The following is a 72,089-nucleotide window of genomic DNA, read 5'->3' on the forward strand; positions in this document are numbered from 1 at the left end:
TATGAAATGATTGAATGTTTATTACTTGTTGCAGCAGAGACATGATTTAACTTAAAATGGCGTTTACATGCATAAAGGGAACTGTCTGAAAAAACAAGGGCAGTATGGAACATTCACTCTGAAACAGAAATATATGACTGTTTCAATCATCAGATTCCGATCACTAGTTTAATATCTTGGTTGATCTGTCCTCAGTTGCTGGTGTTTGTGGGTACCTGGCTGGAAAGATGTCCTACATGAAGACATGCCAGGAGAAGTTTAAAAAACTGGAGAATTCCCCACTGGGAGAGGCTCTGCGCCAGGGACATCGGACATTTCCACCTCAGTTAGGGCTATGTTTTATTTATTTATTTATTTATTTGTTTATTTACATTTCACTTTTTTGTTCAATATGATGTATGTGGAGCTGGGGTAGAACACTTGCCTTTTGTACAGGTTGCAACATCTATAGCCCTTTTCACACTGGCTCTCCTACCCGGGTCCAGACCCGGGTTCTAGCTACCTACGTCACAATCCCAGTTAGTGTGGAACCACATACCTAGGTCATACCCTTAGGATGTGGGTTGACATGCTTTGACCCGGGTTGAGGGAAACAAAAAACATGACATCCATTCTTAAGCCAACAGAACAACTAACAGCCATGTCTGCGTGAAGGTTTCACTTCCGCAAGGAACATTTTTTTAATTCTGTTTAGCCATATTTTTGATGCTTGAGACACACCCTGTCAGATTGCAGCAGGGATGAAGAAACATTTACTCTAATCTGCATCTTGGCTGACGGTTCAATCCAGAGAAGCTTGGATGGAAGCGTCCGTAATAAGCTGCTTCTGGGTCATTGATATCGCGTAGCTGACCCGCATGACACCTGATCCTGACCCGGGTAGAGCATGCCAGTGTGAAAGGGGCTTGTGTAAGTGATTTCTGGTTGCAGCACTTGTATGCGTAGGGCAAATTTTGATTTGAGATCTGATAAGATGGCTAGAAAACGTGCACATGTGTTTGATTTGGAGGTCTCTGCTACAGTGGCAGTGTCTATGGGGGGGTGAAATCTATTTAAGTGTACCATGCTAGATTACAGCAACTAGTTTTTATTGTGGAAAACGATAACATGACGCATAACATAGGTTACCTAATTCCAGCAAGGCATGTACACTGTGTTAGCTAATCCAATTTTCCCACTAGTTAAAGTGGTCCAAACTGGAAGTCTGTTTGCCTAACATGGCCGATCATGTCAGTATGCGCTCGGACATGATTAGGCTTCTGGGTTATGGCAGGAAATGGCCTGCGGTGACGTCGAACCAGAATGAAGCACACACAGGTCAGGTAACTGCAGTTTACCAAAAATACTTGGCGTGTGCCGTTTTATTAAATACACAAAAATAAATAAAATATTTAAACAAAAATAAAACACTGGTCACAGAGCAAAAATAAGAGATAAATAAAAACAAATCTTGAACACAATAATAACTGTTAAGGTCCGCCTGGACAGTATCCTTCCCGGATCCTTTAAGCGTTTTTAGTTTTGTTTTCTTTTCTCTCTCTTCTAACATTCTGCCTCTCGAACACCCTACCCCGGAGTGCAGAGAGCTGCAGGTATTTATACAGGTGACCATCTCCTGATTAACAACAAATGAATCAATTAATTCGGGAGACGGCCACCTTGTGCACAGGTTTTTAATGTGGATGGGGCTTCCCATGCACGCTCCAAAACAATAACAAAACTAAAACACAGCTATGCCGTCATACCATAAATAATAAATAAATAAACAAAACACACTGCGGTTTGCCGTCATCTGTATATAAAGAAGTAAATAAATCATAATACGTAAATAACACGGGCGGAGGGGGAGATCCCGTTCTAAAAATAAACAATACGATCAAACAACAGGGCTTTCCTATCACCCTGCTACATATCCCCCTCCATGTGCAAAGCACACATGGCCCCAACGGCCACCTCCCCCTTTAGTCTCAATGTCCCGGAAAAGGGGGAGCAAGGTGTCGATGGGGGCGGCCATGGTGGGAGGTCCTTCTCCCCCCACTCCTTCGTGGCTGGCAGCTCCCTCTTCTGGGGCTTCAGCCACTGTTCCTCCTGCCCCCCTCCACTTTTTTGTAGCCAGCCCCGGCGCTTCCTGCTGTCCTGTAGGAGTAGTAGCGGCCCCAGGCGGCACAGAGCCCTCAGCGACTGTAAGAGAAACGGAGGAGAGACAGGCAACCCTAGGGGATAAAAGAGACACACAAGCAGCCCCAGGTGTAACATCCTTGGACGGTGCGAGGCAGGGCAGCAGCAGACCCTCGGGAGGTGATGGCGGGAGGAAAGACCGGCCTAGCTGTGGTGTGGGTGTTGGCCCTCTTCGCCGCCACTACGACCGGGCGTTTCTCCCCCATGCTCCCCTCAGCAACCTATGCAGGGTCTGCTGAGGTCTGGCAGCATCATGCCCTGGTCCCTCCAATGCTGAAGGGAGATCCTCCTGCAGCTCCTGCTTTTCTCCCTCTAGCGAGGTTGGAGACAGAGGCAGCTCCTGCTGCTCTGCTCCTGGTGGTGGTGGACACAGAGGCAGCTCCTGCTGCTCTGCTCCTGGCGAAGGCAGCACAGGCTCCCCCCCCCTTCTGGCGGCGAAGGCGGCAGGTGCTCCTCCCCGTCTGGCTGCAGTGGGGAAACCAGCAGGTATGCTCCCTTTTAGTTTTGTTTTCTTTTCTCTCTCTGCTCACATTCCGCCTCTCGAACACGCTACCCCGGAGTGCAGAGAGCTGCAGTTATTTATACAGGTGACCATCTCCTGATTAGCAACAAATTAATCACTTAATTTGGGAGACAGCCACCTTGTGCACTGGGTTTTTAATGTGGATGGGGCTTCCTATCCATGCTACAAAACAATAAGAAAACTAAAACACAGCTACACCATCATACAGTAAATAATAAATAAATAAACAAAACAGACGGCGGTTCGCTGTCATCTATATATACATAAATCATAAATAAATAAATCATAATACATAAATAACACGGCCTGTTCTAAAAATAAACAAACAATACGATCAAACAACAGGGCTTTCCTACATACACCCCTGCTAAATGGGTCTATAATAATGCGTGAAATTATGTTTTGTATTTTATTTTTTGGCTTTAGAGTTGTGAAAGTTATACAAAGATAATTTATATAAAATATGTAATTCCCAGAATTTGCATTTATAAGATGTGCTTTAATTGCTAATTTTGTTTTAATGTATTAAGCTATTCTGTTAAACAAAAAAGTGCAATGGTGAGGGTGGGGCTTCATCTTCAATCACTGGCCAAAACTCAAATCTGTATAAGTAACTGAGCTGCTCAAATAACCCATTTAACAGTGTTATCAGTTCTGTTCTTCCTGATTTCCATTACATGAGAGTAGATGTTAAAACGTCATGCTGATTTGAACTCTGCTCTCGCCAAGATAAAGGGCAACTAAGACGTAGCTTTGCAGTAAACTAATGTGATCCATCTCCATCCATTTGCGTTTCTTTCCATCTGATGATGTAGATATCCTTCTGCGTGGTGTTGATGGCTGAAGTGAAATGCTGGCTCCAGGGATCAGCTTATTTTGCCTCCCCAGCACATCGGCACACACAACGGCCGCGATGCTGGCTAAGCAGCTCAGAGCACTACCAAGCAGTTTTTGTCCCTGATCTGGGTGAAGAAACAGAAATATGTGTTGTTGCTGAGAATCGCAATGCACCCAGTGACATTCCTGTCCTTTATTAAAGAATTCATTCTTCACTGGTACAGAGAGATTGGCTTTACTTGTATATTTTGTATACTTTCTGTACAAATACCAGTATAGATATGCATGCAAATGTCTGTTAAAAAAAACATCCACAAAGCATCTCAGGGAGCGCCAGGGACTTCCTGCCAAATTAATACTCTTGAGACATGCGTTTGGAATCTAGAGATTTTATTTTTCATGCTGCAATTTAAAGTACTTTTAAAGATATCACCAGAAAGCTAACCTTCAAGGGTCTGTGAAAAAAGATTCTGTTTAATTGGTTTTATTACCAAGGCACTTTCTAATAGTGCTATTTTTACACTTTTTGTTGAAATATATGTACGTTTGTTCAAAGGTTGTTTCGGTGCTTTAATTTTGGATACAATATTTCATCTGCTTGCTTTATTTTATGCTAAAAGCTTTTGTGAGAAAGTGTTGACATGTTTTTCTCTGCTTTAGCTTAAGATGCTTTGCTGAATATTGCTAATTAGTTGACAATGTAGGAAGGGAGGAAAGCTTCAGCATTATATACACACATTTTTACTCCTTGTATATTTGAAGCTCATTATTTATAAGCTCGTGTGTGCATTACAGATCAACATTTTCCTACTATTCATAACTGTTTCCTTCATTTTCAAATGTTTTGTGCACTTTGATGCAATTCAAAACAATTCTACATACAGTACTTGTTTCAAGAAGGTACATGCTTGTCCACGAGTGCCTCACTTGCTAGAAGTGCAGCTGCGTGGTGCGCAGGGTGAGTCATACAGCGCAGGTTCGTGTCCTCACTGTGCGAAGTAGGCTAGTCTTCACTGGGGACTTTGAAGGAAGTGTCGCTTTGGCTCTGGCACTCCTGTGGTTTAGGTAGGCAAAAACGGCAGGGACTGTTTCTCCTAATCGTGCTACAGTGAACCCCGCTGGGCAGTGAGCTCAAAGGTGGACACCTGCAGGTCTGGCCTTTATCCTCCAGAGGTCAGTAGCTCACTGACATCCGCTCAAGTGCCTTGGTAAAAAAGGAAGTTGACTTGGTTGTGGGATCGGAGAATGCCCACTGAATCTTCTGGGTCCCTGAGCCATGTGGGGAACTGTTGCGGTGAAAAGCGATTGGGCATTCCATATTGGGGAAAATAACAGACACACTAAAAATAAATGTATTGTGTGCTGATGAAAACTGGATTAATATTTTTTTTGTTTTCCAGATTTGCCCCTCAGTCTGAGCTTTCAGATGCGGAAAAACCAGACTATCAATCTTCATTTCAGTCTGTGCTTCAACCCCCTCAAACTTCCTCAAGCTATTCCGAGGACTTCAGCTACACTGATCGCTCCCTGTCCACTTACGAGCCAGCCCAATTCAGCTCTTCTCCTTCTGGAGCCGAGGACTTCAGCCCTCAAGGTACACAAAAAACTATTATTGCTTTCCATTTGCACTTGGGTGCCTCATTAAAAAGTTAACTTTAATGAATGTTTTTTTTTTGTTTTTTTTCCTTTTTCACAATACAGCCACATTGGCAAGGGTTCAATTAAAATGATTGGGTAGATCTTATAAGATTTGTTTAGGTCTACAGATAAGTGTGTAAGATAATAATAATAATAATAATGTTACAATAACTGTAAACAAACACATTAAAAAAGTGTACAATAACATAAAGGGTGGTTAAACAGTTGAATTCCACAAGGGATGTGATAAGAGTAAGCAAATATTGACTTTGGCAATGAATGAAAACAGAAGTTGTTTTTTTCCTTATTGTCTTGTCAACATGGAAAAGGTTAAGTGACTTGCTTGCTGAGTTAGTGGCTGAGCTGGGATTGAACCTGGAACTTCCTGGTAACAAGCCCCTTTCTTTAACCACTGGACCACCAAGGCTTCTATGTTCTATTATTGTGCTTTGAGGATTTTACCTGACGAGTGGACAACTTGTTCGAATTCTTGCAAAAAAAATTATGTAAGACCTTTTTTATGAAGCAAACTACATAAAGACAGAGGGTGTGTTAAGTAACCGAGCCGTTGAGTGAAAGAACCCTCTGAATGTCCTGCTTAGCTCTGCTTCTGAGCTGCTCACAGTGCTACAGAGCAGATTTCATTCTTGATGACAATAAATTCTCGCTCAGAGCTGCTCACTTACTTAACGCACTCAACAGCTAGCTTTCTGATAGGAATAAAACTATTGTAATATTATACAGTTGAAGGAAGGAATGGTTTAATTATTCTTTTAGTTTACTGCTAGTTTATACCTATGATTTATTGCCAAAACACTTGCTTTAAATATATAAATGTCCTATGTTCCTTTTTTGTGTGTGGTGTTTTTCTTTTGGTTGTTTTTTTTTAAGTCTGCATTTAACAGACTCCTTTCACCTAAGGAGTCCACTTGTCCAGCTTGTGTGGACACTATCTTTTTTCTGCTTTAAGTCATATGTTTATATTTTATATGTGGTTTTCATCCAGAGTGCCTTACAGGCCCGTCATTCATTCCAGCTCAGTGCAACATAAACTTGAAATATACCATTGTCTAGCCTGGTGTGTAACATATTGTAGCGATCTTGGTTAACGCAAGCAGGCGCGTCACACAGGGCAAGACAATCCACACACAGGCGGAGGCGGGTGGGTGAGAATCCAGGACCTCTTGATTAAAGCATAGCTCCAATACTGCTGTGCAAAGGAGCAGGAACGTATTTTGGGCTTATGTCTCCATGTTCGATTACTTCACCTACCAGCCCTGCTGCTGCCTTCCCCTGTGCACACTACAATATGTTCATGCTTAAACTACACATGTGCTTTATAATTTCTGTGTGGGTTTCAATGTTGCTACCCAGCCTGCTATTATATATACGTTTATTTTATATATTACATTTGTTGAAAATCTCATTTATTTACAGTTAACTCAGAATGAAGGCGTTACAACACATAATAGAAACATATTTACATGACACATTTTTACATGATGCTGGAATTTACAGTACTTGGATGTGATTTTAAGGTGTATGAGAACACTCATTATCTTCTCTTCTCAGCACCTGCCCTACACATAGAGGATGAGACACCAAAAAAGACACCAATAATGTACGAAGAGTTACGAAATAAAAACAGAGAGAACTATGAGGTGACGATGACTCAGAAAGCTGAGGTGCTGCTCAAACCCCAGCAGGACAGAGCCCCTAAAACCGAAGGTAATGTGGTAAACTGTATTCGAGACAAGGAGGCTTCAGTGTCAAGACCTGCCTGCTTTAAGATAGTGAATGGGGGGTACATGTCAGTTTGTGCCATTATGCAATACCTGTTCACAATCTGAGTTTTAGTTACATTTGTTTTTCACATGCGGTCATAATGTGATCTTTGCTATACTCCAGCTTCAGTTTAAAAAACAAAAGTGTGAGAACCCCCAACTAGAAGCACATTCAATCTTTTAGCAGCTTTTCACAGTAACATTGCTGCTTTTCCTATGACTGCAGTGTTTTCAGTGTTTCTGTGTGTGACCTCTTTAGATTACATGTAGGTATTTATTTATTTTTTCTCTGCAATTACTGTTTAGAATTGAAGGTAATAAATATTAGGTAAGATGTACCGGAATTGTTTTGTCATCTATTTACAGTATGTCCTTTAACATCTGAATGTGTGTTTGGGTTAATTTGTAGGGATACCAGAAGTCACAGTTGGTCACAAACATTATCCTAAGCAATAGCAAGAGGCAAAGATGTGTCAAGGGATGGTTACAGAGGTCACACAAAACATACCTGTAGCAGATTAATAACATTAATTTGAAGCAATTCCAAAGACTTTTTTTGTTGGTGTAATTTATAATATCCTTGTTAATGCAGCTATGGTTGACAATTTAATTGACCGTTTGTTCATCTGAACTTGAATTGTTTTGAAAATGCAGTTAGACATTTGGGTTTTTTTGCAAACGGCAACTTAAGACCTGTGATTAAGGGTTTTTAATTCTCTACAACAACCCATAAAGTTTTCAAAAAGTATGTGTTTTATATATATATATATATATATATATATATATATATATATATATATATATATATATATATATATATATATATATATATATATATATTATATATATATATATATATATATATATACACAACACTCCCCCCCCCCCCCGTTTTTCACAATTCTTTTAAAACATATATGGAGATACCTGGGACGAATAAGAGGACCTGTTGACAGGACCTGTTGAAGACTTTCAACACTGAATGCAGATGCCTCTCCAGCAGGATAAAATGAAAATGCTTTACAACATATAATGGAAGTCGGCAGCATACATAATGTTGCACCTGAACAAGCATTTATCAACACTGATCCCAACAATGAGGGATGTTCAGTGATTTACAAATAAAGATGTAAATCCTACAAATCTTGTATTGAAATAATTCTCATCAAACTATTTCAGTAAAAGATTTGCAATTTAGAACACTTTACTGAAATTGTATGTTTCTAAATGTGTTAAGCGTTACATTATATATTTTTTTTTCCTTCTGGTACTCCTGAGGAAATGGTCTAATTAATTGCTTATGCTTTAAGACATATTAAAACGCAAAGTGATTATATTTCACTACCTTGTCTATCGTATTAATATCAGTTGGAGGTTATAAATTACATTTTTAAAAAATTCAAATGTTGTGTTTAACGTTTTAGAGTGAATACCTACAAAACAACATTGCCATATTCAGTCAGGTTGGAAATACTAGATTTTATATATTTTTGCTAGCAAGACCAGCTGCCGTTGTTTGAACCACAGCTAAGTAAATGATTTGTGTCATTTATAACTGCATTATCTACAGGGTTGGCCCTTGTTAATACAGCACAATAGGATTTATGTTGACCCATTCTAGAAAACACATTTGTTTATCAGCTTTATACTATTCAAGAGACAATAGGACCACAGAACTGCAGCTGCTATGTGTGTATTCAAATTTGCCAACCTGACATTATTTCCTTATTTATGTTCAACTAGATATCATCAGTATTCCCCATTCTGCAGCATTGTTGGTTTAATATTTAGTGTTGCCAAATGTGCAGTTTGCTTAGTTGACCAGATCCCAAAATACAGAAAGACAGGTTCTGCATAATATAAGGTTTAAAGTTTACATGGAAAAAACCTTCAGCATACTGCTTACATGAAGATAAGGCAACCACCATTTAAAAGACTTATCGGAGGCATTAATGTAGTCAAAAACCAAAACAGAACTGAGAACTATCCTTCTCATGCCATCTAGATTAAATATTATAAATATGTTTGTCATTCTTTTAATGCTTGCATTATTTAGTATTTGGTTATTTAGTAACATGGCATAAAATCCTCTCGAACAGGAGATTTCCCATCCTCTTCTCCAAACTCCACAAACACTGGCTGCCTTACATCACTTACATGCCTGAAAGCCAATTAAAAAAGAGGAGCAGGATTTTCACAGGCACTTGGTTCAATTTCGATTTATGTATGTTTGATTCTGCCTCAGAATTGGCACATTCCCACATTTAAGAAATCCCATAACCTACTTGGGGTGCATTCGTAAACTCAAGTTTCAGTGTCAGAGTGCACTCTGAACATTGGTAAACTGGAGTGCTCTGTAGTGTTGTTTGAAAACTCAAGAGGAAAAGAATTTCGGCGCACACTCTGGCCGCTCCAACTTCAGAGCTGGATTCTTGGATTGTTCACTTTCAAAATGGCTAACGGCTCGCTTTGGTGACTTTTCTTGACCAGTCAGATGAACGTGTCTTACAAGGGTGCTGGTTTGATAAACAGGCTGTAGCAGATCTGTTCAGAGTTAAAGGACGATCTACAGAGTGCTACTGCTGCAAGGAGTTGTGTCGTACCAGTGCAAGGTTACTGCTGCCGCAACCTTTACACAACCGGCTCATTCCAAATACCAGCTGCGAATGTTTCTGGTATCTCCCAGTCTTCAATGTCTAAATGCATCAGCCAGTTAATAACAACAACATTGGTTATGAGGGTAAATGCATTGTTTTTTCTATGTCCCTTGTGCAGCAACAAAAAGTGAAACAGGGCTTTTATTACTTTGCATCATTCCTGAATGTACTTGGAGCTATTGATTGTACGCATGTTCACATTAGTGCATTGTCAGAGAATGAAGATATTTTCCAAAACAGGAAGGGTTTTCACTCAATGAACATGCAGGTAGTGTGTAATGCAAAGTGTCTAATAACTACTGTGGTTGCAAAATACTATGGCCACCGAGTGCCCCGATCAGATGTGGATTAATAATTACAGACACCCATTATTCAGCCCTGGTTAATTGTATGTTTGTGGGAGCCCCCTCTCCAGTACGCCTCATAGTTGTACTTTTTTGTTGTTGCTAATTTGTCTTTAGCACAGGCTTTAACATTGTTATACCTTTTTCTGATGTCTGCAATAGTTCTTGATGTCTTTGACACAACATTAACTTTATAAACTTTTTTTTATCATTCCTTACTTTTTTCTGCTTTACAATGTTTTGTACTGGGGCCTTTTCCAAATTAAGCTGATACATCCTGTATTACTACTTTTAAAATGATCAGGGTCTCCTCCTCTGAAGTTTGCTGCTTTTTTTACTTTTATTTTTTTTAGGGCCATTGTTTGTCTTTCAAACTTTTCCAGTGCAACCCTCAGTGAGTGGGCGTGTTTGTACTTACTGAGACCATTTAAATACTAATTTACTATGCAGAGGCTGAGGCTTACGACTATTGAAAATTGCATTTTTAGAACTGGTGGTAAATCAGTCAGGCTCTGTTGCATCTGCACTTAGAATAAAACTAACTCTACTAAAAAGGGTCCTGAGTGATTTGCAGCAGGACCAGCCTTTCTTCATCTGCACTTTTCAGTGAGGTCAGCAATTTTCTTCTCCTCAAACTTAGCAAGACCATGATGGCATAAGTGACGCCAATGAAATCTATTTAAAGCTAAGTCCTCATAGTTGTTGTGGTCAGTGTTGCTTTCAATGAGTCTTTATAGCGTTTGCAGGAGGCCCCGTGATGACGTTTATCATCAGATCAATGGCCAAAAAAGATCTGCTTGGGAATTCTGTCATCTGGCTTGCACGCGACATGGCCAGAATGATGCAGCTGTGCCCACATCAAGTAAGCTTCTATACCTCTCATGCCACACCTGGTAAGCACTTCTGTGTTCGAGTTTTTATCCTGCCACTTGATGCCATGATCTTCTTTAGGCATCTGAGGTGAAAACTCTCCAGTTTAACAGTATGGTGGTGGTAGGGTGTCCATGCTTCAGCCACATATAAAAAGATCTTGGTAGCAAGTATGAGGCCTCTTTGACTCCACAGGCTTTTTGTAAAGCGCCCAAAGACAGAACTTGCCTTCGAGATACGAGCAGAGATGTCATCATCAATTGTGGCACCTTGTGACAGAGTGCTACCAAGGTAGGTAAACTTGTTGACTGCATTAAGTGTGTGACCATTGATCATTACTTTGGCTGATATTGAGATATATATACCGACCCAGGTCGGGGTTGAAATAAGACCTCAGTCTTCTTGAGCTAACAGTTAGGCTGAATTGTTCAGCCGAACTTTCAAAGCAGGAGGTAATGTGTTCAAAGTCATTTTGAGAATGTGCTAGAAGAGTACAGTCATCGACAAACAGAAGTTCCTGGATGATTGAATAACACTTTACTGATAATATCCCCTTACAATGCACTCACAACAATGTTTACTGTATTGTGCAATAAGAGACAAGTAGTATAAATTGTATAATGATACTGTGACAGGATGGCTGAGTGATAACATCCCCAGACCAGACAGTTGATATACACACTGGCAGATACTGTCAGTGCAAAGTGCTGATGCACCATTTTTATTGAAAACAAAAATAAATAAAAAGTTTATACAAAAATTCTACTGCTCACAGAGCAAAAATAAATGCTCATACAAAAACAAATCTCGAACACAAACTGACACCAACAAGTACCGTGCTGGGGCTACTGAGTAGCAATTCCTCTTTTTACTTTTGTTTAAAATTATCTTTCCGCTTGCTCTCTCGCTCATCTTTCTCCTTGCAAACACCCACCCCGAACACAGAAGAGCTGCAGGTGTTTATATCTGTGACCATTTCCGAATCAATACTAAATTATAAAATTCAGAACTGGTCACATTCCACACGAGTACAGGGATGGGCTTTTACCCCATCCATGCTGCCAACCAACAACAAAGAAAAAAACATTGTATTTTAAATAAACACAAAATACATTTTAATTCATAACAACAACACCACGCATTCTAAAACCAAAGCAATACAGCTTTTACAACACATTTACATGCAGGGTTTGCATGTAAAAACTGTATGTAGACATATGTGCTTGTAACTTATTTAATTACTATTTTTTTGTTATTCAGCACAAATAATTATGTAAAATGAATATCATAATTTCTATTTACAAAATTAATAATTAATTAAAAATATTCATAATTAATAAACCCGGCAATCTATGAGCAATCTATTAGCACTTTTGCCTAGGGGGATTTGTGGCGCACAAGATAAAGCGTCCATTCTCTGCAATTGCTCTGGTCCGGGCACATAAACAAGGCAATGCCCTAGTGAAAGTGGACCAAGCACATGAACAAGGCAATACCCTAGTGAAAGTGGACCAAGCACATGAACAAGGCAATGCTCTAGTGAAAGCAGATGGAGATGCAGTAGGGCGGACTGAGAATCCAATAGTACTTAGACACTAGATGATTGCAAGACCAGAGGCCTCCCAGCTTATCCAAGAATTAGAGGACACCAGTCGCAGCAAAGAATCCCCAAACACCATGAAGAAGTATCAAGTGTACTGGTATCCTGTGCAAAGGAGGTTATAGCTCTGGTCACTGTCTTCGAAGAAATGGGGAACCCTTTCAAAGAGGATAGTAATGATCTTCTCACATCGGACGCCAAAGACATCATGGACACTGATAGAGTGCAAACAGTGAAATATGTGCTCAAAGAGGACAAGGCACAATATGACCTCTTTGTCAAGGAGAGGTTAGTGGAGAAATCCAAACCAATTACAGAACCACTGCACAAAAACAAGTTACCACTGTTTTCCAAAAAATAGCTCTTCCTAAAAAAAAAAACGCAGGTAGCAGCTCTGAAGGATGACTATGCTTCATTCTCGCCGCTGTACATTGCATGCCAGTCCTGGGTTGGTAACCTGGAGCAGTTTTTCACACATGAAAATCACCCCCATCACTGTCTAAGCTGTGTGAAATGCGATCCAGCACAAAAGCAGATCTTCTTGTGTCACTAGAGGCTCTTTCCCATGCTCCAGAAGCAGTGGTGTAACCAAAAGTGGGCCTGGGTGGACCACGGCCCACTCATCGCATACATATCCACCCAAATCTGTGCCTACGTGAATGCCAAGTTTAAGTACATTTATAAAAATAAAAAATAAACATAAACTGTGCGTCCCGAAGGCGGTGTTTAACTTTAGGTCAAATAGGCCATTTTTTTAAATGCAGCAGGCTTTAGCCAAGAAAAGAAAAATAGTCATTGTGATGTAATATTTAGGTGGGATCTTCCTCTCACACAACAAATCATGTGCAAGCCATGTTTGATTGACAGCTTGCATTTTTAAAGTAAGTTATTAGTAGTGAGGTGGTCAACATGGCAAAACAAATATGCACACACTTTTAAGAGTTTAGTTTTGTAGAAAGGCTCGAGTGAAGAGAATTAAGACAGCTGGCCGAATGCCAGTGTTTAAAATTGCTTTCAGCTTCCTTCAATTTACCATGAGAAAATAAGCTTTATTTTCCTTACAGTATTTCACTGTGAATTCATACTTTTATCCATGCGGTGCATTTGGTTACTATGGTAATGGGGTTAAACAAATACCGACTTATTGGTATTCGAGTCATACTACAATGACCCAGCGAATCAGTGGATATGATGTTACAACTTTCAAGGTATCTTCATAATTATTTCTGTGTAGTATTAAAAATGTAAAGAAATACAAAAACATGATTTTTGTCACTCAAGGTTGTTTTAAGAAATCTGTTTTTGTCTGCTTGTTATGTTTTTTTGCAGCCAACGCAATATCTTTGTTTAGTTGTATCTGAGAAAATGAAAAGCAGCCATATTTACAGCTAATATTTTAGTTTTGGTTTGAAGGCAGCAGGAGCTTAGTCTGATTTTAAGTTTTTGCTTGACAGACACCCTTATTCAGGACGATTTACAGAGGTAACAAATTATTACAGTACAACTTGGAAAAAAAAGCAATACAGCTTTTTTATTTGGGGATTTTTTTAGTTTTAGTTTTTCTTTTTTTCGTCAAAGTGAACGGTTTTTGCAGTTGTTGTGCACAGTGTGTTTGGTTCAGTATGTTGTATGCATATGTGCTTTATATTTATAGTGTATACGTTCAACTATTGATATAAGCTGCAAAAAATGTTTGCCTTGCTTCACTCGGCACCATACATTTTCAGTCTAGGCTACTTTTTTCTGCCCAAACCGCGGGGAGATATTTCATGTATTCAGAGTTTTAATTGATTTAAATCATGTTTGTAATGTAAACTATTTCCTGTGACGTCAGACCTTTGGTACCACCCGAAGTCTGCGCCCACCCAAATTGCTATTCCTAGCTACGTCCCTGTCCAGAAGGCACCCCACAAGTGAATACAGCTGTACTGGATGGTGCTTTAGTAGTTCGAATGCTGTCACCAGGCACATCGAAGACATTCCAGGATTACATAGATACTGCATTCATGCCATACACCATAAAACAGCTCCAGTCAGTGGTCAGGTTGTACATTGTTTGGGATATGTATAAACCAGACAGTCTGAAGGCAGCTTTGTAAGAGAAAAGAGGTACAGGCATGAGAAGAAGGGTGGTTACCTCTTCACATGTGCCAGGAATTTGGTAAAGCTTTCTACATGTGAATGAAAACAAAACAGAACTTCTCCATCTTCTAGCAGAACAAGTTGCCTTGATTCAAGTGGACGGCAAAGAAGTGTACAGTACTCTTAGTGAAGTAGTACTGAGCTCACCCGTTAGGGAGGACAAAAGTACCACAGAGCCATACATGCACGAAGAAGCAGACCCATGCATAATGTTGCATGTGTCAGATGTAGCACACCATGGACATCAACAGATCATGGTCAGGACAGCAGACACAGGTGTGCTTGCAATCATAGTGGCTTACATACAACACATTCCAGTTACTGAAGTATGGATATTCTTTGGTGTTGGCAAACACTTCAAGTACATTGCTGCACATGACATTGCAGCAGCATTAGGTTCATGGAAAGCAAAGGCGCTGTCAATGTTTCATGCATTGACTGGGTGTGACACAGTCTCGTTCTTTGCTGGAAAAGGCAAGAAGACAGCATGGTACACATGGAACGCCTTTCCCGATGTGACAGGTGCTTTTCTGACATTAGCTCTAGCCCCACCACACCATCCAGACAATGTTATGGTTCTCATAAAGAAGTGTGTTGTATTTATGTATAATAGAACTAGTAGAATGAGTAAGGTCAATGAGGCTAGGCAGCAGCTATTTACAAGAATTTCACAGGACTTGGACAACATCCTACCAACAGCAGCTTTGAAACAGCACACCATCTGTGCAGCCTACCAGGCAGGACATACATGGAGACAAACACTGCAAAGGGATCCCAAGATACCCAGTCCTGCAGACTGGGGTTGGCAGAAGAGTGACGGTTCTGGATGGAAACCAACGTGGACAACCCTTCGTCACGCTCATGACGCATCTATGAGCTGATACACTATAGCTTTAAGAAGGCATGCAGAGGCCAGTGCAAATGCTACAAGGTCAGCCTCATATGTACTGCTCTCTACAACTGTTCAGGAGACTGCTTCCATGATTAGTTACATGGAGATGCCTTGCTTGACAGTACGATTTTGCTCATTTTATTCTGTCAGGTTACTGTTGAATATGATAATAGAAAAATATGGCCTTTATTGCATTATTAAAGTTTTATTTAATGTTTAAACAGGTCCTCAAAATCCTAATTTTATTCCATAACTTTCCATAAAAAATACGTAAATTTACTGCGATTTAAACCATCATAAATGAAACCTGCTGAACCTCTGGAACCTCCAAATAAAAATAAACTCAAATCTGGATGTCAAAAACGGAATTAAAAGACTATAAAAAAAGAAAAGAAAAACAACAGCAGTAAATTTAAAAAATATTATTTCTGTAAAGTTTGTGTTCTGTTACTAAGTAAGTTACAGTAAAAAAAAGAAAAAGTAGTACTGGTAGTTTTAATAAATGTTTTTATATTTTCACATTGTACAGTAACGTATAAAATGCAGCAGCGTGATTTATTGTGTGTTACCGGTAGGCTAAAGTAAAAATAATGTGCTAAGGGTACATCTGATTTGTGTATAGGCCTACTGTACAGATTCATTATTATTATTTTATTCTCCAGACATGTCAGGTTTAGCGAGGGACTACGGATTATGAAAACCTTTTTGATATTTTTGATATTGGGGTGAAGGGGGTCCATTGCCTGGGGTTCACAAAAAACTGGCACCAAAAAGCTAAACTAGCGCCACCGGTAGTCGAGTCCAATATTAGCATGAAGTGGATAACAGCTACTCTCATGGAATGAAAATCGAAATTAACTTTGTTTTGCAGTGATTAGACAAGTGGTACAGAGGCACCATCTAGTGGATGTGTGTAAATTGAAGTGTAACACTGAATAAGATTACATGCTGTAGTCAGTAAATATACATCAACTGCTGTTATTGGATTAACAGTTCCAAGTCATAGTTCTAACTCAGAAAATGCAGTTTTCATAAACCTTGAACTCATGTGCATTATCCTTTTTTTTTAAATAACGATACTGTAATCAGTTTGATATTCATGTAACTGTTACAGACAATTGCTCGCCTCTCTAGCTAGTCTAGCAGTTTCATGAAAAATATGACACTTTATTTTATTCATAAAAATAGACTTTAAAGAAATGCTCTGTGAGTCACCAAGGGGACTCTATAATGTAAAGATTTCATATTTATTTAAAACAGGGGCAGAGCTTGGCTGGGATAGAGAGCACTGTATTAGCACCTTGTGCTCCTGTCATTCAGGGAGGAGAATCGACTACAGTGTAAAACATGACAAAAGGGGGGGTCAAAACTATACAGTTTTTTGTTCAATAATCTGTCAAATAGCACGTAAATTGTTTACACTTTTAAAACTTTCTTGGCAGACACTGCTGGCAGGTAGCTATATGGGTCAAATAAGATTCAACTAGGGAGATTTTCATTCTACAAAACAACATTTACAAATAATTTATTGTTTTGTTGATTGTTTCCAATTTGACTGGTAAAACAAAAGGCTGAGGCCTACTTACCTTGCCCCAACACAAAGTGAAATGGAAGTACACCCTTTCCTGAGCACTCAGTTTACACCCATGCAGTTCCTTTGGGCTTCCTCTATTATTTAGTTACGTTTTATAATAAACTATTTTACATACCGAAGAATACTATTAGGTTCTAAATACAAAGCATCAAATTATGGAACCCCTAAGGATTTTATCTAGAGCCCTTTTGGTCATATATTGAGCCCCGTTCTAATTTTTAGCATAGTAGTAGCATATGAGACAAATAAGCCATGTAAAAGTTTGATCTTTTGTTTTTTTGTTTTTGTAATACATATTTGGGTTTAAATTTCATTAACATAACTAAATGTGTTCCGAATTACACTATGGAGAAAAACATGTATTTTGTTGAATGCATCAAGGCTGATGATATGTTTACAAATTTATTATTGACGTTTAAAGATACAATTACGAAATAATAAAATAATATTTCCCTCATTGACCTTTTTATATTTTATTTTATTTAACTGAATTACAGATAGTTGGGGAATAAATGTAGCGGTGCTGTTTATTTGCCTTAATACTGACTAAATAATGCTGGACTAAGTTTAACCTGTGTTACATACCTCTAGGGGGCAGAGACGGCTGTTACATTGTGTTTGTTGCAATTGAGATCATCTTGAACCCTCCTGCAGACTATCTGGAGAGGTTTAGGGCCCCAGTTTCAAAAGAGATGCGACGGCGAAGCGGGGCACCTTTTTTTTGGTGCAAGGACGTGCAGTATTGTTATAGTGAAGACACTGACATACAGCGGTAATATAAGTAACTGTTATATTTTATACTCCCGCTCTCGCTCAGCATGTCCAACTGTCAAATAACATTCATATCTAGTTATGTCATGTACTGTAATACTATATACATATGTCACTGACATATAACAATCAGTAGCTGGAATCCAGTGTGTACTAGACTGGAGTCACTACGGGCACCATTTTTAAAGGTGATGCGACGGCGCAGCCGGCTTTTTTCAGGCACAGAGTGTGTGTGTGTTTGATTGAGTGTGTCACTGTGTGTTTGATTGAGTGTGTGTCTGTGTGTTTGCTTGAGTGTGTGTCTGTGTTTGATTGAGTGTGTGCCTGTGTGTGTTTGCTTGAATGTGTGCCTGTGTGTGTTTGATTGTGTCTGTGTGTGTTTGCTTGAGTGTGTGTCTGTGTTTGCTTGAGTGTGTGCCTGTGTGTTTGTTTGAGTGTTTGCTTGAGTGGGTGTGTGTTTGCTTGAGTGTGAGTCTGTGACTGTGTGTTTGATTGAGTGTATGTCTGTTTGTGTTTGATTGAGTGTGTGACTGTGTTTGATTGTGTGCCTGTGTGTGTTTGATTGAGTGCCTGTATTTGCTTGAATGTGTCTGTGTGTGTTTGATTGTGTGTGTTTGTGTATGTGTGTTTGAGTGTATGTCTGTGTGTTGGATTGAGTGTGTGTCTGTGTGTGTTTGCTTGAGTGTATGTGTGTTTGCTTGAGTGTGTCTGATTGATGGAGTGTGTTTGCTTGAGTGGGTGACTGTGTATGTTTGATTGAGTGTGTGCCTGTGTGTTTGCTTGAATGTGTGTCTGTGTGTGTGTTTGATTGAGTGTGTGTTTCACTGAGTGTGTGTCTATGTGTGTTTGATTGTGTATGTGTGTTTGCTTGAGTGCTTCTCTGTGTTTAATTGTGTGTCTGTGTGTCTGATTCAGTGTGTGTCTCTGTTTGATTGAGTGTGTGTGTGTGTGTTTGATTGAGTGTGTGTTTGCTTGAGTGTATCTGTGTGTTTGCTTGAGTGTGTCTGTGTTTCCTTGAATGTGTGACTGTGCATATTTGATTGAGTGAGTCTGTAAGTGTTTGCTTGAGTTTGTGTCTGTGTTTGTTTGATTGTGTGTATGTATGTTTGCTTGAGTGTTTCTGTGTGTTTGATTGTGTGTCTGTGCTTGCTTGAGTGTGTTTCTGTGTGTGCCTGTGTGTGTTTGATTGAGTGTGTGCCTGTGCGTTTGATTGAGTGTGTTTGCTTGAGTGTGTGTCTCTGTGTTGGCTTGAATGTGTGTCTGTGTGTGTGAGTGTGTCTATGTGTGTTTGTCTCTGTGTTTGCTTGAGTGTGTGTCTATGTTTGCTTGAATGTGTGACTGTGTGTGTTTGATTGAGTGTCTGACTGTGTTTGTCTGTGTGTGTTTGATTGAGTGTGTGTGTGCGTTTGATTGAGCTTGTGCCTGTGTCTTTGCTTGAATGTGTGTGTTTGATTTAGTGTGTGTTTGCTTGAGTGTGTGCCTGTGTTTGATTGAATGTGTGACTGTGTGTTTGTCTGTGTGTGTTTGATTGAGTGTGTGTCTGTGTGTGTTTGATTGAGTGTGTTCTGTGTGTGTTTGCTTGCTGAACCCTCTGCGTGTGGGCGTGCTAGTATTTATTGGGTCATTTAGATACTCATTACTTATGCAGAGCTGTAGGCTTGCATTTTTGCGAAACTTTGAAAATTGAATTTTTAGAACTGATCGCAAGTCAATCGCAGCACACAGTGCGTTATATCTTAATTTAGAATAAAACCAGAGCTGTATGAAAATGTATAATTTTCACTCAGGTGTGCTTTGAGTTGTTCTAAATTAGTTGCAGTTGTTCCAACGATCCGTAAAAAGGTTTATTTTTAAATTTGTTATTATTATTATTAAGAATAGTCGGGTTTATGTGAAATGTGTTAATGAGGTTAACACAATTGTGTTAGGTTTGTAATTAATGACAGGATTTGTGATTTTGACCTAATTAAACACAAGCTTAAGCACAGCTACAACTATTTGGAATTGGAAAGAAGGAGAAGGGGAAGGAGACACCCCGCAACTAAAGTAGATAGGACCAGAGTGTCATACAGAGATACCAGCTTGATAAACAGGCTATATAGCAGACCTGTGTTCGGAGTTAAGGGCCCCAATTTTCATACAGGTCTGATTTTATTCTAAATGCATATGCAGCGCAGTGTGCGTTGTGAATGTCTTGAACCAAGTTCAAAAAATGCAATTTTCAATCAAGTTACAAATAATTGCAAGCCTGTGTCTCTGCATAAATGATGAGGCCAATAAGTAGCAGCACGCCCTCAGGCTGAGGGTTTAGCAAGCAAACAAAGAAACTATGGTTCAAGCGGGTTGCCCTAAAAAAAGAAAACCAGGCTTTACAGACCAAGAGACCGAAATAATATAGGAAGAAGTGATACAAAATGAATCTGTTTTATTTGGAAACAAATCTTCAAGCAAACTAAAAGCCAAAAAGAAAATGGCATGGAAAACAATTGCCAGTAAGGTGAATGCAGTGTCGGGCGTTACAAGAGATACTGCAGAAATAAAAGAAAATACAGAAAGAAGTATCATGACGTGAGGTAAGTCTGTGTTAAAGAGAAATTGGCAAAACAAAAAAAAAATGAAAGCAATGAAAGGCACGGGAGGGGGGACTCCCACATATATAGAATTAACAAGCACAGAGGAAGGGGTTGCCCCACCTTATCGGGGGAGTTGGTGGTCATGATGTAGGCTTCAATTAAACAATGTCCAGTGGTCCACAGGCAGAAATAGGTTCCCTTTCAATTTGAAGATGACCGCCAATGATACTTTTGGGATATGCCTGCTTGTCAGGTATTCGCTGAGCATTTTATATCAAAGCTGCCAATAGATAATAAGTAGTCACTGAGAGGAGAATCAGTCTCGTTTGCCTTTCACAGACAGGTAGGTAAGGTTCCCTTGCAATTATCTGATGGAAGTAGGCTTGCCACTTTTGCAGCTGTAAAAAAAAAAAAAAAAGAGAAAAGGGAGAACACAACCCTCCAGCGAGTCCAGCCCCACTCTGCCGCCGCGGTGTGCGATCTAGAGCCCCTACATGCGGTCAGTTACTATTGCTTTTGATTACTGCTCTCTGTAAAAAAATAAATTAAAAAAATCCTCACACTCCAATTTACTGTCGAGTGCTGTGTGTACTGCTGCCTTATAATAACAACCGCAAGATTCCTCCATTTGGCCTGATCTGACCTATTGTTAAGTAAGACAAGCACATTGCTCCAAAAAAGTGTTTTTTCCGTGTTTCTGCCTCTCTTTTTTTCCTTCTCCAGGTGTGCAGGTTGTGCCACCCCACTGCAAGCTACACGCTGCACCGACCAGATGCAGCACGTGATCCAGATGCCATCTGAGGTGCGCCACTCCATTGCAAGCTACGCGCTGTTCCTGGTTGTGTGACTGCAAGCAGCCCAGACAAAGACACACAGCCCACTACCTTGGTGCTTTGCCCTTGGTACTTGGTGCTTCGGCACCCCTGTGTCTACGCCTCGACGCCTGTGGTACCCTCAGGTCCTTGGTGCCTCAAGATACTTCTTGGTGCCAAAAAAAGATGCCGGCCTTCGCCCCATCCTAGACTTGAAATACCTCAGTGGGTTCTTGAGGGAGAAGGGGTTCCAGATGGTCACACATCGCCACATCCTCCAGTCTGTCCGGCTGGATGACTGGTTTACAACAGTGGACCTGAAGGTTGTGTATCTTCACATTCCTATCTGCCCAGCGCACAGGAAATATCTCTGCTTCGCCTTTCAGGGAAGTGTCTTCTGAGTTTTCCGTGCTGCCATTCAGCCCCTCCTTAGCCCCCCACACATTCTCAAAGTGCAAGGGATCAGGGTGTTGAACTACCTGGATGACTGGTTGATTTGTTTCCAGTCCCAAGAGGGGGCAGTGGCCCACACAGCAATTGAGTCAGAACATCTGTCTAGGCTGGGTCTCACTTTCAACGATGCAAAAAGCCAATTAATACCGGTGTAGAGTACGGTGTACTTGGGTCTCCGGCTGGATTCCTTCATGATGCAAGCCTATCTGTCGGACGACAGAGTAGCTGCCATTCGCGATTGTCTGGTGCTGTTTCAACAAGGGTCCACAGTGCAATTGGTGTTGTGCCAAAAATGACTGGGTCTGATGGCCGCAGCTTCGTCAGCCATCCAACTGAGGTTGCTTCACATGCGCCTGCTTCAAGCGTGGCTCAGTGCCTTTTGGCTACACCCCAAGCGAGACAGACACCGACAGCTGATAGTGTCTCATCTATGTTGGGAAGTTCTACGCTGGTGGAGGCAAGCCCCTCACCTGAGTGAAGACGTAAGAATGGGAGTGATCTTCAATCGTCAAGTGGTTATGACAGACGCATCCAACTCCGGTTGGGGGGGCAGTCGGATCGCTGGACTTCCCTGCACATAAACACGCTAGAACTGAAAGTGGTTCACCTCGTGCTGCAACATTTCCTCCCTGTACTCCGCAACCAACATGTCCTTGTCCACACTGACAATGTGCCAGTAGTACGTGAACCACCAGGGAGGGCTTCAGGCCCCTGGGTTACACCGCATAGCCTTTCAGTTAGTGATCTAGGCACAGAGACACTTCCTGTCCCTCCAGGCTGTACACCTCCCGGGAGTGGTGAATTAGGCGACAGACCTCCAGTGGTCCTCACTCCTCACAATGGCGACTGCACACTCAGGCAGTGCAGCATATTTGGGAGCACTTCGGGGAAGACCAGGTCGATCTCTTTGCCAAGGCAGAGGTGACCCATTGCCCCTTGTGGTTTTCTCTCTTCAGCTGAGGAGGTCTACTAGGCGTCGATGCCCAGCGCACAAATGGCCCAAAAGTGCTTTTGTACGCTTTCCCACTGCTGCCTGCCTTCCTCGAGGTCAGGAGAGCCCAGGCAACATTTCTACTGGTGACCCCCAAGTGGCCCAGGAAAATCTGCTTTATGAACCTCTGCCAGTTGCTGTGAGGCCAGCCCTGGGAGATCTCGATGCGCAAGGATCTCCTCAGCCAGATGAAAGGCACCCTCTGGCACCCAGAACCGGGCAGACTCCAGCTATGGGTCTGGCCCCTGAACGGGACCGTCTCTCCACCTTAGGGCTCTCGGACGCAGTAGTCAATACACTGCAGAACGCTAGGGCTTCCAGAATATTTTGCAACAGTGATGAGACAACTTGCATCATAGACTAGCGGCATGTTCGAAGAGTGGAAACACTTTCTATTATGGTAAATTTCTTCAGTCTCCGAATGTGCATGAATACAAATGTGTGTGCAATCGATGGCTCCGAGTACATTCGGTAATGATGCTAACTCATAAAACTCATGTTTCACCTTAATTTGCTACACAGGGTCATAGAAAAAAAAAGGATGTATGTATTTGCTCTTTTAACCAAAACAGCAGTTGCCGGTCTAATGCATTTCCACATGGTAGACAGATACCAGAAGTATCCCCAGCTTGTGTTTGGAAAGAGCCAGTTGCATAACATGTTAATTCAACTGTAATGTTGACATGCACTGGTATGGCACAACTATTGGCAGTAGGATTCTGTAACTCAGTCTTCAACTCACGTCTGCTATAGCCTGTTTATCTTGCCGATATCTCTGCACGACATGTACATCTGATTCGTCAAGAAACATCACTCTGGTCCTGTATATTCTATTGGCAGAGTAAGTCCTTCTACTCCAAGCCCTTCTCCTTTCCTCAAGCATTCTGAACTGTAGAACTTGTGATGCCATGTTGTCACAATTCTAAACAGCTCCAGCAGTGGTTGTGAACGTTTGTGTTGAAGTACAAATTGTTACATTCACACAAGCTGTAATCTTAATATATAAAGAATAACGTTTGTCTGTCTGTTTCTTTATGCATTTGGACCCCTCAGGAGCTAGTGCAACCAGACTTTGCATGGCCTCGTCTTTCATCCAGGGGAAGGTCGAGGGCTATGTTTGGATCCAAAATTTTGACCCCCGGGGTACTTTATTTAGTAACCCCATTGCTGGGTCACTACAGTAGCCATGTATCTCAAATTAAAGAAACCCACAAAACCAAACTAAATAAATAAAAAGAACAAACAGTTTTAAAAAAAAGGCAAAAAACAAAAACAAAAAAAAGTTAAAAAAAGGGAAAAGGGTCCGAGCACATTGTGCGACACCCAAGATCGGTAACTTATAGGACACCATAAGGCTACCGTTCCCCAATTTGTCATGCATGAAATATTGAAATATTGAATTTCCCTGGGCATTGTCGGGTACTTCAGCTAGTCTATTATAATGATTACGCCTATATTGTTCACACGACTGTGTTCCCGTATTTGACACACTTAAGTCACATTTATTTCACAATGGTCATACTGAATAATAGCAAATATATATAGACAATCACTATGTATCATTGTTGTTTTTACTATTTAAAACAAACCTACAAATATTCATTTGGTAACCTCATAAAATTATTATTATTATTATTATTATTATTATTACTGTTGTTGTTGTTGCCACATTAACCTTTACCGTATTACTTCGAATTAACACCGCCCTTGAATTAACGCCTCACTCAGACATCAGCTTTTTAATAGACGCCGCCCTCGAATAAACGTCGCTCTCAATAAAGAAACACAGGTATATATTTTTTTTTTACCCCTGCTCAAAAAATAAAGAAATGCGCTAAACTGACTATGTACGTGTTGCCCCCGAAGAGACTGCAGCTTCAATCCACCATGTAATACAAACTAATGTACACACACCTTAGTAAGCACATTTTATTATAGTACAGTCCTGACAGACGACCCAAGATTAACCATTTAGCACAGCAGTCCTTCACATCCCTTTTTTCCCCAGCAGAGTTCAGTGCAACACAGCAGGGGATAAAACAAGGGCTGTCTGTTTACCTAGTCCTCAGCATGGATGGTGAAAACTTAAACTCAGAGGAACTTAGAGCTTTGCCGGTCTCTATAAGCGCTATCCGAAAGCTGTCTGAAGATATCTTTTTGTAGGGGGTTTAGTTGTTTTGTTTTATTCATTTGGAATTTTACTCAGTCCTGTACAATTATATAAAAAACTTGCTTACTATCTATGAAAAGATTTAGTTTCGGTTTCTCTTACAGAGAAATTACAAACAAGCAGGTAAATTACAGTGAGAAAAAAATAACCAAGTAGGATATATTTTAGTTTTAACAGAAATTAAACCGATATTCAGAGGTAACATTTTTTGTTTAGAAAAACAACTGCATCACACCCAACTACTGTTTTCTCTCCTCTTCTTGTCCCACCCCATAGCAACCAATACACCCTCCTGAATTGCTGGTACAGGACTCCCTGACCTCCCAACTCCCACCTAATAGGCTCTCGTTAACTGTCAGTAAATGTACTGTATTCAATTTAAAGCCGCCAAAACACACACAGTATAGTGCTACAGATCGAAGGTTCTCACGGCGCCGCTTCTGAAATGCCTTACATCATGCAATAAAATACTGCACCGTTCGTGAAGCATAGCATTGTTAATAAAGGCCGCCCTCGTTTAAGGGCCGCAGTCAAATTGAAGTAGTATGGTATTTCAAGCCGGTATCCCTGCTCACACATTGCTGTTATTAATTACAAACTTAACAAACTCAATTATTCTGAATTCAAAGTTTTCACAGGTCACAGCAACAATTGCGAATCACTTTAGACCTTCTCCTAGCAGACCTAAATAAACGAGACGCAACTCGGCGAGATGCGATCATTCTAGCGATTGAAAATGGCAGGTTAACTGGGCAGTGTGTCAAAGGAACAGAGAAACGCCCTGAAACGGACACAACGTTCCGACAAAACCTGAATCAAACGCAACTCTGATATTGAAAATCGGACTGCGACTGTCCTTACGCACAAAAAAAGCAGCGCAAGCCCCGCTGCGCCGTCGCGTCTCGTTTGAAAATGGGTCCCTAAAGGATGATCTATTCTAGAGCAGTGGTTTTCAAACCCAGTCCTGGAGACCCACTGTGTCTGCTGGTTTTCATTCCAACTGAGCTCTCAGTTACTTAACTAGGCTCCTAACTGAAATAATGATTTGCTTAATTAGACTTTTTAAAAAAAATTTCAGCACTTAAAATAAACTCTCAAAACCCACCTGTTCTCTGTTGGTTTCCATGCTCCTTAAGCCTGGTATTTGTTATTAGCTGCTGCTACTATTTCATGTATTGTTACTATCATGTATTCTGCACTTTCCACTGTATTTATTGTACTATTTCATGTATTATGCACTTTCCACTGTATTTAGTGTACTATTTTTTCATGTATTATGCACTTTCCACTGTATATCATGTTTTATGCATTTCTCTATTTGAAGTATTATGGATTTTCTTGTATTTACTGCATCTTGTAACACACTTTGTGATGGTGTTCCACTATGAAAGGCGCTATATAAAATAAAGATTGATTGATTGAAAGATTGATAAGCAGTTGCAAATTTCAAGTTAGCTGTAACATTTTATAACTTGAAATGCAACTATAAGAACTGAAAACAATTAAAAGGATCCAATTAAGCAAACTGTCATTTCAACTAAGGGTCTAGTTAAGTAACTGAGAGCTCAGTTGGAATGAAAACCAGCAGACAAAGTAGGTTCCCAGGACCTGTGTTGAAAAGCACTGATCTAGAGGGCTACTGCCAGAAGCTGCGTCATAAAAGTGCATATCAAGGTTACTGCTACTTTAACCTTTTATGCAACCGGCTCATTTCAAATACCACCTGCTGATGTTTCTGGTATCTCCCAGTATTCAATGTCTAAATGCATCAATCAGGTAATAACGACTGCATTAGTTAAGAGGGCAAATAAATACATACTTTTTTCCTACGTCCCTTGCGAGCAACACTGCCAGCTGGGGTTCAGCTTAAGTGCCAATGTAACCTGCATATGTTCCTGGCAGAACATTAGACTCCACGTCAGTGTTTTTAAATATCATGGCCACCAACTCCCCCGATCAGATGTGTATTAATAATTATGGACACCTGTTCATCAGCACTGGTTAATTAATTGTATGTTTGTGGAAGGACCCCTCCAGTGCCCCTCGTTTTTTGTTGCTAATTTGTCTTTAGCAGGGGCTTAACATCGTAATACCTTTTTCTGATGTCTGCAATAGTTCACGATGTCTTCGACACAACATTATTAGCTATTGTTTACCATGCCTTCTTTTTTCTGCTTTTCAATGTTCTATACGAGGGCCTTTTCAAAACATAACCGATTAATTATGTATTACTTCTTCCAAAATAATGTGTGTCTCTTCCTCTGTGAAATTAGATTTTCTTTTTTTAGGGCAACCTGTTTGAGCCATATTATTTGCCTTTCAAGCTTTTCCAGCACAATCCTTGGCGAGAGGGCGTGTGTGTATTTATTGATGCTATTTAAATACTGAGATACTATGCAGAGTCGCAGGCTTGTGACTTCAAAGTCCCTTATTGAAAATTGCAATTTTAGAACTGGTAAATAAAACTAACCCTGTACAAAAATGATCCCCTTAGTTCAGTGGAATTGGCACTATCTTGCAGACTATGTTAATCATGCCTACCGTACTAAGGGTGTCATTTTCGTACATGGCTAGTCATAGCGCCAATTGCAAGAACGCAGCAGCAAAAACTTTTCAGCATCTGACAGCCAATGTATCCAGCTTGTTAACTGCCAAGTCAGAACCTGATCAGTCACACAGCTTCGAAGCAGCAGCAGTTTAAAGTTTTGGGAATAAAAAAATAACTCGAACTGCCAGGCAGTTTTACGGCTCCCAAGCCCCAGTATCAGTACCCGTCTAAGCGTGTTGTGTTCTCAATGTGCCAAGTTTAAAATCAGCAACTTCAACTGTTCCACAGAAAAAGATTTTGAAAGTGATTTTTTTCAAAAATGCGTCAGGCAGCCATCTTGTTTAATGCGAGTTTCTTAAAAGTCAGTTGTATTGTTAAGTGTCAAGGATGATGCTTGTGAAGTTTTGAGTTAGTTAAGTAAACCATTTGTCAACTGAGGCAGTTTTAAAATTCAGACATAAACGTACACCTTGTTTTATAAAACATAACCATTTTGACATATTTGTATTCCATTGTCACTGGGATAATAACTACCAAGTTTGGAGTTTGTTGGACAAACGGATTTCAAACAGCAGCAGTTTGCTGTTAAGGTCCCATTTCGTTAAAGTTTGTGGCAGCCATTTCGACATTATAATTTATCACAGCAACTTCTGCTTCGCAAACTTGATGCAGGTTTGGATGCTGATGATATTTGCCAAGTTTCAGATCAATCCCTTCACCGATTCCCAAGAAGATTTAGAAGGTTTCATCGAAAAACGCGTCATGCCTCCAATTGCAAGGACGCAGCAGCAAAAAAATTTCAGCATGACAGCCAATGTATCCAGCTTGTTAACTGCCAAGTCAGAACCTGATCAGTCACACAGCTTCGAAGCAAAACAAAAACAAAACAAAAAAACTTTAACAATAACAATAGGCTTCCCAGCCTTTGGCTGGGATTATTCGGCTAGGAAGCCTAATAATTTAGCAGACGCCTTTATCCAAAGCGACGTACAGACACTAAGGGTGAACTATGCATTAACAATTGCTGCAGTCACATACAATAAATAGGACCTCAGTTTTCCGTCTTATCCGAAGGACGGGTTTTTATTAAGGTGTCTTTCACGAAGCATTTTAAACTGTACAAGGCGTAATGCCATGTTTGTCTCACAATTAAAGCTCTAGTCGTGCTATAAGTTTGTATATAAGCACAGATTGTACATTTCACACAAACCCGGCCATTCTTAATAATAATTTAAATAAATAAATAATTAAAAAAAAAAAAAAACTTATTTTACGGATCGTTGCAACAACTGCGATTCATTTAGAACAACTCAAAGCACACCAGTGACCTAAGTAAAACAGACTAAATTTAGCTTGGTAAAGGCACTGATCTGGAATACAACTTACTGATTGAAAATTGCCGGTAAACTGGGAGGTGGGTAAAAAAAAAAAACAGGGAACGCCTTGAAACGCCCACAAAGTTTCGATAAAACCTTGCACCTACACAAGGCTAGTTTTTTTAGTGCAACTCTGACATTGAAAATCGGACGCAGCTGCGACTCTGTCCTTGCACCCATGGGGCGCTAACTACCAGATGATCTCAACTTACTACTACTGTGAGTGCAGTGCTATTAACCCCAGTGGTTCTCAATGTAGCCGCCACACCTTATAATGAACAAAACTCCATAGCAGGGCCAATAGCGTCTCAGTATGTACGCTATCTCTTGTGATGGAGAGCTTCTTCCTCCAATGGTGAAAGATAACAAGGGACATTCTCCAATTAAATTTCGTCATGGGGTGTTTTTTTTTTTTGCATGAGGATACTGTACGCCTGTAATCGATAAATGTGGTGAGTCTTTGGACCAATATAATTAGTTAAGGGCGGGGTTTCCCAGCAACTTTGACATCTCAGTCCGAGTATTAAATTGAAGCAAGGACAGCTAGTGATTGACATAGTGCTTGACAAATAGACTGCATTGAAGGGCGGAATGGGCGTAAAACCACTGTCTACCTACAACAGTCGTGGGCGTGTCATAACTTGTCACGTCCCTCCCACTGGCCGCTCTGCAGAATTACACAGACGAGATTCAGTGTGTTTGATAAAAATGCACTCTGATGCAGCTAGTAAGTACATAGTGACGATTTACTTTTATAACATATTTGGTTGTTAGTAGGGGGGTACCAAACATAGAAAAGTGTTTATATGTTTTCGACTTCTAATGTGTTTTTAATTTCCGTTATAGCGACTCTCTTGTGACCCTTATTTTATTTATTTCTGTTCAACAGATAGAAATAATTTTATTAACATTCTGACTTTGGTTAGAAGAGGTAACATGTTGTCATTGGCGAATACTTTGGTTGTCTTGTGTAATATACCGTGTCTTTGTTAACGGCTGTTTTTCAAGAAGACTACTGTAGCATAGTGGAGAAAACAAAAGCAGCGACGAGACAATGGCATATTTGGTATGCATCGCATCAGAGAGATTTTAAACGGTATTTTGTAACAAAATAGGTCAGTTTTTAAAGAAACTGCAGATGATTACATAGGGGGAAATTGTGACGCAGTTGTCTGTATGTCGTTTTACATTTTTGTTACCTGCGAAATTAGTGTACGCTTTACAATAAATCAATGCAAAAATAACATATTGACTAATATATATGCATTTTTGTTTGGTAGATTTCTGGAATGATACAAAATACATTGATTAGTTTTAGGGGTAAGTATCAGGAGGTGGTGTTGAATGAAATCGCAATCTGTGAGGAATCTTGGTCAATGTAGTTTATTACACCGTGGTCGTATTTTGAGACGCATTTGTTTTTGTCGGCAAATAAACTACAAATCCCAGAACGCTATTTGCTCTCTTGATACTTAGTTAAACTCGATGTAAAGTTGACTGTACTGTTATGTTACACAGTGGCAGGCTTGGCCTGACGAGGAATAAAAAAATACCATTTGCAGTGTTTGTATTGGTTAAGCAGAGGTACGTTTTTAGCATGACCTGAATACGTCTAATTACCATAAAGCAAAACTAACATTGTTACTGAGTGACGAAAATAAATATTGTGACATTTGTTTTATGCAGTAGAAGTCCCTGTCAGTTTATTTATTTTTCAGTAGATATTTTTACAGCAGTTACAGCTACTGTAGTATTTTTCTTAAGGTAAGTTGATAGGGTGTGAGAAATATTTGCAAAAATAGTCGAATGCTATAGAAAGTATACTACATGTATAATTATGTGCTATCTGAAGAAGGCAGAGCTAGTTAATAGCATAGTGAGATTTCAGTTTGTTACCAGTATCATGTTGGAGCCGCAGAGCAAAGACCATACTGTACCTGTATCACTGGGCCTTCCCATATGTATTGCCTGTATTGAAGTGACTGGGTGCTTACTGTGTGATGCCCTAGTTTTAAGCAGCCAAACAGTGGTTCATACTATACGCTAAAAGTAAGTGTATGGGTGCTGTTTAAGATAGGAGAATGAAGTAATTTGTGTGTGTATGGGCTGAATTAATTTTGCAGATACATTCATTCTAACACGTTTCTGCTGACCTTGAATGTGCATACAATTTGGGCTTCCTACACCTCATAGAACAGTATTGCACAATACCAGTGTATGGTATCAAAAAGGTTACTGTAGTAGGGCTGTTGCTTAAAGTGGTTGTAAGTAAAAAGAAAAAAAAAGAAACATAGTAATTCCATGTCTGCTATATAGGTCTCAGATGTGCTGTTTAAAAATACATTTTCTTAAAAATAGCGCTGTTTGTTAGTCTTACTTTCAGGTAGTTTTGCATTTTCATTGCTGACAAAAGCAAGTGCATCACAAAATATGATGATAGATTAATAAAGACATCTCATCCAGAAACTGAAATCCCCACTCCTTCAATGCGTATCTTCCGTCATTAACCAACCTCCTACATTCTCTAATTGAATGACCATCTTTGACCCCAAAGACAATGCTGACTCAGGTGATTGACCTAGGAAATGAAATGATGCCTGACAACCAGAAAGCAAGGCAGTCAAGGGAACTTTCTTTAAAACACTTTTTCAAAACTCGTTTCTTTCAAAACTGCACCTGTGAGACGTGTAGTACACAGTGAATGGATGTACCTGGCAGTTTACTCTTGGTTTATGAAATTACTTCCTTAGGCATAACCGCTTGCATATACAGTGGCTCTTATTCACCCCCCCTTGGACTTTTCCACATTTTAGTGTGTTACAACATGGAATCAAAATGGATTTAATTAGGAGATTTTGCCACTGATCAACACAAAAAAGTCCATAATGTCAAAGTGAAAAATAAAATCTACAAATTGTTCTAAATTAATTACAAATTTAGAACAGAAAATAATTGATTGCATAAGTATTCACCCCATTGAGTCAATATTTGGTAGAGGCACCTTTGGCAGCACTTACAGCCATGAGTCTATTTGGATATGGCTCTACCAGCTTTGCACATCTGGACACTGCAATTTTCTCTTACTCTTTCCACATATTCTCAATTGGATTGAGGTCCGGGCTTTGACTGGGCCACTCCAGGACATTGACCTTTTTGTTTTTAAGGCTCTCCAGTGTGTCTTTGGCTGTATGTTTGGGGTCATTGTCTTGCTGGAAGATTAATCTTCTCCCAAGTTCCTGGTCTCTTGCAGACTTTCAGCAGGTTTTCCTCCAGGATTTCTCTGTACTTTGCTGCATCCATTTTGCCCTCTATCTTTACGAGCTTTCGAGGCCCTAACAAACGGAAGCATCCCCATAGCATGATTCTGCCACCACCGTGCTTCACGGTAGGGATGGTGTTTTCAGGATGATGTGCGGTGTTAGGCTTGCGCCAAACATAGCGCTTAGTGTTGAGGGCAAAAAGGTCTATTTTGGAACGGTCTATTATATAATCTTCTTCCTCTTGGTCTCAGAGTCTCCCACATGCCTTCTGGCAAACTCTAGCTGAGATTTGATGTGAGTTTTTTTCAACAATGGCTTTCTTTTTGCCACTCTTCCATAAAGGCAATGTTTGTGAAGCACCCAGGCTATTGTTGCCTTATGCACAGTCTCTCCCAGCTCAGCCGTGGAAGACTCATTTATAGTTGCCATAGGCCTCTTGGTGGCCTCCCTGACTAGTGCCCTTCTCGCCCGGATACTCAGTTTATGAGGATGGCCTGTTCTAGATAGATTCACAGTTCGACTTTCACATGGACTTTACTGTGCCCGGGGGATATTCAATGCCTTGGAAATGTTCTTATATCCTACCCCTGATTGGTGCTTTTGAAGAACATTCCAGATTTGCTTTGAATGTTCCTTCGTCTTCATGATGTAGTTTTTGTTAGGAAATGTACTAACCAACTGTGGGACCTCCCAGAGACAGGTGTATTTAACCTGAAATCATGTGAAACACCTTAATTGCACACAGTTTGACTCCATTCAACTAATTATGTGACTTCTAAAGACAATTGGTTTCGCCAGAGCTTATTTAGGTGTGTCATAGCAAAGGGGGTGAATACTTATGCAATCAATTATTTTATGTTATTTTCAATTAATTTTTAGAACAATTTCTAGATTTTATTTTTCACTTTGAGATTATGGACTTTTTTGTGTTGATCAGTGGCAAAAACTCCTAATTAAATCCATTTTGATTCCATGTTGTAACACAATAAAATGTAGAAAAGTCCAAGGGGGGTGGATACTTTTGAGAGCCACTGTAACCTCTTGTAAGCCAGCATTTTCTGTTTAAACTGGTGTTTATGATCAGGTATTTGTTTTTAAGTTTGGACCACCAATACACTTACTAAATGAGTCATTCCATTACTATGAGTCATGTCCAGGCAACCATATACTGTAGGAGGGGATTGATTTGCTCAAATTGCCAGCTGCTTCCTGATAATTTTAGTTTAAAATCTCTGGGGGGTGGGGGAAGTATAGACAGACTGTTAAGTAAAAGTTGATCTTTCCAGCCCTAAGTAGCCTGCTGAAAAAAATATTTAAGAATTATAGGATTATCATAAAACTTAAAATATTCTAGTATGGATTGCAATAGTTTATTCATAAGTTAATATTTGTTCTGTTTTTTTTTTCTCTGTAGATATTCAGCTGAACTCTCACCTGTCTACTCTGGCAAACATTCACAAGATTTACCATACACTCAACAGGCTGGTAATTGCTTGGAGTTTTGATTCTTACTGCTGATAATACATTGGGTTGTTAAATAAAATTTAAAAAATACCTTCGCCACCTGTGATGCAGGGTGGGGGGACACATATGGTACTCTTTAAAGAAAACAGTAGGGATGCAGAGAGTCAGTAAGGGGGGGGGGTAGTCAAATACATATATGTTAACAGATAAGTGGGAGTGTAAGCGCTTGTTAATGGACTGTGCACACTGGATGCAAACCACGAGTGAATTCAAAAACAAAAAACAAATTCTAATAGAGTAATGCACACCGCAAGGGAAGCGAGCGGCACGAATGAAGCAATACATTTGTTTTATTTCTAGTCGCGCTATTTGTGTTGCAATGGACCAATCAGAAATAAGGTCAAAGGTAGTGGCTGTCAGACTGTCACTGTCTCGCTCACGCAGAAATACAGATTTATTGTTTTAGATTTAATTGCTGAACGATAATGTTTTTCAGATTTATCTGTTAGGTAAATGTTGAATCGCCAACTTAGTAAAAAAAGATTTGTTACATGTATTTTTTCACAGATGTATTTGTTAGAAATGTTAGCAAAGTGTTCAAAAAAATATTAATTCACAGATTTATTTGTTAGAAACTAAGATTTAACATGTTAGCTAAATGTTCACTTGTTCGTGTAAAAAATTTCAATGCTGAATTTGTGACATGCTTATGTATTTTGGCTAAACATGGACTTTTTTGTTGTTAAATCTAAGACAAAATATGCTAGTTACATTAAATTGGGAATAAAAAAGTTCTAACATTTCAATGTGTGTGGAGGGGGGGCGGGGCGGGGGGGGCAGCGTTTTAACAAGTTTGCACACCAGTTATTTATAGTATTCGCACATTGTCAAATGGTTTCTGTTAACAGAGAAAAAAAAGCCACTGACGAACCTTCAAAGGTTTAAAACTACCTTTGAATTCCTGGCTGGTGAACGAACCTTCGAACACAGCTGTACAAGAAAATAACTGCTTTATGTAGGTGTACTGATTAACGAACCTTCAAATCATACCTCAGGAAATGTCCTCTAAGATTACTTTGTTTAGGTAAGGGATAAAGCTCATGCATAGTACACTGCTCTTGTTTGATGTGTTTGCTGCCAGTTGTTTATAAGAATGTAAAACAGCAAACAGAAAAAGGCTGTTTGGTCCATCGATGCTGGTCCAGTTCTATTAGCAAATTGATCCCAGGACCTCATCCAGGTGGTTCTTAAAGGACCTCAAGGAATTGGGAGCAGAAACAGGACTTTCCAACCCACCTAAATCCGTCTCCATTTAAACCTGCAAATTTGACCAGAGTAGAAGGATTTCAGTATCAAAGCAATGCAAAGATATGTTCTGTCTGAAATACAAAGTGGAAAACATTCATTATCCTTATGTAAAGACTCAGTCATCTGAGAGAGAGAGGATGTAACGTTTACTCGCATGTTATCGTTATGCTGAAGATGTTTATTTGTTTCTTTTTTTTTTTAAATCTACCACTTCATTTTCTTCAGGAAAGCCTCTTACTCTGAATGGCTATCAAACAAACACAATATATTTGTAGGCATACTACACATGCGGAGGGGGGTATGTCCTTGTGGAAGGGGTGTGGGTAATGAGACAGACAGGTGTATTTGGAAACACCACACAGGTGCCCAGTTTTATTTTGGGCCGGTTCTTATTTTTCTCCGGCAGAGGGCACTGTTGACCGTGGGCTGCCTATCAACGATGATAGACAGCACCACGGAAATACCACAGCTGGTACACGAACAGCAAATGCACTCGCAGGTGCTCAAAGAAATAATAATGAAAACAGAAGACGAAAAGAACAAGGGAAAATAAAACAGTAATAAAACTACAAATAAAAGGTGCTGCACTCGGCAGCGTTATCCCGGTCGCCGCTACCCGCACGACCCGGATCACCGTCCTACTCTGTCGGCTATCTAGCCTGCTCTTTTACAATACGCCGGGGTCTGCCCAAGGGTTCCCCGCTCTCTCTCTTTCTCGCTGTGAGTTTATTTAATCCCGGCTGATTCCCGGTCCTGAATCAAAGCTTCCGCACTCTTGGTGCGTCTAAGTGGGCAGACCTGAGGAAACAACAGAGCGTTATTTTATAGGACCAACAATCACCCAGCCATTCAGAGAGGGGGAAAGTCCACACACACCCTTTCCCACCTCCCCGTGTCATTGCCATGACTCACAGGCGGCTGTTGGGCGACTGCCGCCCTCTTCCTGCAGCCCGTGAACATGCCAGCAGAGTCAGCACAGATCTCTCCCTGTTACAGTCCTCCTATTGTGATTTGGTGAATTATGGATAAACCTTAGATGCTGATCGTGTGAATAGGTGGGGCTAATGAAGGCTGGGTCTTCAGGCACTCTTCCATATTTGATTAAACTTTGCATGGTCAAAATAATGTATTCAGTAAACTGAAATGAAGGTGAAACATTGATATGGTATGAACGATGTAGGCCTGTTGTCATCATATATTTGGAAATGGTGAATTTTGTCTGGTGTGAAAGTCAGTACATTCCTAAGGCCTTGTCCACATTATGCCTTTAAACTGTATTAGTTGCCTTTAAACTGGCTTAAAAGTACTAATCGCAGCCTCTGTGAATTTTGTGCACCTTTCTGCAACCTTGTAAGTGCCCTGGCCTATAGCAGGGGAAACAAGGCAGTCGATTTTCGAGGATGAGCCTACCGCCTCTCCCATATCCTTCTGTTCAGCCAGATGTTCTCTTTTGAGATCCAGTCTTGCTGGGACCATCCAGTAACAGCTGGGGGTACGGGAGTGTTAATCCCGTCCTGCAGGGGGGTGTTGAAACGTGGCAGTTCTGTGGTGCATGTTATATGCCCAAGAGGCAGACTTGCAATCTCCCAACTCATGTTGGAATCATAATAGCAGGTGCCAATATTAAGCGGGTCCCGACTGGGGGATCGCTCCTGAAAGCGGGAGACTTGACAGGTATGCCTATATAGGGTGCATGATGTGGAGAAGCTGGGCCTGGCACCTCTCCCACTGGTTGAGGCTTCAATTGCTGCCTTTGTCCTGGTGCCTAATTTAGAGCTGCTATCCAAGGATGCTGCCTTTTTACTAGGTTTTGGAACCAGTGTTAAGGGCAGGCTGTCAGTCGATCCTTAAAACACAGACATAGAGGTGAAAATTGTGCTCAATATTTTGCCCTAGCTATTCATTACTGGGGTTCCGAATGGTACGCATAAGGCAGCCCTTGGCATAGCCTTGTGGCATTCCGGTCATTCCCCAGTCTTGCCCTTTGGTACAGTCATCCATTTTGGTATTTACATTTCATACTTGAAAAGGAACGTTGGGTTGCTCTTATAACCCTGGGTCCATGAAATCGGAATGTAACCATTAGCCTTCAAGGTCGTTGCATCCATGACTGCAGCAGGCTTGAAGGAAAATGATGCTGAGATCTGTGAGCGCAGTACTTTTGTGTCCTTGTGGGCAGGGCCATGACTGTGTCACAGGCTCGCTGAGCAGCTTTGGTATACAATTTCAGGTTTTACGCCTTTAGGAGGTAAATACTCATTCAGTAATGGTTACAGTGGGTTGCGAAAGTATTGACCCCCCTTGGAATTTTTCCTATTTTGTTGCCTTACAACCTGGAATTAAAATGGATTTTTATTTGGATTTCATGTAATGGACATACACAAAATAGTCCAAATTGGTGAAGTGAAATGAAAAAAATAACTTGTTTAAAAAAATTCTAAAAAATAAATAACGGAAAAGTGGTGCGTGCATATGTATTCACCCCCTTTGCTATTAAGCCTCTAAATAAGATCTGGTGCAACCAATTACCTTCAGAAGTCACATAATTAGTTAAATACAGTCCACCTGTATGCAATCTAAGTGTCACATGATCTGTCACATGATCTCAGTATATATACACCTGTTCTGAAAGGCCCCAGAGTCTGCAACACCACTAAGCAAGGGGCACCACCAAGCAAGCGGCACCATGAAGACCAAGGAGCTCTCCAAACAGGTCAGGGACAAAGTTGTGGAGAAGTACAGATCAGGGTTGGGTTATAAAAAAATATCCGAAACTTTGAACATCCCACGGAGCACCATTAAAGCCATTATTAAAAAATAGAAAGAATATGGCACCACAACAAACCTGGCAAGAGAGGGCCGCCCACCAAAACTCACGGACCAGGCAAGGAGGGCATTAATCAGAGAGGCAACAAAGAGACCAAAGATAACCCTGAAGGAGCTGCAAAGCTCCACAGCGGAGACTGGAGTATCTGTCCATAGGACCACTTTAAGCCGTACACTCCACAGAGCTGGGCTTTATGGAAGAGTGGCCAGAAAAAAGCCATTGCTTAAAGAAAAAAATAAGCAAACACGTTTGGTGTTCGCCAAAAGGCATGTGGGAGACTCCCCAAACATATGGAAGAAGGTACTCTGGTCAGATGAGACTAAAATTGAGCTTTTTGGCCATCAAGGAAAACGCTATGTCTGGCGCAAACCCAACACCTCTCATCACCCGAGAACACCATCCCCACAGTGAAGCATGGTGGTGGCAGCATCATGCTGTGGGGATGTTTTTCATCGGCAGGGACTGGGAAACTGGTCAGAATTGAATGAATGATGGATGGCGCTGAATACAGGGAAATTCTTGAGGGAAACCTGTTTCAGTCTTCCAGAGATTTGAGACTGGGACGGAGGTTCACCTTCCAGCAGGACAATGACCCTAAGAATACCGCTAAAGCAACACTTGAGTGGTTTAAGGGGAAACATTTAAATGTCTTGGAATGGCCTAGTCAAAGCCCAGACCTCAATCCAATTGAGAATCTGTGGTATGACTTACAGATTGCTGTACACCAGCGGAACCCATCCAACTTGAAGGAGCTGGAGCAGTTTTGCCCTGAAGAATGGGCAAAAATCCCAGTGGCTAGATGTGCCAAGCTTATAGGTACATACCCCAAGAGACTTGCAGCTGTAATTGCTGCAAAAGGTGGCTCTACAAAGTATTGACTTTGGGGGGGGGTGAATACTTATGCACGCTCAAGTTTTCTGTTTTTTTTGTCTTATTTCTTGTTTGTTTCACAATAAAAAACATTGTGCATCTTCAAAGTGGTAGGCATGTTGTGTAAATCAAATGATACAAACCCCCAAAAAATCCATTTTAATTCCAGGTTGTAAGGCAACAAAATAGGAAAAATGCCAAGGGTGTCAATACTTTCGCAAGCCACTGTACATTTCTCTTTCAGGGAACCAGGGTTATGATAACGTTTTTATTGTAAGTGAAATTCTTTGCACTTCAGAGAAGCAAAGAACCCGTATAACCCCCCCCTCCTTTCCTTTTTGCTGGCAGTTGCAGTGGGTACGAACCATACAAAATGTCTTCTGAGAAGGAGTATAGAAAAGTAAGCTGCAATCATAAAACAGAATTACACTCGGGCCTTAGATAAGGCTTGGCTAACCGTGATAGAATTATGACAGAATTGTAAAAGGTTTGTGAAGCATTTTGAGGTCTGGTGTTGACCAAAAGACCAATAATACAGTAAATGGCCCATCACCCTGAAGAGAGACTACTATCTTTTTCATAAAATTCTGTGGAAATGCAGACCTTTATCATGGTTGGGTTTTCAGTCACAAGTTCACAGCTGTTTTGTAATTTAGGAGCAGCAAGTGTATTTTTAGGCAGAATATGCTTCATCTTTTGTCTTTGCTAGCACCTGTTGAGTTTTGAATGGTTAATTCTGTGATTTAAAATGAAACAGGAACACTTTCTAAATGGTACTTGTTTATTCTCTGCTTCTGTATATTAATCGTGTTGAAAGTTTCTGCAATGCAAGACGGATGATGACATATTTTTATTACAGAATCTGACAGAAGACGTTAGCCAAGACAATCACCAGACAGGTATTAAAACCCCTGCAATGTGTTTCTTTTTTTAAATGTCACTGTAAGGTACAGTAGCTTGTATGAGTTTGCAATCCTGCTGCCACAAAACATTACTACTGTTAATAGCCCATGTACCATATTAAAAGTAACAGCTCCCTGTGACCTAAGATGGCCATCATATTGGAGTCATGTGACTTTTTCATTTCCAAGTCCTCAGTACCCCTGTGCTCTGTGAGTCCCTAGGTCAAGGTAGATTGTATGTGTCGCACAAGAAAAGTTAATCCTTTCCTGTTGTTTTTTTTGTGCGCAAAGCCTTAGAACTTCACATTTTTAAAGGTCATGTAAACCTTGTTTTCTTAATATATTAGTGTCTATGACATTGACCTGGTAGTTGTGCTATATTGAGGTCATGTGTCAGTTGCATAAAGATGCTACACATTGACCTACTGTCTTAATGTTTGGGATACAGTTGTATTATTTTGATTGTCTTACCTTACCCCTTTACATTGTGCTGCCAGGTATGCTTTGTTTTTAAATTGTCATACCTCTTTGGACAAGTTCTTACTACAGTGTGTTAACATAATTATAATCCTTTTTCACTTGTCTTTCCCCCTTTATGCATTTTAGAATGGTTGCATAAAATTACATAACCAGAATTGGGCCCTGTGGAAATTTGTAAATCTGATTGTTATACCATTCAGGCTTAAATGAGTTATTTCTGTTCATGGTGTTGCAAATGAAATGTCCTCCTGTGAATTCATATCCTCTCCAAACACATAATCACCTCCATCGCTCTGGAATTGTATTTTGTGTACTTGTAGATGATGCAGCTTTAAAAAATAAATAAATAAAAAATGACACTTTTTCTTTAAATTTAGGGAGCCTTCGGTCTTGCAGTTCCTCAGACTGCTATTCTAAAACAATGCCACCTAGAAAAAAGAGGAGACCTACAACAGGAGACGACTTATCTGCCAAAAAAAGTAGACACGATAGGTAAACTTGATTGGACTGGTTGCATATAGTTTCTAATATGAAAAACAGTTAGTTATTGTAGTTAAAGCAATAATTCCATTAGCTACATATGCCTCATATATGCTGTTCTGAAAGAAACACATGTTCTAGCAAACATGCATTTCATTTTAAAGAAAGATATTTGGTATTCTATTCGGTTAAAGAAAGCTTTCACTTCTTAGGTCATTTAACCTTAGTGTCTGTATGTCAAGCATGTCAATCAATAGGGGAAGCAGCTAGTTGGTTAATGACAGGAAAGAAGCTGTTGAAGGGGTGGGGATAATTTCACTCTCCAGGTGAAAGGATCAGGGAAAGCGTGATTTATTTTTAAGCAAGTGTAATACTGGATAGGATGTTTTTAAAATTAAAATACATGTGTTTCTTTCAAAACTGTATACTGTATAATGAATTGAAGTGCATGACAGGTAAGAATGGAATTATTTTGTTAGCTACAATCACTTTAAACTAGTGCTGGGACGAACGTGAAATTTTCATGTTCGGATATTCAGTCATTTTGAAAACGTTATCAAATCGTTATATGTAACACTATATTAAAGTAAAAAAATATTCCATTAGTAAGAAAGGCCTTTCCACCCACGAATGGGGCTCCATCAGGGCATGCCCCCCGCCCCCATTTCTGATGGACACAGGCATTCTTTTTTGTCTTCGAATACGTAAAAATATACTCAGATATTTGTCCCAGCACTACTTTAAACAATTAAAGACTGCCCCTTCCTCCTTTCACAAATAATAAATGTGTACTGAAAAACAAGAAAAAAATTAAGGATTTTCTCTGTCTCCCTGTTTTTTCTGACTTGACCTAATATTCCTACTGTTTTTGCTTCATTTAAAGCATGTGCAGAAAACATGAAGCATCTAGGATCAAAACTGAAGAAGTTTTCTCAAGTAAAAGATGTTTGGAGTGGTTTTATGAATATGCAGGTAGGACTTAATGTCTGAGTTTTGTTATATAAGTTGTTTTGACTTTTGGGCATATTAATGATACAGATATTTGTCAGATATTCCATTTTACTTCATTTTTGCAAACCATTCAATTTTACATACCGTTCCCCTTGTGTTATGTCCCCGGGGTTGAGAAAGTAAAAACAACAGGATCAAGAAAATAAAATAAAAGAGACACATGATGGAGTTAAGTGTCTTTGATTGCTCATTTCTAATGGAAGTATGGTACGAACACAGCTTGCTTACACCTCTATAGAACGCTCTTGAAAGTATCTTGTCACATCTAAAGTAGAATTGATACCTTGCTGTGACTGAATTCTAGCTTGATTTAAATATTTTTGTGTAGCAGAAAGTGAACACACATGCATGGTGGTTTTTGGTCATCTAGACAACATGGATCCAGGTTTCCTTCGCTGGCCGATGCAGTCATTGGGAGAGGAAAGAAATTTGGTAGACCTTGATGGAGCAATGCTGCCACCTGTTGATTTGTTGACATTACAAGATGATTGTTGCAGATAAATCCAGTAATGTTAGCTTAAAACAATCCGTATTTTAAAGTTAAATCATTTGACCTACATGTTTTATATGTATTTGTAAACATGCACACTAATTAACACAGTCTAGCACAGTCTACATCCAGATTATTTTTTTTTAATTAAACTTTAAATTAATAAAACAACAGTGCATGAAAAATTACTCCTTTTTGGCAGTATTTTTACAAAGCTGCCTCTGCCACACTGACCTCATATTTGCTGGATTATATATACACTGCATATACACTGCCTAACAAAGTATAGCAAACAATTATAACAAGTTTGCTGCAGATCTCGAGTTTGCATGCTGTCAGTCTTCTTGTACTTTGTTGGTTCCCGGTGTATCAATGGTCATTTGTTAATATACTGCATGTGGTAGCTAGGGAGTGCAGGTACTGCTATTTGTAGCCTGCCTGGGAATTGCCAGAAACACGTGACCAGTAAGTACACTGTCTTGCCGTGCATGTTTGTCACTGGTGAACAAGTAACTGGATTCTTGAGTTTGGATTTCTCTGGGCCGTCTTGGTGCCTCTCAATCTATTTTACCAATTGACCTTTCTGTCATTTTTGGAAGATAAAGCTATATGATAAATTTTGTGTTTGGAGAGATGCTTTATATTGCTGTAGCAAGGCGATCAATAAGGAATATAATATTATTGTTTTGTTAATTGTTCTTGTTAATAAAGCACATAAGAATAGCTGTTGTTTTTAAGGCCAGGTTTTTATACAGTAGTTCAAAGTAGAATTACTGTTAATGTAAGGTTGTAGTTAATGCATACCCCATAAGTATGTACAGTATTTATTGAAAGTACTCTTCAAGGTGATGTTACATTTTTGCTCACCCAAAAACCATTTTACTCACATTGGAGCTGCTGTAAGGATATGTGCAAAGTGATTGGCGGCTGGAAAACGCCCATATTGCGTCCAAAATCCCTGTTTTGCACACTCAAACAGTGTTTAGTGGCCGTAAAGTTGAACTTTTAGATTCCATTAAAAATGTTTTGTATGTAAAGAATGGTTTTCGCTTGGAGCTGTGCACCGCTATCAAATTAGCACTTTGCCATCATTGATCCATTGAAATGATACTGAAATGTATTCAAGTGAAGAAAAGAGCATGGAATTGGGTGTGGATCTGGCATACTAAGCGGGCGTAAACATTATAATGAGCTGAATTTCACCTTTTGTCCCCTGGTTGACTGCCCTGGTAACCGTGGCTTTCTCCAAAATAGAGGATCATATGACTTGTTTGGTAGCATAACTGATGTTGGCTGAGGCTTTTCCAAATAACTCACTTTCATGGTGAGTGACCTCTCTTCCTCAGAAAACCATTCTTTTCCATGTTAAGAGGACTTTGCTGCCTTTCGTCTGACATTTTATTATTATTTTTTTTGTTTGATTTTTGTGCTCCACAAATCTCACACAGCGCCTGCTTGTCTCTGTGCTCCTAACTCGCCTCACCTCTGGGCTGTAAGTGCGGCCGCTAAATACCCCGATGCACAGGCGCTGCTCATTGCGATCCTCATTACCATGATTGCAACTCATAATTTGTGTGTGTTGAGTAATTTGCATTGCTCTTAAGCTTACATAGGCCACAGTACAAAATAATTTCCTGGCTGCTAGGCAATTTGGATTTTGCATTAGCAGTTTTTTGCACTGTGCCTATCCTTACATCAGCCCCACAGTGTCTAAATTGGAGAGTAAATTAGTCAGTGACACAAAACTGGAATGGTGGGTGACATTGAGAATGACCTCATACCTAATAATGCTGCCATGTTTTGGTTTTGAGATATATTTATTTCTGCTATATAGAGTTAATACACCCAAGTTACTGTTGTGATGTTTGGTTCACAGCTATATCAACTATAATTCTCAATTGTAAGCTCTTGTCTTATTTTGTACACAGATCTTACTCATTTTTTAGTTAATGATTTACTGAACAGGTACTGTGTATATTAAAACAAAGCACATTACTTTTACATATTCCCACAATATCCTTTTTTAATTTATGATTTTTTTTTAAATATTTGTATATATAATATACTATACTATACAATATACTTTCATTTTGAGATCAGATCACGGGTGTGAGCGAGACTGTGTGCATGACAAGCCTTGTGTGGACATGTTATTTTATCCACTGTTTTCTCCAGTTACACCTTTTGACGAAACAACCTGTGAATAAATCATGCCCATCTTTGTCTTCTCGTGCATATTAATACACTGTTAATCTCTGTAAAGCTGTGTACACCCTGTACGGCGCTTGGTGCATTTTAATTTAGATATAATCCTTTTACTGCAGGTAGCGATGATATTGTAGGTCCTGAAGGCATGGAAAAGTTTTGTGAAGATATTGGAGTTGAACCTGAAAATGTAAGATTGCTACAGCTTACATGCTGTTTTGTTTTCAAAATATTCTCATCGAATAATTGTACAAATAAAATATATATATATATAGATATTGTTATATAATAATATATATATATATATATATATATAGTCAATTATATATATATTTTATGACAGAGGTACCTTTTTATGATATAATCATTCTGAGTAGTTCTTATGGCATTTTCTCAGTGTGTCTGGGAGCTGCTCCCCAGATTATTTTTCTCCATAGACATGTTATACTGACTAATTGTAACAGATGGCTTCATCTTGTGAACAGGTACTGTGTATTGGCAAGTGAAATATGATTCACTTGATGGCACTAGCTTTTAAACCGAAACACAGTTTGCTTAATAAAGTAGGGGTTTTAATCGATTTAATGATTAAGTGATTAATCACACCTGTGGGATTTGATCGATTTAAAAAAAAAAAAAAAAATCAAAAATTGATTGAATGAGTGCGGCTTAAAAAAAAAAAAAAGTGGTATACCGAGTGTTTCATAATATCGCAGAATAATGAAAAAAACAAAACGTTTTGCTTTCCTTTCACGGCCATACTACAAGTTTATCGTATCACCTTGCTTGCAAGTAATTTGATTTGTCTCTTTATTCAACTTATTTTTTTCAAACAGTATCAGATAATTTATATTGTTTTTTTTCTTCAGCTAACTAAAATAAAATAGACCCAAATAAATGAAACTTCTCTTCAGCTAAACCGCATAATATAGCACTTAGTAAGTTACCTTTGTTAGTCTGTTAGTATTTTAAGCAAAATGACATGTAAATATATGTATATTTAACATTAGCTGGCATTATGAAACGCGGTAAATAGCATTATGTTAATACTTTGTATTACTTGTAATTTCAATACACTTTCATATCACTAGCAGACAGGTGTGATTAATGATCGCGTATATTGGATAATTAATCGGTCAATAGAAATCTCAAGATTAAAACCCCTAATACAAATTGTATTAATTTAATGTAACACAATCTTTCAGGAATTTATAATAAGACAATAAAACTTTTAATGCCTTTTTTTTTTTTTTTTTAATTGTCAAGGCTAGCCAAGTTTGTAGCACTTTCTTGTGATATTTAAATGAACAGGTATATTTAAAAGTGTACGGCCATCTTCCAAGTTTTGTTCAGCTGTTTCCTGGGTGCTTCTTTGTAAAATACTTTTCAAATACAAGTTAATGATATTTCCTTTCGATCAAATGTTGCTGCTGGTGATAACCAGGGCTGTTGTTAGCTTTTCAGTCATTTAATGTGGTACAAGGCTAGTAACAGTGTGTTTGTAGCACTTTCAGGTTGTGATATTTAGCCTGGAAATGAACAGGTATATTTAAAAGTGTACGGCCATCTTCCAAGTTTTGTTCAGCTGTTTCCTGGGTGCTTCTTTGTAAAATACTTTTCAAATACAAGTTAATGATATTTCCTTTCGATCATTTATTTCAAATGTTGCTGCTGGTGATAACCAGGGCTGTTGTTAGCTTTTCAGTCATTGCATAGCATGTGGTTTTTATTACAGTCATGGCTAAGTGTAACAGTGTGTTTTCCGTGTTGTCGTGTGCAGGTTGTGATGCTTGTTCTAGCCTGGAAGCTGGATGCACAGAACATGGGTTACTTCACCTTGCAAGAATGGCTAAAAGGAATGGGTGCATTGCAGTAAGGAGTCATTTCAGTCTGTTTCTACTGTCTCTTAAACCAGTCTGTTTCATAATTGCAGATGTTTCTTTTCATGATATGGTAACAGCTTAGTGATGAAATACTGTAGGTTGTAAGTCTAAAACAGACATTCTTTTGAAGATCTGCATTTGTATTGTCCTTTTGAACAGAGTTCTACTTGCACACATTTTTCACAAAACCTTAATATTAATACTAGTGTAAGTTTTGGAATGAGATCACCTGTATACAAAAGCCTGTAGAGTGTATTATTGGTGTCCCTCTCATGACCACATGCTTCCAAGTGAAATGACATATTTATGTTCATGTTCAGTCCCTTTCAGACTCTAATCAATATTTTCACTGTGCTTTAATGTGAAATTGGTGGTGATAAAGGCTTTGGACAGAATTCTGACAATTTGACAGGCAATTCTAGCTTCTCGTACTGTATTTTTGTATTTGTTACTTTATCTAGGTGTGATACGACAGAGAAGTTAAGAAATTCCCTGGAGTACTTGAGATCTGTACTGAATGAGTCAACACATTTTAAACTTATTTACAGATATGCGTTTGACTTTGCAAGGGTGAGTAGGAAGCTATATATGAACATCAATTGTTTCTGCATTGCTCTGAACAGTAGAAAAAGGCTAACATATGGTGAAAAACATTTTTTTTATTTAAAAATTGTGCTTTGAGTCTGAATTTCAAACTAGTTCCTTCTAAGCAAGAATTAGAATAGCAGCTGTTGAAGTTAATCAGAATAACAGTTTTATAATGGCTAGTGCCAGGGAGCATGTCAGATATGCAATACATGGAGCTGAAAGTAGTAAACAATAAAAGCAAACCATGAAGTGTTAGTGGATGTAATTAAGAAGAGAAAGTGAAAGGGGCAACACATGAGACAGCATTCCATACTGCAGGGAATTGAAATGTTTGTGTTTTGATTTATTTTTTATAATTGTTCTGTGAGACACCATCTGTTTTTTAAATATATCATATGATAGAATGATATATAATCATTTTGCCATTGTAATTGTTTTGTGATGACAGCATATTCCATTGGTGTTGTAACAATTAACTTTGCAGTAGTCTGTCCCAATGATTACTTAACCACAAACTCTGAGCCTTGACCTTGATTATTCTTCTGTAATGTTTTTCAACAGGAGAAGGACCAAAGGAGCTTAGACATTAACACTGCCAAATGCATGCTGGGTCTTCTGTTGGGAAAAACATGGCCTCTCTTTCCTGTGTTCAATCAATTTTTAGAGGTACTGTTTTGACATTTTTATTTTGTGGCAGAATTAATTTTTTTATGAAGAGATAAACAGTGGTACAACCCAAAAGGGGGTTGTTGTATGTTTTGGCTTGATAAACAGTCTACTGTACCATTCACAACATTTGGTAGGATCAGCTATACGTATTCTTCATATAACTGCGACAAACACAAACAGGTCTCATTCCCTGTGTTGTCTTAAAGGTGCAGGCACAAATGTTTCAAAATGTTTTCTGGCACTTGACAGGGTGATATTTTAAATTGAATGTTTACTGATTAAATATTGTTTAATAGTGTATTTAAATGATCACTGTTGCCTGGCATTACAAGGAGTGGTTAATTTGGTTAATTTGAACAAAAAAGGGATGGCTATTTATTTAAAACTGATCATTGTTGTTTTATCATAGTGAGGCTCTAGGAACAACTTGGAAGCCCTGGCTGGAAAGTGTATAGGTTTATGGGGAGTGGGCTACATTCATATATTTGGTGAACAAACACAGTGATACTATTTCTCAGACATTTTTACAAATGTTGGACTGTAACCTAAATTGCCATTCTGTTTATTTTCTTTTATGCAGCAATCAAAATATAAAGTGATAAACAAGGACCAGTGGTGCAATGTGTTGGAGTTTAGTAGAACCATAAACCTTGACCTTAGTAACTATGATGAAGATGGGGCCTGTAAGTATTGTCAAAAATGTAGATGTTTTTCAACCTCAAGATTGCATGCAATCCTGTAACGCAAAAATGACTACTGTGTTTGACTTGAATTGTTAGGTTTCAATCACAAGCTTTGCTTGCTTGCTTGTTTTTGAGAGGAGGGGAGTCCCCTTTGTTTCTGATCATTTTTCATACAATCAACAGTCCGTTTACACAGGGCAATGATGGTACTGTGTAATGATGGGACTGTGCACTGTATTGGACATATCTCAAGTATTGGTATTCACATAGGTGATTCCAAATTTCAGAATCATCTGTATACAACTGGCATCTCTCAAATCAATAGCCCTTCCATTATTAATACATGTCTTTCCTCCCCTCCCCAGGGCCAGTCTTGCTGGATGAATTTGTGGAATGGTATAAAGACAGACAGTCCTAGCACTTAAAATATGGCAGCTCAAGAGCCCCTGTTACCACAGCTGTGTCTACCATTCAGTTATTGATTACTGTTCGTGTCAAAGTGCATGCTGCTTCTTTGCACTGGTTTCCATTTGCAGGGAACATTGATGTTCACCATGCAGCAGGCCAGCTAAGCTTAGTGTGGCATTGTTCCTTGAAGCCTGTTCTACATTTTGTAATTACACTACGAGATGTTGGAACTGCCAACGTTCACACTGTGATGTGTATATCGCCATCTGTATTTTGTAAATGTGTATAAAGATACTTCATATCTAGATAGATTTTTTTTTTGCTTAATACTTGGTCTTTCTGTTTAACTTGGGATCTTCTACCAGGGCACATTGTCAAAACAGGTTAACTCTATAGACACTCAGCGGCTGGGATTAGAGCGTTGGTTACAACTCAGTCCCATACAAACAAAACACTCTTCACCGGCCTCCTGACCAAAACTTACAGTAACAACCATTGCATTTAAAAAAAAAAAAATTGTTTCTTTTTAGTTTTAAATCATAATACCCTCAAACATTGTATATTGATGTCAAGGAGATGACCTCAACAAACTTAATATGCTATATTTTACTAGGAACCTCTCGACACGCTTCAAAATAAAGTTGTTCCAACAGAAAAAAGGTGATAACATAACTAAAATGATAAACATTACTTGTGAAGCAACAATTCAAAATTTTACGAAACACGTTTAGTTTTAACTGAAAAAATACTGTACCTACATTTCAAGTATTAATTGAATTCGGAGGTGTTTTACTAGGTGAAGAATGCAATATTCTTTAAATACAGGGATAGTGCGTGGCACTGCTTCAGATACGTTATAAATCCCAAATCTTTATGCATACTAAAGAGTAATCGAGCCACTCAATCCAAAATTTTTTCATAACTAAAGAAACGTTTGGACATTTGTCTTCTTCGATGTTGTGTAATATTTTATGTAACATTAGTGCTTCTAAAATAATTAAAGTAGTCCAGTTATATGCAATATTACATTATTTTGCATAATTTGTAGCATGTTCGCCCCCCCTGGGAACTCCCATCCACTGTTGGCAGTGGAATAGTCAAGACTAGAAACGGTTACCTCAAGGTTATAGGGCGCATCCTGCACTCCACGCAGAGTGCCTTTACTGGATGCGCCACCAAGCTGTGGTTGCCAAAGTAATGCCTTCATAAAAGGACCCTAGCGTGGTTAGTTGGTTTGGTAACATGCAGCTCTGAGGTGCTCAAGGTATGTGCTTCATGCAGCAGTGCGGAAGCACTGCATTGTTCCAGCTTTCTGGCATTGTGCTTTCGCTGCTGGTGAAAGCGAGTTGTGACTTTTAAATAATGTCACTAGCACTTCTGTGGCCTTTAATGTATTTAATATGCTTAACTGTGCTTAAATGTGTTTTTCAGTTTAAATAAAAAGAATATGCAAAATGTTTTTTTAGCCTTTGAGAATTATTGGTGAGGCCATGCCTCACTTGCCTCGGCTGATGAGCCTGCTCTGATCAGCTGCATGATTGTGTCGTCCTACAAATCTTCAAAGGAACAAGCCCTTGAATTGTGAGGATTGTGGTCTTGGCAGTTCCCCTCAATAATTTAGGCATTAAATGCATTGCGCACTTCAATAATTTTTTTTCTGTTCTATTTTTGATGTCGTCTGCCGTGATTCAGCTTTGTGCAGTGGTTGTTGATATCCATGCCGTTCATATGCCTGGTACGGTCAGGTGTAAAATCAGTCGCTGTACAGCTGGTAAAACTTGCCAAAATAGGGTTCAGTCATAAATAAACACCCCCAGTTTTTCCCACAAGACTGGAATGCTGTCTCGGCCCCAGTGTAAATCTCAAAATTTAAAATGTACCCCATGTTTGAGTCACAAAGCTGAAAAGATTTGACCCCAAACTTCACAGGCTTATCTTTCATATACTGTTTGAACCTGAATCGATTTTGTTGTTGGAATCATTTCCTCATCAATTGATAAATTTGATCGATGTTCCTGTTTGTATTTATTACTAAGGTTATCCAAGTGTTGTCAAAGATAAAAATATTTATTACCTAGTCAGATGAACTCAACACACAGAGTGAACTTCCAGTCTCCATGTTGCTTTGGTCAGGACAACAACTCTTTCCCAGAGATCCTTAAATAATCCTTGTTGGCGCCAGAATATTGTCCCCCCTTCATAGAACCCCGCACCCATTTAGTAACACTGTCCAGTTTTCTGCTGCATAGCTTGGATACGGTCTCATTGTATAGTTTTGCTCTTGCACTATTTTCATGAATCCTTTTATTTTGTTGTTTTTTGCCCTGAAGTTAAAAAAAAAAAAAAAAAAAAAAGAAGTATATACTCTGGTTTTCACTTTGTAGCATTAGCTAGTTATTCACTTTTGTTTTTCATATTTATTTGCACATGGCCTCTGTCTGTTCTCGGTGTGGGTCACCCCTCTCAGTCTTGTGGTAGAGATTTGTGTTTTATGTGTGTCGACATGTCCAGCACAGTGACACAAGGTGGTGGGACTCAGTCACCTCTTATACCTCGTTCTAAGTCGCGTGGTCCGTCTAAAAGACCGAACAGTTCTAGACCCCGGAACACCAGCATGTCTCCTCTGAGAAAAAGGTCTAACAAATCCTCTCATTCTCACAACAGTAGAGAGAAAGTGGTACCAACCAAAACACTGGCAACCATTGCTGAAACTTGCACAGTGACCGCGCAGCCGACTCCTGCACAGGTGATGATGGCCTTTGTCGCAAAGGATATATTTTTTTCAATGGATGCAGGAATTTGAAAAGCCAAGACAGGCTATGAATCCACAGCGGGCCTCGGCCGAGGCTTCTGGGACTACAATACAAGAAGGTTTTTATTCTCCAGAAAAAAAAAGTTTTGAAGACAATGTCATGGACTCCGCCCCTGATGTGATGATGTTCCAGTGGTTGGTAAAGGTATTGCACCAGTTTATACTAATGCAGAAGCAGTATTAAGAAAGATTTTATCCTCTCAGTGTAATTACCCAAACTTCTAAGGAGGAGGAGGAGGAGGAGGAGGATGATGATGATGCTCATCGAGGATAATAAAGCCTTTGAAGGGTTACCCTTCCATGAGGCAGCCTGGAGGCCCATTGAGGCTTTATAGCAGAAACCTGATGATACTGCACTACATCTCCCAAAGGCAGATACATTTTACAGAGTTCCTTTGAACCATAGCAGCCTAAATTGGATACCATCATGGCTGTTCCAGCTGCTGGTACGTCCTCTAAAGTTTCTGTTCCTGATCGGGCAGACAAAAAGATTGATACCTTTTTAAAGGACTATTCTGCCTCTACTTGCAGCGTGTGCATTAATAATTACCAATTTATAACGCAGCTTGTCGGGCCCTATGAAATCTGTTTTATTATTTTGAATTTTCAGATTTATTTTTTTCTATTTCAGATTTTGCGGTTTAAAAAGTCTGTAATTTGCTAATTTGTTTTGACAGCAATGATGAAGCTAGAAATGCGTGACAAAAAAAACACCCTTTCTAAACAGTTTTAATCAAAGTGCTTTCAGAAGAAAAGGTACAAATTGGCACAATGTAATAGAAACAAACTTGGAACATTGTAAATTAAAAACAAAAATCAAAATGTAGGATTTTTTTTAGTTGTTTCTTTATAACACAAGCTTAACTATAACATTTCAAAATAGATTTAATGTTTTCATTAATAATGACAAACAATGTAAATAAAAGCCGAAATATTTTGATTTATTATAATTTAATAAAAAGGCACTTAGTAATATCTCCCTGAGAACTTTTGGAGAAAAAATGCAGCAACTAGACTCTACATTGTGCAGTAGTCATTACAGTACAGTCTGCTCAGAATAACTTTATAGGTAGTCGTTTTCCCCCAAGCGATAACAGTAGCTAGCAAGAGAAGTGGCACAAGAGCCAGCGCTTTTTTGCAGTTAACATCAAAGTCACGTATGGTGGCTGAGAGGTGCGAAAACAGTGTTTTCATGCGTTCCGATAACGTGTTTCTTGAAGCCTCTTGTCAGACAAACACAGTGCTATTTCAATGTAATTTTTTTAATATATACATATACGTTTTGTTTGTTTAAACTGATTTTGTGGTAATGTCCTCGGGTGCCTAATTCCATTTTATTTATTTTTTCTCTGAATTCCACATTCTGTCCATGTTCTCCACAACGCGAATTTAATAGGGCCCTAGGCTTGGAAAAATGACAGCTTCTGATTGGTTAAACAGCATCACATGACACTGTGTGTGTGTGTGTGTGTGTGTGTGTGTATGTGTGTATATATATATATATATATATATATATATAATATATATATATATATATATATATATATATATATATATATATATATACATACAGCTCTGGAAAGAATTGAGACCACTGCAAATTTTTCTTAAATCTGCATCTCTACATGTATGGCAGCCATTCCATTCCAGTGTCTGTTGAATTCCAACACAGGCACACCTTATTCTACTGAATGAGATACTGATTAGGGGATCACCTGAACCAAATCTTATTTAACGAGGAAAAGTATAAAAACCACTCCTGTGGTAATCACTATCCTCTTGCAATAGGACCAGCTGGATGGCAAAACAGTGCTAGTAGTACCTCAAAAGTAATTGGAATCAAATAACTATTGACCATGCCCAAAGAGTTGAAAAGGAAAGTTTTGAGTGAGGAAAAGAAGGGTTCAATTCTGGCTTTACTGGCAGAGGGATACAGTGAGCGTCGGGTTGCTTCCATCCTTAAAATTTCAAAGACGGCGGTTCATAAGAACAAGGTCAAGCAGCACACATTGGGGACAACAAAGCTACAGACCGGCAGAGGGCGAAAACGACTCTCCACTGACCGGGATGACCGCCAACTCATTCGAATGTCACGCAGCAACTGTAGGATGACATCAAGTGACCTACAAAAAGAATGGCAAACGGCAACTGGGGTGAAGTGCATGGTGAGGACGGTTCGAAACAGGCTCCTAGGGGCAGGGCTGAAGTCGTGCAAAGCTAGAAAAAAGTCCTTCATCAATGAGAAGCAGAGAAGAGCCAGGCTGAGGTTTGCAAAAGACCATAAGGATTGGGCCGTAGAGGACTGGAGTAAGGTCGTCATCTCTGATGAGTCCAATTTTCAGCTTTGCCCAACATCTGGTCGTCTAATGGTTAGACGGAGACCTGGAGAGGCCTACAAGCCACAGTGTCTCGCACCCACTGTGAAATGTGGTGGAGGATCTGTGATGATCTGGGGGTGCTTCAGCAAGGCTGGAATTGGGCAGATTTGTCTTTGTGAAGGATGCATGAATCAAGCCAAGTACAAGGTTGTCCTGGAAGAAAACTTGCTTCCTTCTGCTCTGACAATGTTCCCCAACTCTGAGGATTGGTTTTTCCAGCAGGATAATGCTCTATGCCACACAGCCCGGTCAATCAAGGTGTGGATGGAGGACCACCAGATCAAGACCCTGTCATGGCCAGCCCAATCTCCAGACCTGAACCCCATTGAAAACCTCTGGAATGTGATCAAGAGGAAGATGGATGGTCACAAGCCATCAAACAAAGCCGAGCTGCTTGAATTTTTGCGCCAGGAGTGGCATAAAGTCACCCAACATCAATGTGAAAGACTGATGGAGAGCATGCCAAGACGCATGAAAGCTGTGCTTGAAAATCAGGGTTATTCCACCAAAGATTGATTTCTGAACATTAGTATTGTGTTGTTTAAAAATAAATCTGAACTTACTTTCTTTGCATTATTCGAGGTCTGACAACACTGCATCTTTTTTGTTATTTTGACCAGTTGTCATTTTCTGCAAATAAATGCTCTAAATGACAATATTTTTATTTGGAATTTGGGTGAAATGTTGTCAGTAGTTTATAGAATAAAACAAAAATGTTCATTTTACCCAAACACATACCTCTAAATAGTAAAACCAGAGAAACTGATAATTTTGCAGTGGTCTCTTAATTTTTTCCAGATATATATGATAGATATAGTATGGCTTGCATACTAATGAGCTGCTTCATGCGTAGTGATTGAATGATCTGAATTCCATGACATACTGACATTTTATTTGTTATTGGTTAAAAAACCAATAAGTGTTCTAAGTGGTAAAAACTACTTTGGGCCATGTGTTAAAGGCTTATCACCACCCCAGGCGTGGTATATATCATGGGAACTGCACAGCCTGTCATGATTTTTACCTTTACATGTGTGCGCCAAAATAGCAATACAAGCTGTGGAGGGAGGTGTTTGATTCCCTGCAGCCCCTTACACCTGAAAGTGTACAACTTGCTCAGAATACAAGAAGGGGGCAAGTAGCTTGTGACACCATTGACCCCAATGCCAGGGCTGTGGGTAATGTCATTTTAACAAGACGTTGCCTACAGTTAAGGTCATCACCTTGACAGACAAAAATAGTGGAGTTAGCCTTCCAAGGTGACTTTCTATTTGGCTCTGAACTTAAAGATTCCCTTTCACACGTGAAAGAGGCAAGACAGTTGATCACATCTTTCTCTACAGGAAGAAGAGGTCCATTCCCTAACAAGGTCAAAGCTCCAGATCACATGGATTTTCCAGGGGTTACAGTAGAGGTAAACCCTCTACTTCTTGACTTTGTCTTCCCACTTCCTCACCTTTGCCAGTATGGTGAAGAGTCATTTTTTTTTTTTTTTTTTTTTTAGAAAACTGGCAGCAAATAACATCAAATCCCTGGATTCTAGGGGTAATACAACAGGGCTACAAAATACCTTTTTGACATCTACCACCATCAATAGGTGTCGTTTGGACTTCACTAGACTGGTCAGGCCCATAGGGGGTCTTTCTACAGGAGATAAAAGCAATGCTTATTTCCCTTGCCATAGAACTGGTCCTTTCATCATCTCAAAACCAGGGCCACTACACCAGATAACTCTTAATTCCCAAAAAGAACAGGAAGTTCAGATTCATTCTTTACCTTAGGGGTCTAAACAAGTACATTCTAACAGATTCAAAATGGTGTCTCTGCCCAACGTCATCATGGCAGTTCAACCAGGAGATTGGCTGGTTTCTATAGCCGTCAAAGATGCCAATTTCCATCTTCCCATACATCAAGACTACAGAAAATACCTCCGGTTTGCGATCAAGGAATTTCTAAACCAATTCATGGTGGTTCCCTTTGGGATCTACACAGCCCCCAGGATATTCTGCCATTACCTTGGTGAAGTGGCAGCACATCTCCGGAGCATGGGCATACACATCTACCCCTATATAGACGATTGGCTGATACAGACTCCATCAAAGGAAAGAGCAATAGAACACAGAGACAAGACACTTCAACTTTTTCAACATCTAGGCATGTTAGTAAACAGAATGATCATCGCTGGTTCCAGCACAGTCATTAATCTTCCTGGCACGTCAGTTCAGCATAGCTGCCAGACCAGCAGCATGATCCTTTCAACAGAGTCTAGTAGTCTCCCTGGTAAGGGACACAAGATTATATATGAGGCACACTCAGGGGTGTCTCCTTTCTTCTTGGAACCCAATGCTTCCAAATTCCAGCTGCATAAAGGTTTCTCAAGGAGTGGCAGTAGAAGCAAGATGATGGCGTCTCTCACCTTGGGAAAGGATGGGACTACAGCTCTCTCCACTACCTCCGACTACTGGGTTGGAGAGCACACTTAGGGGAAGTTCAGGTATAAGGCACTTGGTCACCAAGGCACTGTCAACTCCACATAAACCATCTAGAACTGCTGGCAGTCTTTCTAGCATTAATGTACTTTACACCAGTTTTAAAGCAAAATAGTGTTTTACCATGGAATCTGTGCTTGATAGCCATACATATGGGACTGGTGCAAGACAAGGGACATAAACATCCAAGCAACCTATCTACCTGGGGTCGACATCAGCATGGCAAACCTGTTCAGAAGACAAATGACACCTCACAAGTGGAAGATCCAGCCAGAAGTGTTACACAGGGTTTTCCTGAAGTTAGGTTAACCACAGGTAGACATAAGAACATAAGAAAGTTTACAAATGAGAGGAGGCCATTTGGCCCATCTTGCTCGTTTGGTTGTTAGTAGCTTATTGATCCCAGACTCTCATCAAGCAGCTTCTGGAAGGATCCCAGGATGTCAGCTTCAACAACATTACTGGGGAGTTGGTTCCAGACCCTAACAATTTTCTGTGTAAAAAAGTGCCTCCTATTTTCTGTTCTGTATGCCCCTTTGTCTAATCTCCATTTGTGACCCCTGGTCCTTGTTTCTTTTTTCAGGCTGAAAAAGTCCCTTGGGTCGACATTGTCAACACCTTTTAGAATTTGTAATGCTTGAATTAGGTCGCCGCGTAGTCTTCTTTGTTCAAGACTGAATAGATTAAATTCTTTTAGCCTGTCTGCATATGACATGACTTTTAAACCCGGAATAATTCTGGTCGCTCTTCTTTGCACTCTTTCTAGAGCAGCAATATTCTTTTTGTAGTGAGGTGACCAGAACTGAACATAATATTCTAGATGAGCTCTTCCTAATGCACTGTACAGTTTTAACATTACTTCCCTTGATTTAAATTCAACACTTTTCACAATATATCTGAGCATCCTGTTGGCCTTTTTTATAGCTTCCCCACATTGTCTAGATGAAGACATTTCTGAGTAACAAAAACTCTTAGGTCTTTTTCATAGATTCCTTCTTCAATTTCAGTATCTCCCATATGATATTTATAATGCACTTTTTTATTTCCTGTGTGCAGTACCTTACACTTTTCTCTATTAAATGTCATTTGCCATGTCTCTGCCCAGTTCTGAATCTTGTCTAGATCATTTTGAATGACCTTTGCTGCTGCAACAGTGCTTGCCACTCCTCCTATTTTGTGTTGTCTGCAAATTTAACAAGTTTGCTTACTATACCAGAATCTAAATCATTAATGTAAATTAGGAATAGTAGAGAACCTAATACTGATCCCTGTGGTACTCCACTGGTTACCTCCATTATGAGGTTTCTCCTGTAATCAGTACTTTCTGTTTTCTACATGTTAACCACTCCCTAATCCATGTACATGTGTTTCCTTGAATCCCAACTGCGTTCAGTTTTAGAATTTATCTTTTATGCAGGACTTTTTCAAAAGCTTTCTGGAAATCTAAATAAACCATGTCATATGCTTTGCAATTATCCATTATCGATGTTGCATCCTCAAAAAAATCAAGCAGGTTAGTTAGACACGATCTCCCTTTCCTAAAATCATGTTGATTGTCTCCCAGGATACTGTTACCATATAGTTAATTTTCCATTTTGGATCTTATTATAGTTTCCATAAGTTTGCATATAATAGAAGTCAGGCTTATTGGTCTGTAGTTACCTGGTTCAGTTTTGTGTCCCTTTTTGTGGATCGGTATTACATTTGCAATTTTCCAGTCTGTCGGTACAACCCCTGTGTCAAGAGACTGTTGCATGATCTTGGTTAGCAGTTTGTAAATAACTTCTTTCATTTCTTTGAGTACTATTGGGAGGATCTCTCCGGCCCAGGTGATTTGCTTATTTCAAGAGTTCCTAGTCCCTTTAACACTCTGCCTCTGTTATGCTAAAGTTATTTAAAACTGGATAGGAATAGGTTGACATGTGGGGCATGTTGTCTGTATCATCCTTTGTAAAAACTTGTGAAAAGTAGTCATTTAATATATTTGCTTTTTCTTTGTCTGATTTTGCCATTTTATCTCTTAGACATTTAATCTCCTCTTTGAATGTTCTCTTGCTGTTGTAATATTGGAAAAGAAAATTGGAATTGGTTTTAGCCCTCTTAGCAATGTTCATTTCTATTTCTCTCTTGGCCATTCTAACTTCCTTTTTGACTTGCGTTTGCAGTTCTGAGTACTCTTTCTGTGTACTTTGTTTTTGGTCCCTTTTTAAACGCTCTGGAAAGTGCATTTTTTCGCTGAATATTTTTTTTTAATTGATCTATTAAAAATTAGATTTGTCTACTTTTGGGATGTAGTACTAGAGGCGCAAAACAATTACATTTTTGAAGAACTGTTTCATACCTTCACAGTTTGCTTTTCTAAAATTGTAAACCTTTAGTTATTACTTTTGGGGTTTTAAAAAGCACTTCAAATGAGACCATGTTGTGGACTAAGTTTGCCAGTGGTTCTCTGACCTCTGTTTTAGTTATTCTGTCTTCATTATTTGAAAAAACTAAATCAAGGCATGCCTCCACTCTAATTGGTGGATTGACGAATTGTGTTAGGAAGCAGTCATTTCTCATTTCCACCATTTCAAGTGTGTTCATCATGCTACCCACCGGGTTTTCCCATTTTATACGGGGGAAGTTGAAATCCCCCATTAGTATGGCTTCTCCTTTGCTACACGCATTTCTAATGTCATTCTATAACCGATTATTTTGCTTGCTGTCTGAATCTGGCGGTCTGTAGCATGCTGCTATTATTATGCCCTTTGAATTTTTGTCTGTTATTCTGACCCATATTGGCTTTGTTTTCTTTGTCCAGATTTAACACGTGGGCTTCAAGACTATTTCTTATGTATAGCGCTACCCCTCCACCTCTTCTGTCCTGCCTGTCTTTCCTATACAGTGTATGCCCACAAATATTATATTCGTCCTCATCACACTCAGACAACCAAGTTTGTGTAACACCTATCACATCATAGTTACTTGTTAGTGCAGTAGCTTTAAGTTCTAACATTTTGTTTTTGATACTTCTAGCATTTAGGTTAATACATGTAATGGCTGTCTTACCTGAGTTGTTGTCCTTGTTTTGATGTGGTCTCCCTTCTGTTTTTTTTTTTTTTTTTGTTGATTTCTCCCCCCTTTCTAGTTTAAATGCTTCTGAACCTGCTCGAGGATCTTTTCTCCAAGTAGATTGGTTCCCTTTTTATTTAAGTGCAGTCCATACCACCTATATAGATAGTCCTTGTTGTAGAATGCGGTCCAATGCTCAAGGTAGGTGAACCCATCCTGGGTGCACCACGTCCCTCAGCCATGCATTTAGATGAATTATTTCCAGACCTATGTGCTTCAACAGAGAATGCTCAGTTGGCCCTGTTTTGCTCCCAATTTCAACAGAAGGAAGCAATGACAACAGACGGTCTGTCCATTTCATGGTCTACCACACTGATGTATGCATTCCCTCCCATACCTCTAATCCCAGTAGTACTCAGGAAAATGAAGAGGGACAGGGCCATTATCATTCTAGTAGCCCCTTCTTGGACATAGAGGTTTTGGTTCTCTGAGATTCTGGAACTAGCAGAAGCGGGACCTTTGCATCTATCAGTAAGGCGCAATCTGCCATCTCAGAACAAGGGGAGGATGTTGCACAACAATCCTTCATGGTTATAACTAACTGCCTGGAGATTGAACGGCAACAAATTATAAGTAAATAATAAGTCAAGGGTTATTGGAACAAGTAGTCAATATCGTACTTGCACCTAAGAAGCCTTCTACTTTTTTACCCTATTCAGGGAAATGGAGAGAAATTGTTCTTTGGTGTAACGTCAAATCACTGGATCACACATATCTCTCTAGCTACTTTTTAAACTTACCTTAGCCACTTATTCCATAAAAGGTATTTCACTATCTACACTGTGTAACAATTTATTTATTTATTTTGTTCCTGGGTAGTAAGTGTTATTTCCTAATTGCTTATGCCTCAAAAGTATAGAACATGGCTATTATTCCCCACAGACTTTGGTTTTGTGACCAGGACAGTGATATTTCAAAATATCACTATTTCCTATGGGAAAACGGGCAAATGTGTGTCTTTTCGTTCACATAAAGTCAGTAAAAAACAACATATGAATCCAAATTAACATGTATTTATACTGAAGAAATACAAAAATGACTACAAAAGATTTAGAAGTGAGTGAGTAGCATTTTAACCAGGTGGAAAAATCAATCTGTGGGCTCCTATCCTGCCGTGTCAAGATTTCTTAAGGGAATCAACCACTTAAGACCACTGAAGAGACCTATCACTCCTCAATGGAGCCTTAGTCTGGTACTGAAAAAGCTAATGGGACCACCTTTTGAACCTATGGCGACGTGAGGAGTTTTTTACATGGAAAACAGCATTTTTAGTGGCAGGTACATCATCCAGAAGAGTAAGTGAACTTCAAGCATTAGTCATTGATGCACCTTATTTCAGTAATTTAACCCTTTGCAGTCCTATGTCAGACCAGGTCCGACATTACAATTTTCCCTTTCGAGTCTGACGACGGACCCTGTCCGACATCTTCAAAAGATGTAATGCACAGGTCTCTAGTCATTTTTTCTCCGGATGGCTGAGGTGAGACTGTAAAAAAAAGAGTATCTCATAGCCCCATGCACTAGAGAGATAACACGGACATAAAAAAGGAGATAGCTGCTTCTGCATCCAGCGCTCAAAGAATATCACAGACATTTGCAGAGCTTTTTGAGATGTTCTAGTAATAAAATAGACATGGATCGCATTATTGAGACGTTTGGTGATAAAATGAGTGATCAGGAGAGGATTTATTAGTATGTACGTCTATAAAGAGAGTGTGAAAAATACAGGAAACAAGGGGTGGCGCTTGGCTGAAAATACAGTACTGTTTTACTCTAGGGGAAAAAAAAAAATTTAAATAGTTTATGTGAAAATAAATTGTATCTGACGCGCCCGACAAGCGCTGAATTAAATGGACTGCAAAGGGATAAGGATAGGATTGTCTGCAGACCCAATAACCAATTGTTGCCAAAAGTGGTAACATAATTTCATCTGGACCAGATCATCATTTTTCCTGATTTCTGCCCTAAACCCCATAAATTGGAAGAGGCCAGACACTACCTAATTGACATCTGGAGAACGCTGAATTTCTTTTAACTCACAAGCTCGAGGCAAACCTGTCTCTAAACAAACAATCTCCACCTGGATCTCTTATATAGAGTTTTGTTATAGACGGGACAAGAAATGTATTCCAGGATCTATAAGAGTCCTTTCAGTAAGAGGAATGGCTACTACCCAGGCAAATTTTAAAATCTGTTCCCATTCAAGATATTGTCAGGGTTGCTACACGGTCATCTGTCAACACTTCTTGAAATCATTATAACTTGAATGTGTCTTTCTCAACCCACCTTTGCTCATTCTGTGTTATCTTGCACAAACATCTGACCTTACCCTTGTTTTCTATTCCTTTGGTTCACTCTGTGTATGGAGTTCATCTGACTAAATAAGAAGACGAAGATTACCTGTGATGTGGTTTCTTTGTAGTCGATGAACCTCACACCACACAACTATATCCCTTCCTCCTTTCCCCATTTCATTGCTATGTCCAATTTTTTGAAAAACAAAGACAATGGGGACAGGTTGGGGACAGGTTTGTATGGAGGCGGGACAATATTCTGGCACCAACAAGGATTAATTTAAAGATCTCTGGGGGGAAAGAGGTTTGTTCTCCTGACCCAAGCAACATGGAGACTTGGAGCTCACTCAGTGTGTGGAGTTCATCTGACTACGAAGAAACCATATTGCAGATAATCTGTCATCTTGACTTTTTACTACTTAGCTCTGAGTTGGGTATTGATGTAAATTCACCACAAATATCAATATTTATTACTATACATTTCTGTAGTTGTCTAATCTCTTTCAATGGCACCCCAGACTTGCTTCAGAAACACTTCAAATAAAACTGCCCGTATTATCTTCATAAAGAAAAAAATAAAATAGTGGCTTCTGGTGTTTATAGAGTTAAATATTTGTTAAACCAGTACTTATTTTGCATAGATGTTATTTATATATATATATTTTTTTGATAACTGTTTTATTTGTTGTGTCTTACCCTTCTAAAATCTATTATTTTAGTTTTTATGATTGTTTATAATTTTTACTTTTCCTGCAATGATGATAGATTAAAACCAATGTATAGTTTGGATGGGGGATGCCAAATGGTGGCAGAACTGACAGCTTTCCAAAAGTGGGAAACATTTTCCTGTCATTTCTGCTGGAGGGTATTGTAATGTTGACTGTTCTCCCTTCAATTTCAGGCCAGATCGACTTGGGTATTTAATAGGAGATATTTAAGCACAAAAACACATACACCTCAGCGTGGCTTTTAACTGAATGCTTCCATACTTCCTACAGCCATTTGCCAGAATGTTTGGAGGTCACTTAATCTCTTAGGAGACCAAATACAGTTTGGGCACAGTACGAATTGTGCTGGAATATGGAAAGTGTTTGATTTTTGATGTCTTAATGTTTAACCTAGTGAAAGTGACCAGTTTCTCATCTGTGCAAAGTTATTAATTTTTAAATGTTTTGTCAGTGAATATTCTTCTCTTAACCCTGATATTGTAAAGGATTGTTTCAAAAGGAGGTATTAATGGCTGAAGCTAGCCAGTAAAGGCACGTCTAAATCTGAACAAAATAGCAAGTTCATAAATTTATATATATATATATATATATATATATATATATATATATATATATAGTGCCGTGAAAAAGTATTTGCCCCCTGTCTGATTTTCTGCATTTTTGCATATTTTTGACACTGAATGGTGTCAAATCTTCAACCAAAATCTAATATTCGATAAATGGGACCCTGAGTGAACAAATAACACAACATTTTGATACTTATTTCATTTATTTATTAAAGAAAGTTATGCAACACCCAATGCCTCCTTATAAAAAAGTAATCTCTCCTTAGACTCAATAACTGGTTATGCCCCCTTTAGCAGCAATAACTGCATTTATTGACCAGTCTCTCTGTGGAGGAATTTTGGCCCACTCTTTCATGCAGAACTGCTTCAACTCCATGACATTTGTGGGTTTTCGAGCATAAACTGCTCATTTCAGGTCCTGCCACATCTCCTCAATTGGGTTTAGGTCTGGACTTTGACTAGGCCATTCCAAAACTTTTTAAATTTCTTGTTCTTCAACCATTCTGATATAGACTTGCTTGTGTGTTTTGGATCATTGACTTGCTGCATGACCCAGCTGCGCTTCACCTTCAGCTTCAGCTCATGAACTGATGGCCTGACATTCTCCTATAGAATTCTCTGATACAGAGCAGAATTCATGGTTCCTTCAATGATGACAAGTCGTCCAGGTCCTGATGCTGCAAAGCATCCCCCAATCATGACACTACCATCACCATGCTTGACCGTTGATACGAGGTTCTTGCTGTGGAATGCAGTGTTTGGTTTTCGCCAGACATAACTGGGCCCATGTTGGCCAAAAAGTTTCACATTTGACTCATCTGTCCATAGAACATTGTTCCAGAACTCTTGAGGATCATCAAGGTGCTTTTTGGCAAACTTGAGATGAGCATTCATGTTCTTCTTAGTGAGCAGTGGTTTCCGTCTTGCTACTCTGCCATGAAACCCATTTTTGCCCAGTGTCTTTCTGATGGTGGAGTCATGAACACTGACCTTAGCCAAGGCGAGAGAGGCCTGCAGATCCCTAGATGTTGTTGTAGGGTTCTTTGTGACTTTCTGCACGATTTTACGCCTTGCTCTTGGAGAAATTTTGGCAGGACGGCCACTCCTGGGAAGATTCACTATGGTTCCAAACTTTCTCGATTTGGACAATATGGCTCTGTGGTTTGGTGGAGCCCCAGAGCCTTAGAAATGGCATTGTAACCCTTTCCAGACTGATAGGCATCAACAACTTTTTTTGCCAGAGGTCTTCAGGAATTTCTTTTGATCATGGCACAATGCGCCTCTAGAACCTGGATACTGACAACTTCACTCTGACAGTAAGGGCCAAAGTTAGTCAGATTTATATTGGGTAGGGCTGGCCCAAATCAAGTCTGACTGTTAACCAAAGTATTCAAACAGCTGACCCTAACTATCCCTTTAATTGGGTTGAGTTAACTGGGGGGGCAATAACTTTTTCACACCTGAAGATTGCATGTTTGATTACCTTGGTTTCATTTTTTTCTCAGACTCCCTCTATATACTAGTATAACCCATGAAAAGATCTGACCAAATTCAATGTGACAAATGTGCAAAAATGCAGAAAATCAGACGGGGCAAATACTTTTTCACGGCACTATATATATATATGTATGTATGTATGTGTATATATATATATATATATATAAAGAGATATTATATATAGATATATATATAATATATATATATATTTTTTAATTTATTAAAATAAAAAAAACGGTCATCCAGTTCCTCAAGATAATTTCTCCCTTTTTTTGGTGAAATAAGGTTTATTGTTTATCAAGTTTTTATAACTGTGCCCCACTTGGAAATAATTGCAGATATGCTCATTTAAACAGTCCCTGAAAAATACTAATAATAAAAATAATAATAAAAAAAAAAAAAAGTATTTTTGTGGTCCACAGGAACATTCCACGGAACATAACAAATAACCTTTTACATGTAAAATTGGTGTAATTCTTTATCTTTTATGTTGGATCCTGCTGTTTGATACATTGTTAAAAAATCAATCAAAAAATAATAAAATATACAGATTAGTCTATTGTAATCCCTTATTTTTTGTCTTTTCTTTAAACCCATAAGTAGGTTTAATTATCCAACGCTGTTACAGTTCTAAATGATAACGTGGTTCTTGGTAATACCCAAGGTGAAAGAATGTAAGTCCAACACATAAGTGAAACAAATAGCTGCTGTGAACCCTTTTACATCCACAGCCTAATTAAGACAGTTCATTTTAGTGATGAAGGAAAAAACGTCAGACTGTGTACAGCACAATGCACACAGTATGAGTTTGTTTGGCTTTGCTGCAGCAGTAAATTGTTAGGTGTTTAGTACTTGCATTTCATTTAATGCATGTCCTCTTGCCTTACACAAACACCATAGTTTTATTGTGGCTTATGAAGACCTAGTGGTCGAAACATCATTGTCTTGTTGAGATTTCAACTCTAAACCTAATTTATGTAAAGACCTGAAATAGACTCTCTAACGTCAGTTACAAATCAATGTTTATATTATATATATAATATATATATATATATATATATATATATATATATATATATATATATATATTATATATTTAACTGATACGTGCTCATCAGTTGTTCATGAGCGCTACACCTTTTTAAGATGTATGGCAAAATAATGTCCAATTTTAAGCTGCTGTAGCCCTATGCAGTTGTCATTTGTGCACCAATAACCCTATTACTTCTATGGCAGGGAAACTACAGTTCTGTTTAATTGGTGTACAGAGATTTTAATTTTTATTTGTATTATTTTTTTTTAAAACAAGAATCATGTAACTCATCAACCATAGCTGTTCATGAATGTAGGTAAGAAAACCGATCATGAATACTGGAGCTAAACGTTGAGTTTAGTTTTGATATTGAGTTAGATTAATTAATCAACACTAGTGTAAAATGCACTGTTAAAAGATCAAATAGATTCTAACTGTAATACCTTGGTACAGCAAAAGTTAAAAGGGCTGTCTAAGTGATAAGTAACATGATAATAAATGTCTCCTTTTAATAAGGGAAGTGTAATTAGTTTAATAAGCCTTTTTTGTGTCTAACCAGTACCTGTTTTACTTGCATGTAAGATAATGTTCAGTTTAATCCTTAATCTGCTAATAAACATAGGTGTATTTTAACAATCTTAATAGTACCCTATTGTGCTTCAACTGCCCTAAAAAATTTTTTACTGTCTTTTAGTGATGTTAAAATAAAAAAATAAAAGTAACGTTGTTGCTTTGGTGGCAATACTCAGTTCTTATGGAACTCAAGGAGTTACCTTAAAAAATGTATTTATTATGTAAAGACAACATCCTGTTCTTTAGTACTAGAACAGGTCCCAGTGCCAATGAAGTGGTAATATTTCTGTAGTCTGGTGTTCAAGAAAAGTTACAAAATGTTCTTTGAATTGAACTGCACAACTGTGTTGTAAAGAATTTAAGCCACTGTTTATCAATGCCTTGTATTCAAGTTGTATGTAATCTGTACTTTATTTAATTAAGAAAAAAAAAACTACCCCTTATGTTACCATACATTTTTACAAAAAATATAGTGCAATAAAAATGAAAGCAGGAAAAAAGGTGCTTGCATGTATTAGTATAGTCTGTAGTAAGACCATGGGTGCATTGCATGTTAGGTCTTTCATGTAAAATGCATAGTTGTAAAATGTGTACAGTATGATGCATGTAATAGTACTGCTAAGTTTTGTATATACTGTATACAGTCAGTCTCAAGTTTTAAAAGCACTTATTCAATTATGTTTTGCAAGTTTCTTGTTCTTTGAGAATTATTAGTGATGGGCACCAATATCCATATTTTGATGCGATATCGATAATAATTGCCATACCGTGGGATTAAAAAAAATATTCACGTACTCTCGCAGAGACTTTGTATTGCTAATACTGATAAATACAAAACACAGTAAAATCTAGTATATTTTATATTAAGATATGACAAACCCAATGCATATCAATCTTGGTCAGTCTGGCAGGCAAACACCACACACTAAAGTATTATTTAACCATTTTATTCCATTGATTGGCATTTAGGTACCCAACGCTATTTGCATGCTGCATTATTTTGAGATATGCACATGCGTCAGCAGTGCTATTGATGTATTTTTAAAATGTGAACTTTTGGTATTATATATGAGACGCACTTTTAAAACATCAAAACACATCTCAAAATAATGTAGAATTTGGCATGACATTGTACGTAATACTTTTAGAGGTGTTGTGAGTCAGCATTTACACGTGGAGCAGCTGAAGATTTAATCCCTTCTGGACTGGCTAGAAAATGAACCAACCCAAAGTCTGCGCAGTGAAGTATAGAGAGATTTCAGTTCTGAGGTGGATGATGATTAAATAGTAAAACAACACCTTGTTTTTCTCCATCAAAACACCTCTAAATTAAGGTAAGTTATTGCTTTTCATATGTAAATATTTGTATATATATATATATTAATATATAGATATATATATCTATATATAATATATATATATGTATATACATCGTTGTGTAATGTAGTCTGTTTTTTAGAAGACTTCAATATTATCAATATCAAAATACGTGCACGATATCGATATACAATTTTCATATCATTGCCCACCCCTAATAATTATCTTTTTATCCAGGTTAAGTACCCCAGTGTCTGACCAAAAATATATTTCACCTGATGACCGTGGTATTCATTTGAATGACTTTTGTTTATGACGGGATAAGCATGTTCTGCAGCCCCAGCCCCACTTTTTCAAATGTTGCTGTTACAGTAAGTGTGGTAATAAGACCTCTGAGTTTAACTGGATTGGATGCTGCAGACCAAATTGTATTGTTTTTACAGTGTGTTCTAAATTTGAACAATTTGTAAGGGCGTTTTTAAATAAAAATAATTGGTGAATTTGGTGAGTGATTTCTGTTAAATGTGTTTTATTTATCACTTCTCAAGCATTCTCAAGAAATTATATTTTAATGATCTAAATACCTTTGCTGAACTCTATATTAATTGTAAGATAGCAGGGAGGGGGTTAAAATTCCTCCCTGCTAAAAACATGTGAGAATGCACATTTTGGTGAATGGGCTAAGGGTTTTTAATTGTTTTATTGTTTAGTTATCCCCTGCACCTGGTGGTAATTGCAAATTAGAGCCAGGTGCAGGGTATTTAAGAGAGGCAGCCAGTCTGCTCAGGGCTGCTAAGTGGAGGGAGGCAGATGGTGTGGTTTGCTTCCAAGCAGTCAATGGGTAGGGCTGTGTGAAACCTGTGTGAATGTCTGTGTCTGTGTCAGGTAAATGGCTTAGCCATCCTGTGGGTTAGTTAGGGATCTATTGATGTATAGTCAGAGCTCCAAAAGAGAGCTAGGTGTTTGTTTCTGTTTTATTTATTTTGATTTTGTGTTTATTAAAAGTGCGCGCAAGTGCTGAAAAATCAATTTCCGTGTCCTGGGTCTGGTCTTAAAGGGGCAACGAACTGTGAGAGTGGCGTGGATCTATTGCATAATCTGTTCAGTGATCGAATTTACAAAAATACAGTTTTACCTTGTCAATATTAGGGATGTGCTTGTGGTAAACTTTTATGAACATTTAAACGCTTTGCAATGTAAACCATATCTACATACATATATAGTGCCTATAGTAAGTAAGCCTATTCACCCCCCTTGGACGTTTTCACAGTTGTGTTACAACCTGAAATCTTGATGTGTTTGAATGGGATTTGTTTTCCTTTGATTTACACACCCTACTCAACACTCTGAATAGGCAAGAGAATTTTTATGGTGAAGCATCAGTTAATATGGGGGGGAGGAGGAAGCTGAAATGTCTTGGTTAGATAAGTATTCACCCCCCTGAGTCAGTACTTGGTATAACCACCTTTGGCAGCAGTTACAGATGTGAGTCTTTTGGAGGAAAGGGCAGTTCACATTGGATGCGGCGTGGCAGTGCCACGCGCCAAAAGCAATTGTGGCAGAGGGAAGCGGCGGCACACAGGAGATAAAATATTTTCATCTTTCGCCACACCACACCGTGACATAAACTACCAGCAACCAATCGGGGGGGGGGGGGGGGAAGTAGGAGGCTCCTCTTGTAAGGGGGTTAAAAAAAAATACAATGGAGGAAAAGCTTGTAGTTTTGCTTTATGATTTTCCAGAGCTGTATAATACAACATTAAGTAGGTTTGAAAACTTCCTTCAATAAGACAGAGCTCCTGTATCAGCCAATGATATTCACCGTACCTTTTTATTTTCTTGGTGATGTCGTGGACCCACAGCGATATAGATCTCGCTCGAAAAATTAAAAGGCGGCCCTGGGCCGGGTGAAATTTAGACCAACTTTTTGATGCAGCCTAAAGTACCATTGTCGCCTCAGGGCTGGCCTATCTGCATGTGTGAACCCAACGCAGGCCCTGGACCGGCCTTAATGCATCAGTGTGGGGACGTACCTTAAACCACGCCCCTACTAGGTCGAGCGTAGCAGATCAAAACAATGTCGGTTTTAAGGGGTAGCAGCTGGGACGATGCAGAAATGAACCCTTAGCGGTTTAAGAACCCTTACCATTTGTTCAGCGCTTGTCAGGCGCGTCAGGTCCAATTTATTTTCACATGCGCTGTTTTAAATATTTTTTTTTTACCCAGAGTAAAGCAGATTTAAAATGTACTGAATCGCAAATGGACAGTCATGATCTCCAGTCAAGCCCCATGGCTTTTTTACTGTATTTTTCACACACCTCTTTATAGATGTAGATACTGCACTCTCGGAAATACTGAGCAGCAGGCCAGAAATAAACCCACCACGGATCTTGGATTTTATGGAACCTATCACGATCTCCAGCCCGTTAAATAGCAATGGGGAATGCACTGAATACACCAACACTTTTGACGATGATGATGCTGGGTCGTACAGCTTTCATTAAAACGAGAGCCTGGCCTTCACCACGCAGCGCACAGACTCCTGTCCTGGATGCACAGAATATTGCTTCCATCAGGCAGTTCACCTCCCCGGTGTAGACAACAAGGAAACAGACCTCCTGACCAGAGGAGCTCCAGTCAGCTCGGAGTGGAGAGTGCATCCTCAAGTGGTGAAACAGATTAGGGAGAGGTTTCGTACTGCACGAGTTGACCTCTTTGCCTCAGCCGAGTCCACTCATTTCCCCCTTTGGTTCTCCATGGAGAGAGATGGGGGGCCCCCTGGGAGTAGACGCGCTAGCTTACCCATGGTCGCAGGAGCTCTTGTATGCGTTTCCTCCGCTACCATTATTACCCCTGACACTAGAGAGGATCAGCGTGGAGAGAGCACAAGTGTTGCTGGTTGCACCCAGATAGCCGAGGCGCCCCTGGTTTGCTTTCCTCTCCGACATGTTGTCGGGTCAGTCATGGCAGATCCCACCACGCAAGGACCACCTGAGCCAAGCGAAAGGGTTTTTATGGTACCCGAACCCAGTCCAGCTCCAACTCTGGGTCTGGCAGTTGAACGGAGCCGTCTATTCAGACGAGGTTTGCCAGATGCAGTAGTAGATACACTACAGTCTGCTAGGGCGCTGAGCACTAGAGCCCAGTACTCATATAAATTGAAAGTTTTCCAAGACTGGTGCATTGCCGAAGGTCACGATCCTGTGACTTGCCCTATTGAGACGATATTAACCTTCTTACAACACCTGTTTGATGCAGGAAAATCAGTGTCCACTTTGAAGGTTTACCTGGCAGCAATATCAGTGTGCCATGACAAAACTGACTACATGTCCCCTGGGGCACATTTCCTGGCAGTGCAGTTTCTTAAAGGGGTTTGGAGGCTTCGTCCTCCCATGAAAAGTATGGTCCCCAAGTGGGATCTAGAACTGGTACTTGCAGGCCCTTATGGGTCCCCCATTTGAGGCCATGGCATCAGCAGAACTGCTCCCTGTTTCATTGAAGGTGGCATTATTAATAGCCATTACGTCTGCCAAATGAGTAAGTGAGCTTCATGCGCTGTCCATTGATGACACATGCATGGCTTTTACAGGAAATGACTTGCGGGTAACATTAAGAACAAATCCATCCTTTTTGCCAAAGGTGTTATTCTCATTCCGCATTAACCAACCAGTAGTTTTGGAAACTTTCAGACCCCTGCACGAATCAGAGGAGGACCGTAGACAACACACTCTATGCCCAGTTCAGGCTCTGCACTGTTACCTGGATAGGACGGCGTCCTGGAGACAGTCCAACCAGCTGTTTGTCTGCTATGAGTCCCGCTCTAGAGGTCAGGCCCTATCAAAGCAACGTCTAGGGCACTGGGTGGCAGATGTGATACGCTTGGCGTATGAACAGACGAACTCCCCCTTAGCTGGGGACATTACGGCCCATTCCATCAGGGACCAGGCAACTTTGTGGGCTTTCCTTCATGGCGCCTCCTTAGATGAGTTATGCAATGCTGCTCCATGGATAGGTAGTCAGATATTTTGCGTGATTTTACTCTCTTGATGTTGCAAACCGAGCGAGACACTCTCTGGGCTCTAGAGCGTTGCAGGCGGCATGCCCTTAGGGGTCATGTGGGCTCTGAGACTATCGTCGTGGGGCTGTACTGACGGTAATCTGGAGCCACGACAGCTTTGGTTCAGCTTCCCATTCAATAATGGTTGTCATTCAATTGAAAGGGAACATTAGGTTATTATCATAACCCTGGTTCCCTGAAAGAGAATGAAAACCATTACCCTTCAAGGTTGTGTCCCCAGCTGACCTCTTTTATAAGTGAAATAACCCACTCCTGAGTGGTTGAAGGAACTTGGCCAGACTGAATGGGTTGTCAGAATAATGTCCTGAAATTTATTTATTTCTTCATCATTGCTTTCATATTTATTATTGTCTGGCTGTCTTGCAAGAGCAGAGGTTTGAGGATCAGTTAAAATGTCATCCTCATTCTGTGTCTGAGAAGTCTGAGTGCCACTATTGCCTGCTATATCACTTCTTTGTTGATCTTTCACAACATCTGTGTCACTTTGGACAACAGGTGACCGTGGCAGTGATTTCCAGGTGGTAGAACAATCACTTTCTGCAAAACCAGGACTGTCAAAAACAATCCAGTCATCAGCTGAGAAAGCATCGCTGTTCACAGGGATCTCAAATTCTTTGGAAGTTTCATCATCTTTGTCACTCCACTGCTCCACCCATGCATCTGTGTCTCTGTTGTGTACAGGACCAAGAAAATATACAACCAGAGCATCTTGATTAAATAAAACATTTTCCAGCATTGTCTCCTTTGAGACCTGGTGTTCTGAATGGTCAACTATTGCTGCCAAGTGTATTCATATCTTACATGGCCTCAATTTGGGGAAAACTGATTTACATCCTCCAGACCTTTAGATGTCTCCTTCAGAGAAACATTTTCAAAGCAGGACACAAAATAAAATAAAAACGTATATAATTAAAAATAACAGTAAAACA

The 72,089-nt window shown here is 39.4% G+C and overlaps 2 protein-coding genes across 6 annotated transcripts in view; both read left to right on the forward strand.

Annotated features, from left to right (window-relative positions):
- LOC121319921 (OCIA domain-containing protein 1-like) overlaps positions 1-7,573 on the forward strand; it is a 13,771-nt gene extending 6,198 nt beyond the window's left edge. The window contains exons 5-7 of one of the 2 annotated variants that reach the window (XM_041257885.1): positions 196-325; positions 4,939-5,132; positions 6,749-7,573. In XM_041257885.1, coding sequence (XP_041113819.1) covers positions 196-325; positions 4,939-5,132; positions 6,749-7,026 — 602 coding nt within the window. In that variant the 3' untranslated portion in view covers positions 7,027-7,573. The remainder of the gene's footprint in view (positions 1-195; positions 326-4,938; positions 5,133-6,748) is intronic. The other variant, XM_041257894.1, reaches the window with a different exon arrangement.
- A 21,822-nt stretch (positions 7,574-29,395) lies between these two features.
- LOC121319930 (DCN1-like protein 4) lies at positions 29,396-51,859 on the forward strand. Of its 4 annotated transcripts, XM_041257907.1 has the most exons (12): positions 29,420-29,480; positions 30,034-30,073; positions 33,428-33,498; positions 39,342-39,381; positions 40,242-40,356; positions 41,228-41,316; positions 44,170-44,240; positions 45,831-45,922; positions 46,395-46,503; positions 47,083-47,187; positions 47,771-47,873; positions 48,239-51,859. In XM_041257907.1, the coding sequence occupies exons 1-12, from the start codon at positions 29,472-29,474 to the stop codon at positions 48,289-48,291; spliced, it is 897 nt and encodes a 298-aa protein (XP_041113841.1). In that variant the 5' UTR covers positions 29,420-29,471; the 3' UTR covers positions 48,292-51,859. The 4 variants fall into 4 exon arrangements, with proteins under 4 accessions (XP_041113849.1, XP_041113865.1, XP_041113841.1 ...); XM_041257915.1 differs by lacking the exon at positions 30,034-30,073 and having other exon boundaries at positions 29,396-29,480; XM_041257921.1 differs by lacking the exons at positions 29,420-29,480; positions 30,034-30,073 and adding an exon at positions 38,831-38,882 and having other exon boundaries at positions 33,429-33,498.
- Positions 51,860-72,089: the final 20,230 nt, after the last annotated feature.

This window comes from Polyodon spathula, chromosome 1 (assembly GCF_017654505.1).
Source record: "Polyodon spathula isolate WHYD16114869_AA chromosome 1, ASM1765450v1, whole genome shotgun sequence".
Taxonomy (NCBI): Eukaryota; Metazoa; Chordata; class Actinopteri; order Acipenseriformes; family Polyodontidae; genus Polyodon; species Polyodon spathula.

Coding starts and splice junctions, on each gene's coding strand:
- LOC121319930 (XM_041257907.1), top strand. Junction 45,923..46,394: donor AAAGGAATGGGTGCATTGCA/GTAAGGAGTCAT, acceptor TACTTTATCTAG/GTGTGATACGACAGAGAAGT. Junction 47,188..47,770: donor TGTTCAATCAATTTTTAGAG/GTACTGTTTTGA, acceptor TCTTTTATGCAG/CAATCAAAATATAAAGTGAT.